This window comes from Molothrus ater, chromosome 29, assembly GCF_012460135.2.
Source record: "Molothrus ater isolate BHLD 08-10-18 breed brown headed cowbird chromosome 29, BPBGC_Mater_1.1, whole genome shotgun sequence".
NCBI lineage: Eukaryota > Metazoa > Chordata > Aves > Passeriformes > Icteridae > Molothrus > Molothrus ater.
In genome coordinates, this window is record NC_050506.2 from 2,324,567 (window position 1) to 2,385,514 (window position 60,948).

General features: G+C 53.6%; 2 protein-coding genes and 1 long non-coding RNA gene across 3 annotated transcripts; 2 read left to right on the forward strand and 1 right to left on the reverse strand.

Annotated features, from left to right (window-relative positions):
* Positions 1–36,676: 36,676 nt before the first annotated feature.
* On the forward strand, positions 36,677–43,220 carry LOC118696110 (uncharacterized). The gene is made up of 3 exons (XR_004981614.1): positions 36,677–36,760; positions 36,979–37,089; positions 43,017–43,220. It is a non-coding gene; the product is annotated as an uncharacterized LOC118696110 (long non-coding RNA).
* Positions 39,676–50,862, reverse strand: RHBG (Rh family B glycoprotein). Its single transcript, XM_036398051.2, has 10 exons — positions 50,667–50,862; positions 47,490–47,676; positions 45,478–45,628; positions 44,609–44,762; positions 44,160–44,326; positions 43,065–43,202; positions 42,807–42,940; positions 42,476–42,597; positions 41,284–41,357; positions 39,676–40,140 (listed from the first exon to the last, which is right to left on the reverse strand). The coding sequence occupies exons 1-10, from the start codon at positions 50,845–50,847 to the stop codon at positions 40,072–40,074; spliced, it is 1,377 nt and encodes a 458-aa protein (XP_036253944.1). The 5' UTR covers positions 50,848–50,862; the 3' UTR covers positions 39,676–40,071.
* A 3,375-nt stretch (positions 50,863–54,237) lies between these two features.
* HAPLN2 (hyaluronan and proteoglycan link protein 2) lies at positions 54,238–60,552 on the forward strand. The gene is made up of 6 exons (XM_036398034.2): positions 54,238–54,527; positions 54,714–54,827; positions 55,971–56,321; positions 57,585–57,701; positions 58,341–58,526; positions 59,783–60,552. The coding sequence occupies exons 2-6, from the start codon at positions 54,740–54,742 to the stop codon at positions 60,064–60,066; spliced, it is 1,026 nt and encodes a 341-aa protein (XP_036253927.1). The 5' UTR covers positions 54,238–54,527; positions 54,714–54,739; the 3' UTR covers positions 60,067–60,552.
* The last annotated feature ends 396 nt before the right edge of the window (positions 60,553–60,948 follow it).

Genomic DNA, 60,948 nt, shown 5'->3' on the forward strand with positions numbered 1-60,948 from the left:
CCAACAGCCTCAGTTTGTGCACAACTGGAGAGAGGAGCTCGTCAGGATTAAAAGATTGCTGCCATGCCTGCACCAGTCCAGAGTTGGATCTCCAAAATCCAAAATTGTAAGAGCCTAAATGAGGGATGTGGGACTCCAGGGGCTCTTCAAAATGCAGTTTATTCCATCCAAGAGTTACAGAATTCCAGGTGCTGTTGTGGGTGACAGAGCTGTGCCCACAGCTGTCAGCTCCAGCTGCAGGCAGCCCTGGAGTCCTGCATCCCTCATTCAGGCCCTTACTGATGGCGCCCCACATTGGGCGCCACTGTAAGAGCCAAAATGAGAGCTGTGGGACCCCAGGGGCTCTTCCAAATGCAGTTTATTGTATCCAAAATGTTACAGAAGTCCAGAGCTGTGCCTACAGCTGTCAGCTCCAGCTGCAGGCAGCCCTGGAGTCCTGCATCCCCCATTCAGGCTCTTATTGATGGCGCCCCACGTTGGGTGCCACTGTAAGAGCTGAAATGAGAGATGTGGGATTCCAGGGGCTCTTCCAAATGCAGTTTATTGTATCCAAAATGTTACAGAAGTCCAGAGCTGTGCCTACAGCTGTCAGCTCCAGCTGCAGGCAGCCCTGGAGTCCTGCATCTCTCATTCAGGCTCTTATTAATGGCGCCCCACGTTGGGTGCCACTGTAAGAGCTGAAATGAGAGATGTGGGATTCCAGGGGCTCTTCAAAATGCAGTTTATTGTATCCAAGGTGTTACCAGCAGTCCAGGGTCATGGGTGGCAGAGCCTGTGCCTACAGCTGTCAGCTCCAGAAGACCCATGTCCCTCATTCAGGCTCTTACTAATGGTGCTGCACGTTGGGCGCCACTGTAAGAGCCTGAATGAGGGATGTGGGACTCCAGGGGCTCTTCAAAATGCAGTTTATTGTATCCAAGGTGTTACAGAAGTCAAGAGCTGTGCCCACAGCTGTCAGCTCCAGCTGCAGGCAGGCCTGGAGACCCTTCGGTTTTGGTTACAATGCACTAAAAACTTTTCTTTTGGTTACATTGCATTATATACTTCTCTTTGTTGAGCATCTCAATACAGTAGAACCAATCTCTACCTTAACTTTTATCTCTAGCCCATCATAACTGCTATAATTACCATATTCATGTTACTGTTCTCCAATCACTACAAGTCAGTACATTACAGTTTAAGCCAGAAGTTGTTTTTCAGTTTTCTTGCAGTAGAAAATTCTGAGACTTTTTTTCTATTCGCAACTTTGCTGCCTTGTTTGCCTGTGGAATCTTTGTGCTTGGTAAAAACATCTTCTTGTCTGGGGTGGGTTTATCCTTTGCTCTAAGCCATAAAAACCCTTCTAACCAACATAAAATACCCTTGGCCTCCTTGCTTATCCAGTCAGACTGGCTCTGCAATTCTTTTCTTCTTCTTCTGTATCAAAACTTGCTTCCATCTCTATTCCTTCATCAGACTCTACATTTAAAATCTTTCTGCCAAGCACACAGATCTGTGAGACTTTCCTGTCAAACTCTCATCCTTCCCAACACAAAATAGTGCTGGGGTCATTGCTGGCTGCTGAGGCTCGGCTGGGTTTGGGGTGTTTGTGTCCAAACCCAGACATTTTCCCCTCTGAGCACTTCCCCACCCCACTGGAGCAGCCTGGAACACTCAACTCACGCCAGGGTGCAGGAGATGATGGTTCCCCCCTGTCTCTGTCAGGGTTTGGGGAGGAACTGAGCAGCTCCAGCCGTGGGGAAGGTGATTCCTGAAGGGTTTTGTGCTCATTCTCTAATGGGCAACTGAAGTTCCCCAGGTGAGCAAAGAGCCACCTCCTGTGTCCCCACTGTGACCTGAGAGCCCAGCAGTGCTCCAGGCTTTGGGCTGAAAGGGATGGGGCCATTTCCTGCCTGTCTGGGCACTTTGAGCACCTGAAGAGTGCAGAGGAGGCTCCTTTTCTGCCCCAGCAGAGGTGAGGGGTGTCCTCTGAAAGAGCCCAAACCAAAACTGGGCATGGAGAAGGTCAAAGCTGTAAAGAATTCCCCTCCAGAAAGCAAGGAGCAGCTCTCAGGAGGAAGGCCCAGTTCTTCTCGCCAAATGCTTGACTCAGTGCAGACACAGGATTATTTTTGAAAAGCATAATTTTCTGTTTTTTCCCCCAAAAAATCAGATGGGAAGCAGATGGGTCTGTGCTTTCCTATGCCCCAATATTTGAGCCCTTTGGCTGACAACAAAAGGTTTAAAACTGGGGAGCAGAGCAGCAGTGGTGCCACCAAGGAGGTGCTGGCTGTGCTGCAGAGTCCCCACCCTGCCTGGGGCTGGGGTCCCCCATGCTGGGACCCCACTTTGGGGGCTGGGAGGTGGCACAGCTGCCCAGAGCATCAGGGAGGGCAGGAGGTGGCTCTGGGAGCCTCTGCTGGCCCTGGAACTGGAACTGCAGAGCAGCCCTGCATCCTCACAGAGGGGAAAATGAGGGGAAAACCCAAATGCCAAGGGAAAATAAATCCCAAATACCAGGGGAAAGGAAACCCCAAATGGCAGGGGAAAAGAAAACCCAAATGCCAGGGGGAAAGAGATGAAATCCCAAATTCCAGGAGAAAAGAAACCCCAGATTTCAGGAGAAAAGGAACCCCAAATTCCAGAGGGAAAGAAACCCCAAATGCCTGGGGAAAAGAAACCCCAAATTCCAGGGGAAAAGAAATCTCAAATTCAGGAGAAAAGGAACCCCAAATTCCAGGAGGAAAGAAACCTCAAATGCCAGGGGAAAAGAAACTCCAAATTTCAGGGGAAAGGAAACCCCAAATGCCAGGGGAAAAGAGAAGAAGCCCCAAATTCAGCTCTGGGGCTGCAGGAGGATGCTGGGAGAGCATTTAAAGGGTTAAAAGGATCGCTGGTTTCAACAGGGGCTGCTCGAGGTGTCTGGGTGGGCAGTGGGGACAGTGGGGACAGTTTGGCTCTGGGAGAGGCACTGCTGGGGCAGGGGCTGCAGATCCTGTCCCTGTCTGTCCCTGTCTGTCCCTCTGTCCCTCCCTGTCCCTCTCTGTGCCACAGGGCTCTGCCCTGCCTGAGGGGTTGTCAGCGAGGGCTCAAACACTTCTGAATTTTTAATGCTGGATTGATTTTAAAGTTCTTTTCCAGCTTAAACTATTCAATAAAATACATTTATTTCCCTCTTTCTGGCTGTGAGGAGGGAGGGCTCTGCTGCACAGGGCAGGTTTGGCAATGTTGGTGCAATTGTTGAAAGATCTTTTTCCAGGTGAGGCAGTAAATCTCTGCCTTCAGCTGCAAAAAAAAAAAGCCAGGAAAAAAGTGGCATGGAGGAGAAAGAGGGATGTCACTTCATTTTTTTAATGGAACGCAGAAATTATGTTAAACTTTTGTCAAAAAAAAAAAATCAATAGTTTCTTGTGTTTAAACTAGGGAAAAGCTCCTTGAGTAAACCAGATTTTTTTTTTCTTTTTGTCTTGTAATATCCACATAGATAGCATTTATATAGGATTATCCTAGATAGCATTTATATAGGATTTTGATAGGATATATATAGCATTTATATAGGATATATATATATAGCATTATAGTAGGATATATAGCACTTATATAGGATATTTATAGGCACAAATATAGGAAAAACACCACCAAAAAAAGGAAAAAAAGCTGAAAATAGTTTGAATATAACCAATTTCTGTGCAATTCCCTGCGCTCCCTGGGTAGAATAATAAAAAGAAAAAAAAATAGATATGATGAAGTGTTAATAAATCTTTGAGTTAAGCATCAGAGCTGGTTTTGAGGTTTAAAATTGTGGCACAGAGCAGCGATGCTGTGGCACCACAGCCCTGCCACGTTTTTGCATCCTGTGCTGCTGCTGCCACGGCTGACCCCTCATAAATATCCTGCTCCAGAGCAAACAAGGAAAAACATTGATTAAGGCAAAAAATTCCCCATTTCCCCTAAATGAAAACAAATCCCTTCCCAGCCGTGCTGGCATTTTTAAAGGGAATATTTGTCAGCGGCTCAGCGTTGTATTAACGGGATGGGGGGTGGGATGTGGCGTTCAGCTGTGAATAAAGTGTTTATTTTCCGTTTATTTTCTGCACGTTAATGGCATTAAAACGCCAGACAAAAGGCTGGGCCAGGTGTGGCAGGTCAGGGTGGGAATGGGATCCAGGGCTGGCACCATCCCGGGCATCGCCCTGCCAAGCAAGGAGCCGGGCACCTCCCGGAGGTGAAATCGCGGAGGTGAAATCCCAAATCCCGCCCCGCAGCCTCCATGCCGGGCTCCTGGAGCAGCCCAGGCGAGAGACAGAGACATAAAAATAGATTTGGGTTCTCTTTTTTTAGGTTGTTTGTGTGTGGGGCTGGCACGTCCTGCGCCTGCTCCTCTCCTCCCAAACCTGTTCTGGCCGAGCGCTTTGTTCATCGGAACGATCTTATTTAAAGGGAGATGAATTAAGAAATAAAAAAAAAATAAAGAAAAAATCAGCAGCCAGCTGCCCCCATCGACCCCCCCCCAGTAATTGCCATGGCTTTGGCACTGCCTGGCAGCTGCTGCCCTCTTTTCCTGTGCTGTGTGCCAGGGTGTTGGCACTGGGAAATGCTGCTGGGTTCAGTGGGCACAGAAAGGATCCCCTGGGCACTCAGGGGGGTGCCTGTGTCCCTTTCAGGGTGTGCCCGTGTCCCTTTCAGGGGGATTCCTGTGTCCCTTTCAGGGTGTGCTCATGTCCCTTTCAGGGTGTGCCCGTGTCCCTTTCAGGGGGATTCCTGTGTCCCTTTCAGGGTGTCTGTGTCCCTTTCAGAGGGTGCCCGTGTCCCTTTCAGGGTGTGCTCATGTCCCTTTCAGGTTGTTCCATGTCCCTTTCAGGTTGTTCCATGTCCCTTTCAGGTTGTTCCTCTGTCCCTTTCAGAGGGTGCCCATGTCCCTTTCAGGTTGGTGCCCATGTCCCTTTCAGGGGGATTCCTGTGTCCCTTTCAGGGTGTCTGTGTCCTTTTCAGAGGGTGCCCGTGTCCCTTTCAGGGGGATTCCTGTGTCCCTTTCAGGGTGTTCCTGTGTCCCTTTCAAGGTGTGCCCGTGTCCCTTTCAGGGGAATTCCTGTGTCCCTTTCTGAGTGATGCTCATGTCCCCTTCAGGTTGTTCCTGTGTCCCTTTCAGGGTGCCCCCGTGTCCCTTTCAGGGTGATGCCCATGTTCCTTTCAGGGTGTTCCTGTGTCCCTTTCAGGGTGTCTGTGTCCTTTTCAGAGGGTGCCCATGTCCCTTTCAGGATGTTCCTGTGTCCCTTTCAGGGTGTGCCCATGTCCCTTTCAGGGTGTGCCCGTGTCCCTTTCAGGGGAATTCCTGTGTCCCTTTCTGAGTGATGCTCATGTCCCTTTCAGGTTGTTCCTGTGTCCCTTTCAGGGTGTGCCCATGTCCCTTTCAGGGTGCCCCCGTGTCCCTTTCAGGGTGATGCCCATGTTCCTTTCAGGGTGTTCCTGTGTCCCTTTCAGGGGGATTCCTGTGTCCCTTTCAGGGTGTTCCTGTGTCCCTTTCAGGGTGTTCCTGTGTCCCTTTCAGGGGGTGCCCGTGTCCCTTTCAGGGTGTGCCCGTGTCCCTTTCAGGGCACCTGTGTCCCTTTCAGGGGGATTCCTGTGTCCCTTTCAGGGTGGTGCTTTCATCCATTCCCCTCTTTTGGGGTTTCCAAGGGGGGTTGGTGAGAGCTGCCCTGTTGTCTGTAGAGGATTTAGGGATTTAGGGGTGCTCCCGTGGTGCCAGGCTGGGCTCAGGTGTATCCTCAGGGAGTGCCCCTGTCCCTGCCTGGTGGTGGCAGAGCTGTGGGAGCAGGGATGGGATGTGCCCTGGCACGTGGGGGTCACCACACAATCCCCCATCCCACTGTGACCCTACCCCTGTCCCTCCCTCAGCTGGGCACTGGCACCTTCCCAGGAGCTCCCAGCTGTGCCCAGCCCGTGGGCAGGGCCCTGAACCAGCTCTGGGCAGGTCAGTGGGGTGGGCAGGGACAGAGGGGCTCCTCCTGCCCTGCTGGCCCTGTGTGCCACCTTTCCTGGCTCTGGGGTCACCTCCTACCCGTATGTGCCACCTTTGCTGGGGTCACCTCCTACCTGTGTGTGCCACCTATGCTGGGGTCACAGGCTCTTCTGCCCTGTGTGCCAACTTTGCTGAGGCTCTGGGGCATGTGTGCCACCTTTGCTGAGTCCCTGGGGTCACCTCCTGTCCTGTGTGTGCCACCTTTCATGAGGCTCTGGGGCGTGTGTGCCACCTTTCCAGGGGCTCTGGGGTCACCTGTCCTGTGTGCCACCTTTCCTGGACTCAGAGGCTCCTCCTGCCCTGTGTCTGCCACCTTTCCTGAGGCTCTGGGGTCACCTCCTGTCCTGTGTGCCACCTTTCCTGGACTCAGAGGCTTCTCCTGCCTGTGTGTGCCACCTTTCCTGGGGCTCCTCCTGCCCTCTGTGCCACCTTTCCTGGCTCTGGGGTCACCTCCTGCCCTCTGTGCCACCTTTCATGAGGCTCTGGGGCGTGTGTGCCACCTTTCCAGGGGCTCTGGGGTCACCTCCTGTCCTGTGTGCCACCTTTCATGAGGCTCTGAGGTGTGTGTGCCACCTTTCCTGAGGCTCTGAGGTCACCTCCTGCCCTCTGTGCCACCTTTCCTGGTTCTGGGGTCACCTTCTGCCCTTTGTGCCATCTTTCCTGGGGCTCCTCCTGCCCTCTGTGCCACCTTTCCTGGCTCTGGGGTCACCTCCTGTCCTGTGTGCCACCTTTCCTGGGGCTCTGGGGTGGTGGCTGTGGCACTGTCCCCTCTCCCTGCCCATTTTGCCTGTTTCAATGGGATCAGGGATTTTCCCACCCCTTGTGTGCCCAACCCCAGAGCTGCTGCTGGAGCAGGAGCACTGCAGGGAGGGGGGAGCCTCTAGAGGATGTAAAATATGAAATATCCACTTTAGCAGCACCCTGCTCACAACTGTGCTGGGTGTAAATTATCCTTTTGGCTTTATCCATTTCCCAGAGAGGTTTTGGTGCTGCCTCCCAGCAGTCCTGCAGATAAATCAGAATTTCTCTGTTCATGGGCACCTCCCTGTGCTGCCAGAGCCAGGGCAGGCTCGTTTATCCCAAATAACCTCATTGCTTAACAACTCTGGCTCTAAAAATTGCTGCTTTTGTTGGTGTCACCTGCAAGGAGGGAAGGATCAGGCCTGGGCTGCTCCTGCAGCTGAAGGTGGTGCCAGAGGGAAAGGCTGAATCAAAGTTGTCAGGGTTCGAAAGAAATGAAAATCTCAAATTGTTTATATGTGATTAAAGGACATGGATGTGTGACTTCATCCTCTTCCAAATGAGGACAGATTTTTATTTGATTTTATTGCCTTTCTAAGGGGGAATTAGGGATAAAAAGGGGTTCAGTGCACAGAAAATGAGGAACAGTCCAAGGAGAACAAAAACATTGGAGTCAGTGTTAGTGAAGTTGATTTTATCCTGAGATTTTCCTCACTGTCCTGGGGGGCTGCAGAGAATGGTTCCAAATGGAATGGGTTTTATTTCCAAATGAGAATGGGGTTTATTTCCAAATGGGAATGGGGTTTATTTCCAAATGGGAATGGGGTTTTATTTCCAAATCAGAATGGGGTTTATTTCCAAATGGGAATGGGTTTTATTTCCAAACGGAATGGGGTTTATTTCCAAATCAGAATGGGGTTTTATTTCCAAATGGGAATGGGTTTTATTTCCAAATGGGAATGGGGTTTATTTCCAAATGGGAATGGGGTTTATTTCCAAATGAGAATGGGGTTTATTTCCAAATCGGAATGGGTTTTACTTCCAAATCAGAATGGGGTTTATTTCCAAATCAGAATGGGTTTTACTTCCTTTGAAGGGGGAATTGGGATAAAACGGGGTTCAGTGCCCAGAAAACGAGGAGCAGTCCGAGGGGAGCAATACCCTGGCAGTGAGGTTGATTTTATCCTGAGATTTTCCTCTCTGTCCTGGGGGGGCTGCAGAGCTTGGCAGCCTCCTCCCAAAGCCCTGCCTGACACAGGTGAAACATTTCCCTGGCATTTTCCAGAGAGGGAGAAGAGGGTTCAGGCTGAGGCAGGGACTATGTGAGCTTGAGTCTGGGCTTTTCTAAAAATTCATTTGAGGGGAAAATGTGGGGCTGGCTTCAGCTGAGCTCTGCTCAGAGCAATGCTTGGTTTCAAAGACACTTCTGGGGTTTTTTTTTTCAGCTTAAAAAAAAAGTTTAAACTTTCCAAAGGAAACATTAAAATTTAAATTCCTAGAAATTTTGGAGATGTTGCCTTTCCAGTGCTTCCCTAAATGCCACTTGCTGATTTTTCAGTTTTTTCTTCCTTCCAAAGCAAATATTCAGTGTCATTTATATGGGGTGGGAGATTTCTCTGTAGTAAAACAGCCCTGAGAGTGCTCTCCCTATCCCAGAGCTGGGAAACCCCTGGCATTGCAGGACCTGGAATAGTTCATTTTTTTTTTTTTTTTCCACCCCTTCTCTAAAATCTATGTATTGGTGACAGATTTTAGCAGAAAATGGGTTTGTACTGAAGAAGGGAGAGGGCAAAAAAAAAAAGGGATTGCAAGAGAACCACGGGGCTGGAAAAAGCCTCGGAGCTGGGAGGATGCAGAGGGAGCGCGGGGACTTCTCCCGTCTCTGCTGGGGGAGGGCTCTGCCACAAAACTTTTTTTATTTCTGCCGCTTGCAAGAAAAAAGTGGAAACGGGACGGTTCTGGCTCTTTCTGGAGAAGCAGCAGCAAAAAAAAAAAAAAAAAACCAGCAATTTTTACATTTAGGAAGGGATTTTCTAGCCTGGAACACGCTGGGTTTTGGTTAAATGTGCAAAATCGTTCACTCGAGGCCAGTGGAATAAATCAGGGAGAAATGTGAAATGCTGTGAGTGTGGAGAGTCCTGTACAGGAGGCACAACCTGGACTTTTTAGCAATTATTTATGTGATCTAAAACGACCAAATTAATGCCATGTTTACAGTGAGTCGAATCAAACAGGGACTGAATATACCAGCAAGCAAAATGGGCAGATTTGAAGCTTTTGGTGAAAATAAAATAAAAACAAATCTAGCTGCAGTGTTTTCTAACAGATTTGTGCTATTAAAAAAAATCAGCAGTAGTGGTAATAATAATAATAATAATAATAATAATAATAATAATAATAATAATAATAATAATAATAATAATAATAATAATAATAATAATAATAATAATATAGGTCATATTTAATCCCTATGATTTTAAATATAAGACCCGTGTTTAGGTATGTTAAAAAAATAAGACTAAAATGAAAATAAATTAAATTTATATTAGAGGATCAAATGGAAAGCTGAAACTCCCCAAATTATCTATTCTTTCTCAGGGTTTCCAGCTGTAACTTGACAAATTGGTGGCTCACGAGAGGAATGGATTTTATTTTGTTATTTTGTTATTTTGGGGTGGTTTTGGGGGGCTGCAGCTCGGACACAGCCGGGGGGTGATGGATGGAGCCGGGACAGGAAGGATCGCGCCGGCTCCGGTGGCGGCTCGGGGGGGGTTGTGGCTTTTGGGACAATTTCGGAGCTGCTGCTGCTGCTCCTGCTCTGGTTTGTTTTGTGTAATCGGCTGAAATCCCCGTGTTTGTGGGATTTATTAAAAAAAAACCCAAAAAGCCAAAAAAAAAAAAAAACCCAACAAAAAACCAACCAAACAAAAAAAAACCAAAAAAACCCCGAAAAACCAAAAAATAAAATCCCCCAAAAAACCATAAGAGAAACCCGTTTTCCATCTCCCAGCCCTTCAAACGCTGTTTTTTTTTTATTTTTCTGTTTCGTGGTGTTTTTCTTGCCGTTCCCCAGCACTGCTCTCCCCAGAAGAGATGAGGGGGAAGCCGGAGGGGGATGAGGGGCCCCGAGTGGGACTCGGCTCGCTGGGATTTCCCCAAACCAAACCCAAAACCACCCTCCATCCTCGCCGCGGATATTTGCAATTTATTTACCATTAGCCCCAAATTTACCAGAGACGACAGACTGAAAGGGGTGGCCAGGGAGGGGGGAGGAAAGCAATTCAATTAATTTGTAATCTTGCTTTTCATTAGAAAATGCAAGAATAATGATAGCGTCCAGCAGGCGGGGTGGGGGGGTGGGGGGGAATCATAAATGGAGATTTCCCCCTCCCAAATCAGATTATAAAATAAGCTTTAAAAATTAAATTAGTTGGTACGGAGTTGATCGGAGTAAGCCCAGACTATGAGCGAGGCAAAGGCGACAAATAAAAATAACAAAGGACACAAAAGTTGTCGGCTCTTCCCTCTTTCGGTGCAACCTCGGCGGCTGCCGGGGGGCCCGGAGGGGAGCAGGGCTGGGAATGGGGGGGATGAGCCGGGAATTTGGGGGATGAGCCGGGAATTGGGGGGGGGAACGAGCCTGGAATTGGGGGGGGACGTGATGGGAATGGAGGGGACGTGATGGGAATGGAGGGGACGTGATGGGAATGGGGGGCATGAGCTGGAATGGGGGAGAGGGATGAGCTGGGAATTGGGGGGACAAGATGGGAATTGGGTGAAAATGAACTGGGAATTGGGGGGGATGAGCCGGGAATTGGAGGGGATGAGCCGGGAATTGGAGGGGATGAGCCAGGAATGGGGGAGACAGCTGGGAATGGGGGGGGGGGGACGTGATGGGAATGGGGGGAATGGGGTGGGGATGAGATGGGAATGGGAGAGGTGAGCCGGGAATTGGGGGGGGTGAGCTGGGAATTGGGGGGACGAGCTGGGAATTGGAGGGGGGGATAAGCTGGGAATGGGGGGGACGTGATGGGAACGGGGGGGATGAGCCGGGAATTGGAGGGGGATGAAGTGGGAATGGGGAGGATGAGCTGGGAATGGGGGGACGTGATGGGAATGGGGGGGATGAGCTGGGAATTGGGTGGGGGGAATGAGCCGGGAATTGGAGGGGGATGAGCTGGGAATGAGGGGGATGAGCTGGGAATGGGGGGGATGAGCTGGGAATGAGGGGGGATCCCGAAGGGGAGCAGAGCCGGGAATGGGGGGGACGTGATGGGAATGGAGGGGATGAGCCCGGAATTGGGGGAGATGAGCTGAGAATGGGGGGGATGAGCTGAGAATGGGAATGAGGGGGTGCAGCCGGCTCGTAACAACTGAAAGAATTCATTTGCAAACACGGTTCTGCCGGCAGCGAAAAGATCCGCGTTGAACTCGCAGGAGCGGAGTTGTTTCATGCCGGGTTAAAGCCAAAATCTGCAAAAAAAGGGGCATTTTTTGGGAGGGTGCAGCGCTGGACCTCGGGCTCAAAGCGCGCTGTCCCTCCTTTTGAAATATTCATTGGCATTTCTCGTCTCTCTCCTTTTCTTTCTTTATTTTATTTATTTTTTTTTAATTTATTTCCCACGGAGGAGCCTCCCCGCACCGTCCCGGGTGGGATTGGCTCCCCCCAGAGCTGGGAAAGGATTGGGGAGAATTGGGGGGTTTCGAGAACTTTCCCACGCCCCCACCCTTCCCAGCCTAAACTTCAGCTTCGTTTTCTGCCTTTTCTCCTCTCAATTTTCCATCCCGTCAAATAGACCAAATAACCCTCTTTAAATTGATCCAACCCGTATTTTAATTTTTTTTTTTTTTTTTTTGCTTCTTTCCCTCTAAAAATCGTTGAAGTGGAATTATGTCCCCCTAAAAGGCAAGAGGGGAAATTTGGGGGAATTTCGGGGGGTTTTGGGTCTGCTCCCAGCTCTGTGCCGGAGGAAGTGTAAAATCTCTCCTGCCACACGCTCAGACAAAGCCGTCTTGTTACCCGGGATTTGTCGGGTCAAGCAGGATCCCGTTTTAAGCCAGTTACTAAATGTAATTCTCCCACTTTGCCTCTTAATTTAGCAAACGAAAAAAACCCCAATTTTTCGCTGGGGGCATAAATGGCAGCGATCATTTGCCCCCAGAAGTTAAAAAAAAAATAGAGATTTTAGCCACTTTATTATTCCTGCCACTCATGTTTGTTCATTTATAGAATGAACAGTATTTGAGAAATGTTTTAGTGCACTAAAATTTCGGTATTTAATTAGAAATTATTTTGATAAAATAACGTATTTGAAATTACAATTTTAAATATCCACATAAAAAAAAATAAAAGTCTTAACAAGGCTTTTACAGGGTCCTGAGCTGGTGGGAACCAATTTAGCTCCTTTGTGTAGCATCATCCCAGGGTATTTCCTATTATTCTTAGGAATTTGGATTGATTCTTTATTGTGAACTAAACATTTTCTTAGTGTTCACATTTTTTCTCTTAGAAAAAAAAAAAAAAAAGAAAAAAAAAGAAAAAGGAAAAAAAATTGACCCAAAAATTGAGTTTGTGTTTTGGAACTTATTCCATGCATCCACAGAAACAGGAGATCTCAGGTGTGTGGTTGAACAAAAGTTTTTAAATGCGTGTCAATCCTGCTCAGAACCAGTTTTAATTGTAAAACAATCCTTGAAATTCTCTGTTCAAACATTAATCTGTTGTGAAGCTGGTTGAATTTTTCATTAAAAAATTATAGCAAAATTAAAGCAAAAAGATAAAAGGTGTGGAAAGTTTTTACTTTTTAAGGATATATAGTGTCTTTCACTGTCCCTGCTCAGCAGCTCGTGCACCAAAGCCACTCCGGCAGTGGAGAGTTAAGCCTCAAATATTTTTGTCTCTCATTAAGAGAAGGGGGAAAAAAATAAAAAAAAACTTTTAAAAAGTTTGAGAAATTTTCTTAGAAAAAATCCAAATATTCCCAGGGATTCAGCTGGGTCCTTGCTCCAGGTGCAAAAGGACAAAAGAAAAAAAGAAGAAGAAGGAAAAAAAAAATCCATGTTTTTTATCATGCAGGCAGTGCACTGGAAGGGACAGATGAATTTGGAGGGGATGGGTGGCCACGGCAGGGCAGGGCACTGGGCTGGGGGCTGCAGCCCCTCTGCAGAGGAGCTTGGCTGCTTCAAATCCAGAGGCATTTTAGCCACATCCATGGAGGTTCACAGTTTGTTGGATTTCACCCTGTAGAAGAGCTGGAAAAAGGATGGCAAAGCCTGGTGCCCTGCAGCTGTCTCTGGGGGTGAGTTTCACCTGGCACAGCGAGCTCCCTCTGTCCCTGGCACCGCTTGGGGATGGTGTCACAAACCCCCCACTCTGCACTCAAAGATTCCAAATGTATTTCTTGAATTTTTGACCGCGGAAGGCGGAGGTGTCCTCAAAATCCACCCTGTGCCCACCCTTGCGCGTGGTACCGGCGCCCAGCATTGTGCAGGGCTCTGCAGCCCCGCTCGGCCTTTTGTCAGCCCCCTTTTTGTGTCAATCAGATGCCTTTTGTCAGGTCCCAGACATGTTGTGTCCACAGGCACACAAATCTCCCTGCGCAGAGCAGAGCAGAGCAGGGCAGGGCAGGGCGTGGGGAACGCGGGGCGGGCTCGGCTGCCACGCGCGGGGGGCATTGCCACCACAAACCCCCCCTCCCCGAGGGGCTGGCACGGAGCTGTGGGGTGGCAAAGGGGCAGGGGCCATTCCCCACCATGTCTGTGTGTCCTTGGGTGCTGTCTGTCCTGCAGGATGGAGCCAGGAGCTTCCCTCTGCTGTTGTTTTTGCCCGTCCTTTGAGCTGGGTTTTTTTTCCAATTTTCCACCCATGTTTCTCAGGGATGGGTGAGGTGTGATTGGCTCCTCAAGCCACCCCTGGGAAATGTTTATTTTACTGTTTGATCTGCTGGTTTTGGGAGATCTGCTCACAAACCACACAACCACAACTCAGGTTTGGGCTGGGGACACCTTGATCACCAATGTCTCTTCCTCTCTTCCCCCAGCTCCTGCCCATCCTCAGCTGAGCCCTGAGCTTGGGGGTTGTTTCCTGCAGCTCAGAGGGCAACTTTGCATGGAGCTGCAGGGTGGCTGGGCGGGCAAAGGTGCAGGGACCATTCCCCACCATGTCCGTGTGTCCTTGGGTGCTGTCTGTCCTGCAGGATGGAGCCAGGAGCTTCCCTCTGCTGTTGCTTTTGCCCGTCCTTTGAGCTGGGTTTTTTTCAGTTTTCCACCCATGTTTCTCAGGGATGGGTGAGGTTTGATTGGCTCCTCAAGCCACCCCTGGGAAATGTTTATTTTACCGCTTTATTTTAAAAAAATGTTTATTTTACTGTTTGATCTGCTGGTTTTGGGAGATCTGCTCACAAACCACACAACCACAACTCAGGTTTGGGCTGGGGACACCCTGACCACCAATGTCTCTTCCCCCCAGCTCCTGCCCATCCTCAGCTGAGCCCCGAGCCCGGGGGATGTTTGCTGCAGCTCAGAGGGCAATTTTGGCTAAACCCCCCCTGTTTTGGGCACTGGCAGCGCAGGAATGGGGTGGCTGTGCCCACTTGTCCCTGGTGACAAGAGCTCTGCCTGTCTCCACTGCGCTGCCATAACCCCAGGCCCGACCAGGCCCGGCCAGATCCCTCCATGTCTTCAACCACCATGCCCTCAATGGTGCCCACAGCTGCACGCCCTGGCAGGGGCAGAGAGGGATGGAGGGAGGCAGGAGCACCCCCAGTGAGGGATGGAGGCAGGCAGTGACCCCCAAGTGTGGAAAATCCACAGCAGCAGCCGCTCTACCCGGGCATCGACAAAATGGCGCCAGGGCACCCTCACAGAGGGGTGGCTGTGCCAGAGGGAGGCAGGAGCACCTCAATGAGGGATGGAGGGAGGCAGGAGCACCCCCAACAAGGGATGGAGGGAGGCAGGAGCACCCTCAGTGAGGGATGGAGGCAGGCAGTGACCCCCAAGTGTGGAAAATTCACAGCAGCAGCCGCTCTACCCGGGCATCGACAAAATGGCGTCAGGGCACCCTCACAGAGGGGTGGCTGTGCCAGAGAGAGGCAGGAGCACCTCAATGAGGGATGGAGGGAGGCAGGAGCACGCCCAACAAGGGATGGAGGGAGGCAGGAGCACCCCCAGTGAGGGATGGAGGGAGGCAGTGACCCCCAAGTGTGGAAAATCCACGGCAGTGGCTGCTCTCCTGCTCTCCCCGGGCATCGACAAAATGGCGTCAGGGCTCCCAAATGGCGGCCAGGGCACCCACACAGAGGGGTGGCTGTGCCAGAGGGAGGCAGGAGCACCCCCAACGAGAGATGGAGGGAGGCAGGAGCACCCCCAGTGGTGGCAGTGGCCCCCAAGTGTGGAAAATTCACAGCAGCAGCCGCTCTACCCGGGCATCGACAAAATGGCGGCCAGGGCACCCACACAGAGGGGTGGCTGTGCCAGAGAGAGGCAGGAGCACCTCAGTGAGGGATGGAGGGAGGCAGGAGCACCCCCAACAAGGGATGGAGGGAGGCAGGAGCACCCCCAGTGAAAGATGGAGGGAGGCAGTGGCCCCCAAGTGTGGACAATCCACGGCAGCGGCCGCTCTCCCCGGGCATCGACAAAATGGCGTCAGGGCTCCCAAATGGCGGCCGGGGCTGGCGGGGAAGGGCCCGGCGCGGTGCCAGGGCCGCTGCGAGGGCACAATGAGTGGCACATAACGGCCCTGGCCACGGCCGCCCCTCGCCATGGCCGTGCCAGCTGTGCCCCCCTCCCTCCGCCTTGGCACAGGCAGGCAGCCCCGCCATGGCCGCCTCTGAGGAGGATTAAGGCCGCAGTTGTGTCTCCCTCTTTCTTTCCCCCTCAGTGGCTGAGAACAGGAAACGTGAACCTATCTGAGACTAATTGACTTGCAAATTAATCGTTTGTCCCTGTGCCTGATAATTAGTGCTAACGATTTTTACACTCCCCCCCCCCACCCCTTTTGCTCTCTCCTCCTCCTCTTTATTTTAAAGGGGGCTGTTTTCCCTTTCTTTTGCTCCTCTTTTTATCCACCCTCGTTCCAGTTCTTCCCTGAGGATCCCCAGCTGCCCCTGGGGTGGGGATGGCACCGGGTTCGGGGTGCAGGGGCCTGGCAGGGCACGGAGCTGCTGCTTTGCTTCCCACGCCTCGGTGCCAACCTCCACGCCAAGGACAATGAGCGGGGCTGGGAGAAGGAGCTCAGGGTTTGGGGGGATGCAGAGGGGCTGGGAAAAGGGGGAACGGTGCTCAAGGGACGTGGCATCACTGCAGCTGAACCCACAGTTCCAACATTTCCCAAATAGCCAGGAAACGAGTGTTAAAAAAAAATTTAAAAAATTAAAAATCGCTTCAAAGAGAAGCAAATTGGATTGTTTTCTCCAGCCTTTCCTCTTCCTCTGTTTTTCTTCCGTGGATATTTCTTGTTGTCATGAGTCAAAAAAGGCATTTCTCCTGGAAAAAGAAAATATTTGAGGCTGGGGATTGGAATCAATGGTGGTGTGTCTTTGTCCAAAGTGACACCTGAAGAAAGGATGCTGCAGGGGATGGACAGAGCTGCAGCTGGAGCATGAATTTCGTGGGAGAGAAGGGGGGGAAATGGATTTGTGGTCATTTTTGGGGTTTGAGGCCTCTGGGTGCAGCCCAGTGGAGCTCATTTGTGCCTGGGAGCAGCTCAGGGCTGACAGGAGAGGATGTGTTCATATCGTTGGGGATGCATCAATAGGAAAACACAGTTTTGTTTAAACTGATGTATTTTATGAGAATATTTCCCTGTCAGCAGCAGAATAACCCCACTAATATGATATTCCAATGTGTTTATTGAGGTCTGGTAACATAACATGCCCTAAAGTACCTTAGTATTTTACTTTCAATAAACTTCTGCTGTCTATTACCTCTCCAATGACACTGCACTGCACAAATAATTGAAAATTCTGCATGTAATTGTCATGTTCCAGTGCAATTCAAACCAAACACTTTGTTGCTCCTGCATGGGAACTCTTGAGGAATTCCACTCAGCAATTTTAATTTTTTTTTTCTTCCCTGTTTGTTAGGAGGAAAAGATGCCATGTGAGGGAGATGTGCTGGGGAGGAAAGGGACTTTTTTTGATGTTGAGCTCCTCTTTTTTTCCCTGACTGGGTGGGATTTGGAGAGAGGTAAAACAGCCCCTCTGTGCCATGCTCAGGACACTGAGCAGCCCCAGATTGCGGCAGGGCCAGGGTTTTCCACCTTTCCCATTCCTGCCCCTGAGTCAGGCTGCAGGACAGACACCCATGTCCAGCTGACTTCCAGTGGCCCTCCAGCCTTCTCCAGGGTGGAGGGGAAGCTCCCACTGACCATCTCAACCCCTCCAGCCACGAGGTACTTCCTTCTCTGATGCTCAAATAATTAAAGAGATCCTTTTCTTCCAGCTCTTCCCCCCAGCTGCTCCTGGTGCCTGACACTATTTTGTCAGCCAAACCCTGCTGTAATCCTGGTTTTTTCTCCCCTTCCTACCCTGCTTTGTGTGCATCTCTGCTTGTGCAGCTCAGGGGCTGCTGATCCTCCTTCCCTTGGAGCTGGGAGTCCATAAACCCTGAGCCTCTCCCGGCCTCTGTGCTCATCAACTCGCTCTGTTTGGTTTGTCCTGAGTTAATTACACACAAACTCTGGCCTGTTGGCACACAGGGGCTCTTTGTTCCTGCAAGAATCACTTTGCCCTCCGAGGTCACTGCGGCCAGGACCCGCTGTCCCCAAGGGTCACCCTGCACTTTCAGTCAGATCCCTGGTCCTGGCCAGGCTGGGATGGGGCAGGGGGAAAGCTGGAATGTCATGGTTAGGGTGGGATAGAGCAGGTGTAAAGCTGGAATGTCGTGGTTAGGGTGGGATAGAGCAGGTGTAAAGCTGGAATGTCGTGGTCAGGCTGGGATGGGGCAGGTGTAAAGCTGGAATGTCGTGGTTAGGGTGGGATAGAGCAGGTGTAAAGCTGGAATGTCGTGGTTAGGGTGGGATAGAGCGGGTGGGAAGCTGGAATGTCGTGGTCAGGGTGGGATAGAGCAGGTGTAAAGCTGGAATGTCGTGGTTAGGGTGGGATAGAGCGGGTGTAAAGCTGGAATGTCGTGGTTAGGGTGGGATAGAGCAGGTGTAAAGCTGGAATGTCGTGGCCAAGGTGGGATAGAGCAGGTGTAAAGCTGGAATGTCGTGCTTAGGGTGGGATGGGGCAGGTGTAAAGCTGGAATGTTGTGGACAGGGTAGGATAGAGCAGGTGTAAAGCTGGAATGTCGTGGTCAGGGTGGGATAGAGCAGGTGTAAAGCTGGAATGTCGTGCTTAGGGTGGGATAGAGCAGGTGTAAAGCTGGAATGTCGTGGTCAGGCTGGGATGGGGCAGGTGTAAAGCTGGAATGTCATGGTTAGGGTGGGATAGAGCAGGTGGGAAGCTGGAATGTCGTGGTCAGGGTGGGATAGAGCAGGTGTAAAGCTGGAATGTCGTGGTCAGGCTGGGATAGGGCAGGTGTAAAGCTGGAATGTCGTGGTTAGGGTGGGATAGAGCAGGTGTAAAGCTGGAATGTCGTGGTCAGGCTGGGATAGAGCAGGTGGGAAGCTGGAATGTCGTGGTCAGGGTGGGATAGAGCAGGTGTAAAGCTGGAATGTCGTGGTTAGGGTGGGATAGAGCAGGTGTAAAGCTGGAATGTCGTGGTTAGGGTGGGATAGAGCAGGTGTAAAGCTGGAATGTCGTGGTTAGGGTGGGATAGAGCAGGTGTAAAGCTGGAATGTCGTGGTTAAGGTAGGATAGAGCAGGTGTAAAGCTGGAATGTCGTGGTTAGGGTGGGATAGAGCAGGTGTAAAGCTGGAATGTCGTGGCCAGGCTGGGATGGGGCAGGTGGGAAAGCTGGAATGTCGTGGTTAGGGTGGGATAGAGCGGGTGTAAAGCTGGAATGTCGTGGTTAGGGTGGGATAGAGCAGGTGTAAAGCTGGAATGTCGTGGCCAGGCTGGGATGGGGCAGGTGGGAAAGCTGGAATGTCGTGGTTAGGGTAGGATAGAGCAGGTGTAAAGCTGGAATGTCGTGGCGAGGCCGGGATGGGGCAGGTGGCAGCAGAGGAAAGCTGGAGCAGGGAGCTGAGGCATTGCTGGTGCCTTTTGGGTCAAGCTCATTGAGGTAATGGGATGATTAGCAAGGATTGCTGAGCTTTATGGCTGGGGAGGAGGAGAGAGGGTGAAAGAGACGTTAGGGCTGGATTAACCCCTGTCAGACCTGTACAAGAAGTTTCCCAGATTAAACACAAGCTCAGTGGGCTGTAAACGCTCCCCTTTCGCTGACTGCTTCCCCAGAGCAGCTCTGGAATGAAAGCTCTGCACTTTTGTGTTTGGGACCCAGAGCATCCCAGCTCCTGCTTGTGCTCCTGAGGCCACATCCTTTAATTCCCCTGAAAAAACACCCCTGTGTTCTAGAGACCTGAGTGCCACATTAACCTGGCTCTGATTCGCTTCCCAAAGGGCTCAGGAGCAACCAGTGAACTTTTATTGGGCTTTTTGTCCCTTCAAGAGGTTTTGGGTGCAGCACTGTGGAGGCAGACATGGCTGTGGTGGGTCTGGAATGCTTTTTGGCATTCCAGAGCAGCAGAGACCCTAAAATCCTGTGGGGGTGGGTGCTGCCAGAGCCTCTGGCCAGGGACAGGGGTTGGTTTCTTCTCCTGCTGGCTCAGCTTTGCAGGGAGACAGGAGTGGGTGCAGGCAAGAGCACCCAGGGCTGAGATGGCATGGATATTGTAAAATTGTAAAATCAGGCAAGCCCAGCTCTGGAAGTGATTGGCATCTGACTTCAAGGCTTTAGAATGCTGAACACTCACTTTATGAAAACTATATTATATTACATTATATTCTACTATAGCTATATTACATTATATTCTACTATATCTATATTACATTATAATCTATATATTACATTATATTCTATTATATCTATATTACATTATATTCTATATATTACATTATATTCTACTATAGCTATATTACATTATAATCTCTATATTACATTATATTCTACTATAGCTATATTACATTATAATCTCTATATTACATTATATTCTACTATAGCTATATTACATTATAATCTATATATTACATCATATTCTACTATCTCTATATTACATTATATTCTATATATTACATTATATTCTATTATCTCTATATTACATTATAATCTATATATTACATTATAATCTCTATATTACATTATATTCTACTATATCTATATTACATTACACTTCTAACTAACTACTCAAAGCTCGTGACTGTCTGCTTGAGAGTTTTGATTGATACACATGGATCCAATTGGTCACCTCAGGTAAACAATCTCTAGAACACATTCTACATGAGCACAAACACAGGAGTAGCAAATCAGAATTGCTTTGATCTCTGTGCTCCCTTAGGAAAAACCTGAGAGACAGAATTATGTTTCTCTGTGTTCAGAGAGTGTGAAAGGCACACGTGGAGGGCTCGGTGCCACTTGGCAGGACTGTGACCATGCTGAAAACCCTTTCTGACCTCCTCCCCAGCCCAGGCGTGACCTCTGTGCTGCTGCTGGGGAAGTCAGTGCCTCCCCTCTTCAGCATCCTTTGGGCTCCTGCTGGATGAGACCAAGGCACAGCTGGTCTGAGAGGGTGATGGGGCTGAGAACTGGCAGCAGCAGTGGGAGCCATGCCCTTCAATGCCCTCCAGAGTGGCAGAGGGCCCTGGGAGCTCACCAGTTCTGCAGGGGAGGTTCCCACTGCTCAGGTTCTCCAGCTGCTCAGAGTGACCCTGAGATGTGTTCCAAAGTCTCTTTTCCCAGCCTGGCTGTTGAAGAAGGAGTCAGGGCTCTTCAGTTCTCAATCTCAAGATTGTTTATTGTATCTTATCTATAAAATTTTTTCTCCTGTCCAGTCGAGGTACGCTCAGCAAGACAGTCCAGGCACTCTGCCTGTCCCCAGGGCAGGGTTATGTCTTTATACTAAAAACTACCTGTACAATATTTACAATTACTTCCCAATACCTATCACCTGTGTTAGACACTGAGCTTCTACTCTAAACCAATCCAAAAGTGCCACCATCACAGCAGAAGATGGAGGCCAAGAAGAAGAAGGAGAAAGGCTGGACATGCCCAGATCCCTCCATCTTGCCCCCTGAACCCCCATTCTAGAAACCCCAAAAATCCATTTTTCACCCTTGATAAATTCACTATCATTCTACCTAAACTGCCATGGCTTGCTGATCTTCATCTAAGGTTGGTAATTTTTTTCCATGGGTCATAATCAAAACCACACAGGCATTGTGGGCTGTGTGCCAGGGTCTCTGAGCCCCCTGGCAGGGGTTGGAGCCATCCAGGACAGCAAGGGGGATGTCCTGAATTCCGACACTCACTGCCCCTACCCTTGGGCAGGAGGGCACTGTCCCAGAGTGGGCACTGTCCCCAAGGTGGGCAGAGGGTGATGGGGCAGAGGTGGGCACTGTCCCAGAGTGGGCACTGTCCCAGAGTGGGCAGAGGGTGATGGGGCAGAGGTGGGCATTGTCCTGGAGGTGGGCATTGCCCCCGAGGTGGGCACTGTCCCCGAGGTGGGCACTCTCCCCAAGGTGAGCACTGTCCCCGAGGTGGGCAGAGGGTGATGGGGCAGAGGTGGGCACTGTCCCTGAGGTGGGCACTGTCCCCGAGGTGGGCACTGTCCCTGAGGTGGGCAGAAGGTGATGGGGCGGAGGTGGGCACTATCCCAGAGGTAGGCATTGTCCCAGAGGTAGGCACTGTCCCAGAATGGGCACTGCCCCAGAGGTGGGCAGAGGGTGATGGGGCAGCGGTGGGCACTGTCTCTGACGTGGGCAGAGGGTGATGGGGCAGAGGTGGGCACTGTCCCTGAGGTGGGCACTGTCCCCAAGGTGGGCAGAGGGTGATGGGGCAGCGGTGGGCACTGTCTCCGACGTGGGCAGAGGGTGATGGGGCAGAGGTGGGCACCGTCCCCGAGGTGGGCACTGCCCCAGAGGTGGACAGACAGTGATGTGGCAGAGGTGGGCACTGTCCCCGAGGCGGGCAGAGGGTGATGGGGCAGCGGTGGGCACCATCCCCGAGGTGGGCACTGCCCAGAGGTGGCAGCCCCGTGCAGACCCTCGGGGCTGGGCTGCCCAGACGCTGCCTCGAGGCGCTTTCCCAATGCTGCGCACCTGGTACTCTGTCAATGCAGCCACTTGGCTAAATGTGGGTCATTGTAGGAGGATGCAGCCACTCGAGCAAACAAGCCTCAATTGCCCACTGATTGGGGTGGCTGAGAGCACCATCACTGAAATTTCTGAGGGGGGAGGCATTAATAATCCCCATTCTGTCTCTGCAGCCCTTGCCCCCTTGTTATTTCCCTCTTTGTGTCTTAATTTGGCCCATTATTATTATTTTATAAAAGGGCCTTTTCTCCACCCCCTCCCTCTTGAAGACACTCCTTAGACCGATGGGAAAATGGCAAGGAATAATTATGAAAAACATCAGTGAAGAGAGGGCCATCTGAGAGGGATTAAAGGATTACAATTAAAACTCATTTTAGGGAGGTGATGTGACATTAGCGTTTTCATTCTTCCCCCCCCCCCCCCCCCTTCCCCAAACACCCTCCAGGATATCTGGGTCTAAGTTGATTAAATGACAAACTCCAGCTCAGAGGGAAACAACAACAAATTAAAAACTGAGTAAAATGAAAAACAACAACCCAAAAATGATTTACAAAATGAAGTGAAAACGAGGTCACTGAGAATTACTGGAAGTCTGGCAGCAGCTGAAATGGGGTGGACAGAGCACCTGCCGCTAATAGCAGGTTTCTGGTGGTGGGAGCATCTCCCTGCTCCTGCTCCAGCAGCAGGTGAAGTTGTCTGAGGAGGATACAGCAGGAGGGTTGGGCTGTGGCAGGGGTTGTTTTGGCAGGGCTGGTGCTGTGCTCTGCTTTTGGCAGCTCTGTGTCCCACTGGGGCCGTGCTGGGCTTTGCTTTGGGAGCTGGCCTTGCTCTCCCTCCAGCAGCGAGCCTGGGAGGTGCCCCAGTGCCAGGGCAGTGCCAGGGCAGTGCCAGGGGCTCTCAGTGTGTCCCTTCCTGGCCCATTTTCTCACCTCTTTGCAGCTCTTGCTGGTGGCTGGAGCCAAGCAGCCCCTGCCCCACGCAGCTTTGAGCACCCCAGCTCTGTTCCAAGTGCAGGGACACACCCTGACCCTCTCTGCAGAGCCGAGCAGAGCCCGTGCTGCAAACACCTTCCCTCTCCTCCATGGGGATGCACAAAGGGTCCTGCCCATGCTGCCTCCCTCGTGGAGAATCCTGAGGGTGGGTGTCCGGTCCGGCTGTCTGTCTCTGCCCCCACACGGGTAGGGCGGTCCTTGGGTCGCACGCGTTTCAAAGGACGAGTCTGGACTCTTCAGCTTTTCCATCTTCAGATTGTTTATTGTTTCTTATCTACAAAATTTTCTGTCTGCCCAACAGAGGTCTGACCTGCAAGGCAGCCACAGGCACTCTGACTCTCAGGGGGCGGTCATGTCTTTTTATACTAAAATCTACGTACATGATATTTACCTTTATTTTCCAATACTTTTCACCCATGTTGGCAAGTGCACCTTCACCATAAACCAATCCCCAAGTGCCAACATCACCACAGGAGATGGAAGACAAGAAGAAGAAAGAAGAAGGACGAGACACGCCCTGATCCCTCTATCTTGTCTCCATAACCCCCCTGTACCAAAAACCTTAAAGTTTATATTTCACCCTCTAAATGTGTCCCTTTTACACCCTTCACTCTAAAGTGATTCTCATGTCCTCAAACTGCTATCACTTCTGTGGATGGATCAAAATCATGCCACCAAACACTCCTGGCAACATTCCAGGGTTTCCGAGACACCCAAGGGTTCTCCTGGCATCTCTGGACATCGGGAGCGATGTGCTGAGTTCCCACAGGTGGGAGCTGCTCCCAGTGGCTCTGAAATTCGGTGCTGTCAGAAATGAGGGGAGTTGGGAAAGGGCAGCGTGCTCAGAGTGGGAGCTGGCACTGCCAAATGGGAGCACACACACTGAGCTGGGGTTTTATTCGTTGTGGAAAGCAAATTCTGGGATGATTGCTGGCCATTTCAGTGAGTGAATATGAAGCCTGGGATGGGGAATTTCCCTTTATAAACCAAAAACATTTGTGAATCAAACTGTTCAGATGATGTGGACACCCAAACCCAGGCTGCCAGCCCTGTTGGAAGGGGGTTACATGAAGATGCGGGGGCAGATGAGTGACTCAGGCTCGGCAGTTCACAGTGCTTGGGAAGTTTTGGCTGCCAGAATCTGAGCTGGAGGGCCCCAGTAACCACAGTGGGAGCCAACATCCTGCCCTGAAAGCCCAGCTCTTACTGCTTCAGCTCAGGACTTCTGCTGCTCACAGTGACCCTGAGATACGTTAGAAAGTCTCTTTTCCCAGCCTGGCTGTCGAAGAAGGAGTCAGAACTCTTCAGTTCTTGATCTCAAGGTTGTTAATTGTTTCTTATCTATAAAATTCTTTCTCCTGTCCAGCCGAGGTCCATTCAGCAGGTCAGACAGAGGCACACTGGTGTTCTCTTTTTATACTAAAAACTATGTGTACAATATTTACAATTACTTTCCAATACCTATCACCTGTGTTAGACACTGAGCTTCTACCTTAAACCAATCCAAAAGTGCCACCATCACAGCAGAAGATGGAGACCAAGAAGAAGAAGAAGGAGAAAGGCTGGACACGCCCAGATTCCTCCATCTTGCCCCCTGAACCCCCATTCTAAAAACCCCAAAAAATCTATTTTTCACCCCGTGGCAAACTAACCATTATTCTACTTAGACTTTTGTGGCTTGCAGATCCTCATATAAGGTTGGTCATTTTTTCCATGGGTCATACTCAAAATCACAGGTGTCTTGGGCTCTGTGCCAAGGTCTCTGAGTCTCCTGGCTCCCCTTGGAGCCATCCAGGGCAGCCAGAGGGATGTCCTGAATTCTGCCACAAAGCCTGGAACCGTGTGGCCTGGGGACGCCCTTGGGGTGGTGTTCTCTTTTTATACTAAAAACTACCTGTACAATATTTACAATTACTTTCCAATACCTATCACCTGTGTTAGACACTGAGCTTCTACCTTAAACCAATCCAAAAGTGCCACCATCACAGCAGAAGATGGAGACCAAGAAGAAGAAGAAGGAGAAAGGCTGGACACGCCCAGATTCCTCCATCTTGCCTCCTGAACCCCCATTCTAAAATCCACAAAAAATCTATTTTTCACCCCATGGCAAACTAACCATTATTCTGCTTAGACTTTTGTGGTTTGCAGATCCTCATATAAGGTTGGTCATTTTTCCCATGGGTCATACTCAAAATCACAGGTGTCTTGGGCTCTGTGCCAAGGTCTCTGAGTCTCCTGGCTCCCCTTGGAGCCATCCAGGGCAGCCAGAGGGATGTCCTGAATTCTGCCACAAAGCCTGGAACTGTGTGGCCTGGGCACGCTTTCCCTCCAGCCCGTGTGTTTCGGCCATGCAGCTTCAGGGTGCAGAGTGAGAGCAGAGAGGAGCTTCTCCTCCATCCTCCTGCTTCTCCTGCCAATGAAGCTGGGCTCAAACCCAGCCTCTTTGCTTTTCTCCTTCATTCAGCAGCCTGGCACAAGCGGGCATCTCATCACGTGGGCACGCACGTGGGCGCGAGCTCTCGTCATGTGAGGTGCCACAGAGTGCCTGATATTGGGAGGCAGGGAGAGCTGGAAAAGCTGAACGGAAGGGAAACTCCCCCTCCTCCCCCCCCCCCCAGATCCAGCCTATTTTCTTTCCTCTCCTTTTGTTTCTGATTTCCGGAACTATGCGGCAAAAGCAAAGCGTGGGGAGAAGAAAGAGGCTGAAGAGAGCTGGCATCTGGCAGGGAAAAGAACAAAATAGCAGAGCAGGGTTTTCCTAGGCAGGAGCAGTGGGAGATGGGCAAGCCCTGGGAAAATTCAGGGTCTAAGCACGGCCCAGAGCTTCTGGTGAAGGCAGCAGAGGGGTGAGCCCAGCAGCCTGAATGGTGCCCTGCTCATGGGCATCCTCCCTGCTCCCCTCCTTCACAGAATCTGTTCCTTGACTCCCTCCTGCTCCATCCCCCTGAGCAGTGAATTCCCTCTGCACCTCCTGCCCAGTGTCAGGATTCTGCTGTGGTTTGGCCCCAAACAGAGGGGAGGTGGAGGTGGAGGCCGTTCTCCTGCAGAGGTTTTCCCTGAGCCTTGAATGATCACTGTGGCACAGTTCATCCTGCGATGCCCCTTTTACAGTCAGGGCTGAGAGTTGCCTGAATTTTTTTTTTTTTTTTAATTCCTGTTATTTCCTCTGTCCCGACCAGTACAGAAAGAGGTCTTTGCATACAGACCCAATGTTAATGAGGTAAATTAATTAGTACCAAGATGCAGTGTTTTCCCCCTAAGGAGGAAATACAGTAAACTTCATTTTTGTGAGTTTTTTATTCAGCCAGGGGGGTCGAAGGAGAATAGCCGTGTCAAAGAAGCTGCCATTTTCAAGGTCCTTGTGTCCCTTCTGCGCCGCCCTAGAAAGGGAACAAAACTCTGTTGACAGCAAAATCTCAGCAGGAGCCCCTGGGCTGAGGGGCACAGGGAAGCAAAGTGGAAAGGGTGCCAGGTTTCCGAGCGCCTGGAGGGAACAGCCTTTGGTCTCAGACTTTCAATGGACCGGGGAAAGCAAATCAGCCCTTTCAAGGCCAATCATGCTGCTCTGGAAGGCACACACTGCACACAATGCCCTGCTGGCAGCAGGAAAGGGACTGGGTGGCCATGGCAAGGCCCAGGGCAGGAGAGCCACCGAGGGCCAAGAGCTCCTGCTCCATCCAGCTCAGAGCCCTGGGAAAGCTGCTGGGATGTGCAGGAGCATCAGGAACAGCCCAAGGAGGCTCCTGCTCCATCCAGCTCAGAGCCCTGGGAAGGTACTGGGATGTGCTGGATCATCAGGAACAGCCCAAGGAGGCTCCTGCTCCATCCAGATCACTCCTCAGAGCCCTGGGAAAGGTGCTGGGATGTGCAGGAGCATCAGGAACAGCCCAAGGAGGCTCCTGCTCCATCCAGCTCACTCCTCAGAGCCTTGGGAAAGGTGCTGGGATGTGCTGGAGCACCAGGAGCAGCCCAAGGAGGCTCTTAGGATGGGGCACCCATGTGTGTTGCTATTCTGTGCTGTCTCTTCCCTCTCCTCCAGCAGAGCGATGGTTTGTGTGGTGAAGGAGCAGGGAAGCACTGTGCAGCTCCCTGACCTTCTCCCCATCCCAAGCTTTTATTCACAGTTTTTAATTCAAGGAGGCTGTTAGGATGGGGCTCCTGCTCCATCCAGCTCACTCCTCAGAGCCCTGGGAAAGGTGCTGGGATGTGCTGGATCATCAGGAATAGCCCAAGGAGGCTCCTGCTCCATCCAGCTCAGAGCCCTGGGGAAGGTGCTGGGATGTGCTGGAGCATCAGGAAGAGCCCAAGGAGGCTCCTGCTCCATCCAGATCACTGCTCAGAGCCCTGGGAAAGCTGCTGGGATGTGCAGGAGCATCAGGAGCAGCCCAAGGAGGCTCTTAGGATGGGGCACCCATGTGTGTTGCTATTCTGTGCTGTCTCTTCCCTCTCCTCCAGCAGAGCGATGGTTTGTGTGGTGAAGGAGCAGGGAAGCACTGTGCAGCTCCCTGACCTTCTCCCCACCCCAAGCTTTTATTCACAGTTTTTAATTCAAGGAGGCTGTTAGGATGGGGCTCCTGCTCCATCCAGCTCACTGCTCAGAGCCCTGGGAAAGGTGCTGGGATGTGCAGGAGCATCAGGAATAGCCCAAGGAGGCTCCTGCTCCATCCAGCTCACTGCTCAGAGCCCTGGGAAAGTGCTGGGATGTGCTGGAGCACCAGGAGCAGCCCAAGGAGGCTCCTGCTCCATCCAGCTCACTCCTCAGAGCCATGGGAAAGCTGCTGGGATGTGCTGGATCGTCAGGAATAGCCCAAGGAGGCTCCTGCTCCATCCAGCTCAGAGCCCTGGGAAGGTGCTGGGATATGCAGAAGCATCAGGAAGAGCCCAAGGAGGCTCCTGCTCCATCCAGATCACTCCTCAGAGCCCTGGGAAAGCTGCTGGGATGTGCTGGAGCACCAGGAGCAGCCCAAGGAGGCTCTTGGGATGGGGCACCCATGTGTGTTGCTATTCTGTGCTGTCTCTTCCCTCTCCTCCAGCAGAGCGATGGTTTGTGTGGTGAAGGAGCAGGGAAGCACTGTGCAGCTCCCTGACCTTCTCCCCACCCCAAGCTTTTATTCACAGTTTTTAATTCATTCCAGCCTGAAAGGAGAGCCCGATCCCAGCCCATGAGCCTGCTCCAGTGTCTCCCCTGGACATGGCACACATGGATGGACAGACTCCCCGAGATGTGCCATGACATGGACAGGTTTGTGGCTGAATCTGGGGCGTTTTAACGCTCCTGTGTCAGAGGAGCAAGGCTGGCTCTGCCTCGGCAGCCTCTCCCAGCGCAGCGCTCTGCCCACAGCACCATCTCCTGTCGGCATCGCTCTGCCTTGCAGGGCAGTGCATCCTGGGAATTTCCTTCGCCCCAAGTCCGACAGCGCAGCTGATCTTCCGTCATCATCACATTTACCGCCCCCTCCCCGTCCCTGTGCAAAGGCAGGATGAAAGCGGCGGGGTTTTTTTTTGTTGGTTTTTTTTTTTTTTTTTTCCTCTTTCTTTCTTTCTTTTTTTTTTTTTTTTTTAATGGCGTTTTATTAGCCTCCAAATCAGACAGGCGAAACAATGGAGTTCTGTCAGCGATGGGCTTTCGTGCTGATTTCATCTCCTCTCTCATCCGTATGCAAACCAGCTTCCAGCAGGCTTTGGCCATGCCATGGAAACCGAGGTGCAAGCCCGGAATTCTGGGGGTTCTCGGAGTGAGAAATCTCCCGGTCGCTTTTTCCCATTTGCATAATGCAACTTTTCTTCCCCCGCAGACACTGAGGCGCTTTGTTTATAGAGAGCCGAGAGAAAAGGGGGATGCTGGGGACAGAGGAGGGACCGCGGGGAGGAGGGAAGCGCCCGGTGGGAGTGGGGAAGAGGAGGGCAGCGCTCGCAGAAAAAAAGAAGAACGCGCAGAGAACAGTGCGGGGCGACTGGAAGGGAATTTATATGAGGATGGGGACTGGGAAATGGGGATGGGCCGGTTCCCCGTGATCCTGGGACCCGAGCGCTCCTTTGGCCTCTCTGAGGCAGCCGAAGGGTGTCGGGGGGACTTGGCGTGGCTGAGGATCCAGCTGGGAGCCGGCATCGGCGCTGAATTAAAGGCGGTTGTCATGATAATGCCCCCCAGAGGAAGCAGGAGCCTTTTCAAGCCTCGCATGAAATACCTCAAAGGGTTTTGTGCGAGAAGCCTCTAAGATCTTCAACTGGTGGAAAGCGAAGTTTGTGTGGGGGAATGGTGACCCACGGGGCACGGGGGAAGGTGGCTCAGTGACAGCCAGCAGAGCGTGAGGGGGGATAAAATCATCCGGGATTTATTCCCAGTGGTGTGGGAGAGAAGGAGGTTAACAAAACAAAATTACAACTGATTTGTGTCCCTTGAAACGTGGCAAACTGCAAGGTGGCACTGGGAGGAGGGAGGGTGAAGGGATGGAATAGTCCAGTCCCCACCAGTACCCCCAGTCTGTTGGAGGCACTGGGGCTGATTTAGACCCCATCTTCTGCAAAGTGCTGATCTCCTGCTCTTTGCAAAGCAGAGATCCAAGGGACTGCTCTTCTGGGTCTCATCACAGGGCTGGGTGGCTCAGTGACAGCCAGCAGAGCGTGAGGCTGTCCTGGGAGCAAAAAAAGAGGGGGATAAAATCATCCTGGATTTATTCCCAGTGGTGTGGGAGAGAAGGAGGTTAACAGAACAAAATTACAACTGATTTGTGTCCCTTGAAACGTGGCAACTGGCATGGGGAAGGTGGGAGAGTGAATTGGCCAGTCCCCACCAGTACCCCCAGTTTGCTGGAGGCACTGGGGCTGATTTACCCCCCATTTTGTACATCTGCAAAGTGCTGATCTCCTGCTCTTTGCAAAGCAATTTGAGATCCACAGGGCAAGGGGCTGCTCTTCTGGGTCTCATCCCCTCTGATGGCTGCACCTCCTAGAAACAAACCTGATCCTCGTGGCTCCATCCTGGGCAACAGACTTTGATTTGTGAATTGGATGGATGCACGGTTAATAGTAATAATAACAATAATAGCAACGAAATGTATTAATCAGTGACGGATGACAGACACCAAACCTGCAATTAGAAGTATTTTAGGATATGTAAAAATCCCTGTAAATGATTTGCAAATGAGGTGCAGACAGTAAAGCAGGCGGCAATGGAGATATTTTTGGGTTTTGCCTCAATGTGGGACTGCTCTGTTTTTAAGGTGCTTCAATGTGAGTTGGATGCACAGACACACTCCTGAGGGAAAGTCTTGTGCTGCTCCTGCAAAATGTGTGACTGCTGCTCCAAGATGTGGGATATAAAATCCAGGATCAGTGAAATCCTGCAGGGCAGGGCCAGCAGAACCACAGGCAGGAGCCTCAGCGATTCACAGGCCCCTGGCTGCACGTGGAAATTTGGAAATTGCAGGGATTTAGTGGGAATTGTTCCAACCTCACTTGTGCCATTTGCACTTCAGGGGTGTGGTTGCACATGATACCAGACATTATTGTTAAAAGGCAGCTGGGATTCACACTGCATGCTCTACACAGTGTGAAATATTAAATCTTTACCTGTGGGCAGGGAAAATTCTGCAGTCTAATCCCAGAATCCGGTGTTCTGGGACGGGAAGAAAAGTGGAGGGGAAATATTTGTGCTCTGGAGGGTTCTGTGCAGTCCCTTTAGCCAGCAGGGAAACCCACCTGGAAACGCCTCTCAGGTGCACTGGGACCTCCCTGTAGCACAGCTCTGCATCACCCATGTGCTGCAAGGAGCAGCTGGGATGCTGCAAATGCTCTGCAAAGGGGATGGGGATTGAGAGGAGTCTGGTTTGGGGCTCATTCTCTTTGTTTTTAGTCTGGTTTCTGCAGAAAATGAGATTTCTGCCATCACAGGGGATTCTGTCATTTCTCACCTCTCTCCCAGGAACTTCTGAGACAGGATGGCTTCAGCTCCATTTGGCTCCATGTCAGGTTTTGATGCCCAAAACTGCTTTGGGACTTCAGTTACAGTTGTTTTTCTAGGAAATCATTTCTCCTTTTGGCTCTAAAAAGCAGTTTTTACTTCAGGACCGGGCTGGAGAAGGGCTGTGACCTTTCCCTTTGGGCAGGGAGGGAGAGGAGTCTCTGGTGGGGCTTTGCCAGGGTGCAAACTGCAAACGCCTCAGCCCAAGGAGCTCTGTGATTAACAAAGCAGCAGAGCATTCCAGCCCGAGGAGATTTCAGTTTCTGAAGTTTCTGAGGGAGGCTCACAAGCCTCAGACAGTGCCTGTGTGCTCCTGCCTGTATTGAGACAGAGCTGCTGCTAGATTCCTGTCCCAAGCCCGCTGTGGTGGCCTTTGGGCAGGGACATGGGGCCAGAGGAAGGAGCAGGGTGTGATTAAAACCCCCCTTGGGCTTTGCAGGTGTGCCACGGCAGGACAGGAAGGGGCAGCAGGTCGGGCAGTGCCAGAGCAGCCAGGGGAATTCCCAGCATCATTCCACGCTCACCCTCTCAGCCTCCAGCCTGCTGGTCATGCCAATTTGTCACCGAGCTGGGATTTCAATTAAACCCCAAAAGAAGGGGTCAGAGGTTATGCAAACACGTTGGGAAAGGCCACTTTGCCTGGAGGGCTCTCCTGGGGCCACTGGAGCCGGCCCCTTGCTTTACACGGCCCCAGTGACCCGGGCTGAGGCCAGCATTGTTCCCCCTGCTCCATTCAAGAGGCAGTTTGTCAATAAAATTGACCTCTTGGCTCCTGGGGGTGCTGCCACCTCATCTTCCCCTTTTCCTGGGTCTGGCTGGAGCAGAGCTGAGGGTCCCTGTGCCATGCCAGGGGTGAGGGCAGGGCTGGAGCAGGAAGGGCACACACACTGCAGGAGCTCAAAGCACCTTCTCCTCCCCAATGGTTTTTATTCTGTTTTTATTCTGCTTTCTGCCTTTGGGGCTTTTGCACCTGAGGGCAATTTCCAGTTGGGCCCCTGGGAAACACCATCACAAACATCAGGTGTCACAGGCATCTTTTATGGGAAATCCTTTCCTTAGGATTGTTCCTCCTGAGAAGCTGAGAGGCCTCAGGAACAAAATGGAAACAATGGTTATCTGCTGCTGTGGAATGGAACAGGTAGATCTTTGATTAGTCCATGTTAGTTGTTTCTAATTAATGGCCAATCACAGCCCAGCTGGCTCAGACAGAGACCCGAGCCACAAACCTTTGTTATTCATTCCTTCTTTTTCTATTCTTAGCCAGCCTTCTGATGAAATCTTTTCTTCTATTCTTTTAGTATAGTTTTAATATACTATACATCATAAAATAATAAATCAAGCCTTCTGAAAGATGGAGTCAGATCTTTGTCTCTTCTCTCATCTTTAGACCCCTGTGAACAGGGTCACAATCAGGTTCTGTTCATCCTCTCCAGACCTCGTTCTCCTTTCAGGGCCATCATTCTCCACAAGAATCCCACATTGATTTTCTGCCCCTCACCACCCAGGCTGGGTTGGGATGACCTCAAGGTCCCTCCCTGTTACACAACAGACACCAAAATCCCCCACAAGGCAGCAGCTCTCCCTGCCAAGCCCCGTGCCCACCAGCACACCCACCCACCCACCCTCTGTGGGCACTGTGATCCCGTTTCTGGGGAGGTGTGAGGCTTCCCGCTGGGTTTGGGTGGTGGGACAGTGTTGGGGTCTCTGCTGCTCAGAGTGACCCCAATAAAAGTTCCAAAGTCTCTTTTCCCAGCCCGGCACTTGAAGAAGCAGTCAGGGCTCTTCATTTCTCAGTCTCAAGATTGTTTATTGTGTCTTATCTATAAAAAATTCTCTCCTGCCCTGCCGAGGTCCATCCAGCAGGGCAGTTCCAGGCACTCTGCCTGCCCCAGGGCAGGGTTATGTCTTTATACTAAAAACTACCTGTACAATGTTTACAATTACTTCCCAATACCCATCACCTGTGTTAGACACTGAGCTTCTACTCTAAACCAATCCAAAAGTGCCACCATCACAGCAGAAGATGGAGGCCAAGAAGAAGAAGGAGAAAGGCTGGACATGCCCAGATCCCTCCATCTTGCCCCCTGAACCCCCATACCAAAAACCCCAAAATCTATTTTTTCACCCCGTGATAACTTCACTATTATTCTACTTAAACTCTTGTGGCTTACTGATCTTCATCTAAGGTTGGTGGCTTGCTCCAGGGGTCATAATCAAACCCACACAGGCATTGTGGGCTCTGTGCCAGGCTCCCTGAGCCCCCTGGCCGGGGTCTGGGCTGCTCAGGACAGCCAGAGGGGTGTCCTGGCTGCTGACAGGACTGCAGCAGCCCTTGTGCTGCTGCACTAATTGCACTGGGCAGTGCTGCAAACAAGCACTGCTTGAACCCACAGGGCTGAGGAGGCCATTTCAGCTGCCAGCTAAATGGATATCATGGAGCAAGTGGCAATTAGCGTGGGTAAAGAGCCCCTTAGTGACTGTCCCTTACATAACACCTTTGTTCCAGGCCCTTCACTTCATACTCGGTTTGTAAATAAACTTGACTCCCAGCTTTACTGGGGCCTTTATTCCCTCTTTATTTTTTATTTTATTATTCTTTGAAGCCAGGGAAGAACGAGTCGATTGTTCACCCCCAGGGACACGCAGCAATCTGAGCCCTGCCCAGCCTGGCAGTGCCCACTCACCCCAAAAGGGGCACTGGCATCAACCCACACCAGAGCCACCCACGCAGCCACCAGGGCAGCAATTTTAATTGCTTTGCCCCCCCTGATGAGGCCTGGGGGCTCATTATGCCTGTGGCAATGAATGGGGGCCTGAGAAGGTGGCTCTGTAATTGCAGTGGCACTGGGCACTGGGCTCTGCCCCCAGAGTTTGGGGTCAGGGAGGAACTGGGGGGCTCTGGGTCACTCCAAGCACAGGGACCTGGCTCTAATTCCCATCGTGTCCCCCCTGTCACCATCCAAACTGTGGCAGGGTTTCCTGCAGCCACGGTGCCACTGTGAGACTGGCACTGAGCAGAGGCTCTGATGTCCTTTGGAGGGTTTGGGGTGCCAGGGCTCCCTGCACCCATGGTGCCACTGTGAGACTGGCACTGAGCAGAGGCTCTGAGGTGCTTTGGAGGGTTTGAGGTGCCAGGGCTCCCTACACTGCCAGTCTGGCACTGAGCAGAGGCTCTGAGGTGCTTTGGAGGGTTTGGGGTGCCAGAGCTCCCTACACCCATGGTGCCTTTGCAAGGCTGGCATGAGCAGAGGTCCCAAGGCAAGGTGGGATGTGCTCTGGAGGGTTTGGGGTGCCAGGGCTCCCTACACTGCCAGGCTGGCACTGAGCAGAGGCTCTGAGGTGTGCTGGGATGTGCTCTGGAGGGTTTGAGGTGCCAGGGCTCCCTACACTGCCAGGCTGGCACTGAGCAGAGGCTCTGAGGTGCTCTGGAGGGTTTGAGGTGCCAGGGCTCCCTACACTGCCAGGCTGGCACTGAGCAGAGGCTCTGAGGTGCTCTGGAGGGTTTGAGGTGCCAGGGCTCCCTACACCCACTGTGCCCCTGCCAGGCTGGCACCGAGCAGAAGCTCCCAGGCATGGTGGGATGTGCTTTGGAGGGTTTGGGGTGCCAGGGCTCCACGGCTCTGCTGCCTTTAACCTTCATTTGTCACTTTTTCACGTCCTTTCCCAACGGGCAGGGCTGCCTGGGCGGTTATTGAGGCGTTCAGTGCCACCCGTGGTGCCTCTTCCTCCACTGCCACCTCTGCCTGGGCCCTCTCCTGGCTGCTGACCCTTCAACCCAGTACTGGCCATACTGGTCCGTACTGGGGAGCTCCTGGGCGCTGCTCTTTGTTCAGCGTGGGGGTGGCCAGGCCCCTGCCCCTCTCCCCAGCCCTGCCTCTCCCATCTGGTGCCCATTATGGGATGTGTGTGACAAGGAGCTTTCCAGGTGTCGCTGGGATAACGATTCACACTCCGAGGAAGGTGGGAAAGATGATTAGCTGCCTTTCCATCAACAGCACACGGCATCAGCTGCTCCGGGGGTGGGGGCTGTGGATGTGTAAGGACATGTACACCACGAGCTCGGGCTTTCTCCTGCTCCTAATTCCACCGGACTGCCGGGCACCTCTTTGTGTGCCTTAGTTTCCCCAGCTGTAGCAGAGGGATGCTGTTATTGCTTTGACTTGTAAAACACCCTCCGAGCAGCTGATTGAGCTGCTGCATTAGCAAGAGGTGAATTAGGCAGGTCTCCCGGCAGCTGGGCTGCCACGGAGAGGGCAGGGGAGCTGTCAGAGCCGGGGCTCTCAGGGGACGTGAATGAAACAAACCCTGCAGACACAGGCACGCGGTGCAGTGTGCCTGGAGCGTGTCCGGGAGGCTGGGAGAGCCCCGGGGCGTGGGCAAGGGTCTGTGGTGCCAGCCTGGAGTGGGGAGGGTCTCTGGTGCCAACCTGGCATGGGCAGGGCTTGCTCCATGCATGTGTCCCTGCCCCATGGTGTGGAGAAGGGTCTGTGGTGCCAGCCTGGCTTGAGGAAGGGTCTCTGGTGCCAGCCTGGTGTGGGGAAGGGTCTGTGTTGCCAGTTTGGAGTGGGGAAGGGTCTCTGGTGCCAACCTGGCATGGGCAGGGCTTGCTCCACACTGATGTGTCCATGCCCCATGGTGTGGGGAAGGGTCTGCGGTGCCAGTCTGGAGTGGGGAAGGGTCTGTGGTCCCAACCTGGTGTGGGGAAGGGTCTGTGTTGCCAGTCTGGAGTGGGGAAGGGTCTCTGGTGCCAGCCTGGCATGGGCTCCATGCAGATGTGCCCGTGCCCCGTGGCGTGGGGAAGGGTCTGTGGTGCCAACCTGGCATGGACAGGGCTTGCTCCATGCATGTGTCCCTGCCCCATGGCGTGGGGAGGGTCTGTGGTGCCAGCCTGGAGTGGGGAAGGGTCTCTGGTGCCAGCTTGGCATGGGGAGGGTCTGTGGTCCCAGCCTGGCATGGGCAGGGCTTGCTCCACACAGATGTGTCCGTGACCCATGATGTGGGGAAGGGTCTCTGGTGCCAGCCTGGCATGGGCTCCATGCATGTGTCTGTGCCCCATGGTGTGGGGAAGGGTCTGTGGTGCCAGCCTGGAGTAGGGAAGGGTCTGTGGTGCCAACCTGGCATGGACAGGGCTTGCTCCATGCATGTGTCCATGCCTCGTGGCATGGGGAGGGTCTGTGGTGCCAGCCTGGCTTGGAGAAGGGTCTGTGGTGCCAGCCTGGCACGGGCAGGGCTCCATGCAGATGTGCCCGTGCCCTGCGGTGTGGGGAAGGGTCTCTGGTGCCAGCCTGGCATGGGCAGGGCTTGCTCCACACTGATGTGTCCCTGCCCCATGGTGTGGGGAAGGGTCTGTGGTGCCAGTCTGGAGTGGGGAAGGTCTCTGGTGCCAGCCTGGCATGGGCTCCATGCAGATGTGCCCGTGCCCCATGGGGTGGGGAAGGGTCTCTGGTGCCAGCCTGGCGTGTGCTCCATGCAGATGTGCCCGTGCCCTGTGGCATGGGGAGGGTCTCTGGTGCCAGCCTGGAGTAGGGAAGGTCTCTGGTGCCAGCCTGGCGTGTGCCCCATGCAGATGTGCCCGTGCCCCATGGGGTGGGGAAGGGTCTCTGGTGCCAGCCTGGAGTGGGGAAGGGTCTCTGGTGCCAGCCTGGCGTGTGCCCCATGCAGATGTGTCCCTGCCTTGCCCTGCCTGCACCGTGTCCGTGGGGCTCTTCCCGCTGCTGGGTTTTAAATAAAGACTCATTCAGCGGGCAGATCCCGGCATCCCTGAGCTGGGCACACTGCACACCCAACCCCGGAATTTCTTCAGCTCTGTCCACATCTCCAATGCTGTTGGAGAGATGAGGGTTTGAATCCTTTCTTCTTGAGGCAAGGTTGTAAGGTAACTAAAAAGGGGTTCAGTCTTCAATCTTTGCCTTACAAGACCAAATGAGAGGGGCAAAAATAGGAAAATGAGAGGGAAACGAGCTGCTGGAATTTCTTCAGCTCTTTCCACATCTCCAATGCTGTTGGAGAGAGGGGCAAATAGGAAAATAAGAGGGAAATGAGCTGTTCTCAGCCGTGGGAAGGCTGTTTCTGTCTCACATTTCATCTCCCCAGGTCCCTGCGATCCGGAGGCGAGCCCTGCCTCGCAAAGTGACGGAGCTGAGGTTCCCCTCGGGGGAAACTGAGGCACGAGCGGAGTCTGGCACCCAAACGGGGGCAGCAGAGGTGCGAGGGCGGGGTGAGCTCCTTGTGCTCGGTCGGGGTGCGACCACCGGGTCCCCCCCGGTCCCGGGCCGGCCGCGGGCGGTGCGGGCAGAGCCGGCGCTGCTCTCCCCGAGCCCGGCGGGATTATCTGTGCTCAGCTGCACCATCTGTTCCTCAAACTGCCATCATTATGTTCAACTTGGGGAAGAAAACGGCCCCTACAGAGAAGCAATTTGTTCGCTGACTAAACCTTTCAGGCTCCCTGCGCACGGAGAGCTCCGCGCTCGCTTAAACAAGCGCGGGGAGAGCGGCGGCCGCGGGCCGGGAGCGGCGTGGGGAGGGCGCAGGGCTGCCCTTAATCCGATTACAAAACATAACAGCCTTTGAGAAGGGCCGGGGGAGGAGGAGGAGGAGGAGGAGGAGGAGGAGGAGGAGGAGGAGGAGGAGGAGGGAGGTTCATTTCACACCCGACCCCGACGTCTGAGGGTCTCGCAATGATCTCACTGCAGCGGATTTTCTCCCCGGCGCAGTTGGGTTGCTTTTAAGATGCGCTGCGAGGAGATAAAAAAAAAAACAAAAAACAGAAGGGGGATGGCTGGGAAAGGGGGGGAGAGGGCTGGGAATGGGGTGAGGTGGGTCTGGGGTCTGCAGGGGGATGTGGGGTCAGGGGTCTGTAGAGGGATGTGGGGTCTGGAGGGGGATTTGGGGTCAGGGTTCTGCAGGGTCAGGGTTCTGCAGGGGGATTTGGGGTCTGGAGGGGGATTTGGGGTCAGGGTTATGCAGGGGGATTTGGGGTCGGCCGGGGGATTTGGGGTCAGGGCTCTGCAGGGGGATTTGGGCTCTGTAGGGGGATTTTGGGTCAGGGTTCTGCAGGGGGATGTGGGGTCTGTAGGGGGATGTGGGTTCAGGGCTCTGCAGGGGGATGTGGGCTCTGCAGGGGATTTGGGTTCAGGGCTCTGCAGGGTCAGGGCTCTGCAGGGGGATTTGGGTTCTGCAGGGGGATTTGGGTTCAGGGCTCTGCAGGGGGATTTGGGTTCTGCAGGGGGATGTGGGTTCTGCAGGGGGATGTGGGCTCTGCAGGGGGATTTGGGGCCATGGTTCTCCAGCTCAGGCCAGGGGTGATGAGCACCAGCCCTGCTGCACCCGCGTCTCCCTCCTCGTGTCACACGGATGTGGGGACAGGGACGTGTCCTCCCCTGCCCCCTGAGGCAGGAGTGGGGCTGCAGTCCCTGCAGGGCCCTTCCTCAGGGCCTGCAGCAGCAGCAGGAACGCGTGACCCAATTCCCTGCCTTTTGTCATGGAATTTCAGTGACACCAAGGCCTTTAATGTGCTGATTTCACCATTTTCTGTGCGGGACAACGAAAGTGGGGAAAGTTTAAAGTGATAGTTTGATTTATATCAAAGCAAGATGTTTTGACTTCCTGCTGTGTTTTAAAGTGACGTTTTAGGACCACCTTAATAATTTCATTAATGCATTGAATTCATGAAATTTTGTCCTTTTGAAATTTTGTCCTCCTTTTGTCCAGTCAGTTAAAGGAAACCCATGTACTTCAACAGCAGCAGATAACAGAACAAGAGGGTCCCACCTGTGGCTACCAAGCATTTCCCCCAAACTTTTCTGTGCTGGCCCTGCACCCCCTGTCCCCTTTGGGGCTGTGTCCCCTCCTCAGGGATGGTGGCACTGGCAGCTGGGCACACCTGTGCCCGCAGGAATCCCACATGGTGGGTGCCAGTCTGGCACAGGAGGTGTGAAAGCGTCTGAAAGCAGCCACTCCAGGCTCGTGGGAGATGGGACCCCAAGGTGTCCCCCCCATCGGGGACCCCCAGCATGGCCCCTCTAGGAGTCCTCTGGGGCTGTGGCCCTGCTCCAGTCACTGCAGGGCTCTCTGTGGGTTCCAGAGTGTTCCAGAGTGTTCCAATCTGCTCCCAGGGGGGTGGGAGCCCCTTTGTGGGGGATTTGGGGCTGGGGTCCTGCAGGGGGATGTGGGGTTGGGGTTCTGCAGGGGGATTTGGGGCTGGGGTTCTGCAGGGGGATTTGGGGTTGGGGTTCTGCAGGGGGATTTGGGGTTGGGGTCTGCAGGGCAGGGTCTGCATGGGGATGTGGGATTGGGGTCCTGCAGGGTCAGGGTCTGCAGGGGGATGTGGGGTTGGGGTTCTGCAGGGTCAGGGTCTGCATGGGGATGTGGGGTCAGGGTCTGTAGAGGAGATGTGGGATTTGGGTTCTGCAGGGGGATGTGGGATTGGGGTTCTGGGTGTCCTGGGGCTGCAGTGGCCACAGGAGCATCTCTGTCACAGCAGGGCTGAGTGCTGGGGGTGTTTCTGTGTTGAGAGGAGTCCCTGGTGCAAGGTGAGGAGTGCTCAGGGGGACACAGGGTCACCCCCGTGCTGGTGTCACTCTGCTCCTGCCCCTGGGTGCTGTCCCACCCTCCAGAGACTGCACCATCCTCAGATGGGTGGCAAAATCCAAAAAACCAAATGGGCATCAGTGTTTGGGGTGCAGGGCAAACTGGGGGGCTTTGCCTTCCCCCCTGGATGACACCTGAAGGAAACAGCCAGCAGAGCTGGGCAGGTGCTGTGAGAATTCAGGGGCAAATCCTGAAGTTACAAAAAAAATTCCATATATTTTAATTGCTATGTGCACAAATATCTCTACAAAGTCTTTGCTGCTTTCTGTTCAGCCTCCTGGGCCCGTTCCCCAGCACAGTCATCCCTCCTCTCCCCATTGCCTTCCTCCAGAGAGCAGCTGATGGGGAAACTGAGGCAAGGAGCAGCGAGGGGGAGTGGCTGAGCCAAGCCTGGACACCCTGAGGTGACCCTGGCAGCTCCCACAGCAAGCACAGGGATCCTGCAGCTCCTCTTCACCCTGCAGAGGCCTGTGGACACCCAGCTGCTCCCAAAACGTTTGGCTGGCTCCTGATGGAAGGTTCAGGCTGCCAGAACCAACGGGCACTGGCCATGGCACACCCCTGGTGGTGCAGGACCTCAGAGGGGCTTTGGGGTCATCACACCAAGGTGCTGCTGCCCAGCTCCTCCTTTCCACTTGCACTGGGGTCAGATCCTTCCTCAGGCACCTGCACAGAGACAAGAGAGGGGCAGAAATGGGCCCTGCACAGAGGGGCAGAAATGGGCCCTGCACCAGGGACAAGAGAGGGGCAGAAATGGGCCCTGCACAGAGGGGCAGAAATGGGCCCTGCTCCAGAGACAAGAGAGGGGCAGAAATGGGCCCTGCACAGAGACGAGAGAGGGGCAGAAATGGGCCCTGCACAGAGGGGCAGAAATGGGCCCTGCACAGAGGGGCAGAAATGGGCCCTGCTCCAGAGACAAGAGAGGGGCAGAAATGGGCCCTGCACAGAGACAAGAGAGGGGCAGAAATGGGCCCTGCACAGAGGGGCAGAAATGGGCCCTGCATAGAGACAAGAGAGGGGCAGAAATGGGCCCTGCACAGAGGGGCAGAAATGGGCCCTGCATAGAGACAAGAGAGGGGCAGAAATGGGCCCTGCACAGAGACGAGAGAGGGGCAGAAATGGGCCCTGCACAGAGGGGCAGAAATGGGCCCTGCATAGAGACAAGAGAGGGGCAGAAATGGGCCCTGCACAGAGACGAGAGAGGGGCAGAAATGGGCCCTGCTCAGAGACAAAAGAGGGGCAGAAATGGGCCCTGCACAGAGACAAGAGAGGGGCAGAAATGGGCCCTGCACCAGAGACGAGAGAGGGGCAGAAATGGGCCCTGCTCAGAGACAAGAGAGGGGCAGAAATGGGCCCTGCACAGAGACAAGAGAGGGACAGAAATGCGCCCTGAAGAAGAGACAAAAGAGGGGCAGAAATGGGCCCTGCTCAGGGCAGATTTGGGCTGCATGGGGGCTCAGCTTCCACCAGGAAGGTTTAGATGGAATATGGGGGAAATTCTTTCACTGGAATTGTCCAGCGCTGGCACAGGCTGCCCAGGGGAGTGGTAAAGTCTCCATCCCTGGAAGGGTTTAACAGATTTTTGGGGACATGGTTTAGTGGTGGCCTCGGCAGCAGTGGAACGGTTGGAGCTGGTGCTTTTAGAGGGCACCTAAAACGAGTCAGGGATTCTCTGAGTCCATGGCCAGGGGCATTTACTGCAGCTCTCCTAAATGCTGCTGCAAGAGGAGGGAGCTTGGGGGAAATATCCAACCCCTGCCACTGCTTGAGACCCAAAACCCCTTTTTACCAACAATTCCGCAGCTTTACCTCCCGCAAGCCGGGGTTCTCCTTGTACTGCGCGGCCGGGCAGCACCTCAGCACGTTGATTTTCAGGAGGGCTCCTGAGGACACCCAAAGCCGGGCGAGGGCGTCTGAGAGCGGGGCGGCCGCTGCCCGGGCTTCCCCTGACATCTAGCGGCGGCAGCGGCGGCACCGGGGCAGCGGGGGAACCGGGAACCAGAACCGGGGGGAACGGGACTGGGGGGAACCGGGAACCATCACCGGGGGGAGACGGGACTGGGGGGAACCAGGAACCAGTACCGGGGGGAGACGGGAGCGGGGGGAACCAGGAACCAGTACCGGGGGGAGACGGGAGCGGGGGGAACCGGGAAGCAGCACCTCGGGGCACCGGGACTGGGGGGAACCGGGAACCAGCACCGGGGGGAGACGGGAGCGGGAGGAACCGGGGGGAACCGGGACAGGGGGCGGGGGGAGTCGGGGGGAACCGGGACTGGAGGGAGTCAGGAGAGGGGGGAGCCGGGATCGGGGGGTGCCGGGGGGAACCGGGAGCCGGGACTGGGGGAAACCAGGACCAGGGAAAGCCGGGACTGGGGGGAACCGGGACCGGGGGGAGCGGGAGGGAGCCAGGACTAGGGGGAACCGGGAGCCTGGACTAGGGGGAACCGGGGGGAAACGGGATCAGGAGGAGCCGGGGGGAGCCGGGATCGGGGGGAGCCGGGACCAGAGGGGAGCCGGAGGGAACCGGGAGCGGGGGGGAGCCGGGATCGGGAGCAACCGGGATCGGGAGGAACCGGGGGCAGCCGGGACCGCGGGGTGCCGGGGGGAAGCGGGAGCCGGGACCGGGGGGCGCACGGATCTGGGGAAAGCCTCAAGCCCGAGGGGAGCCCCGGACACAGAGAGGAGCACAGAACAGGGGGGCATGGCATGGGGAGGAACACAGAGCAGAGGGAGCACAGACCCGGGGGAGCACGGACTCGGGGGGACCCCCGGCCAGAGGGGAGTAAAGCCCCATGGATGGGCCCGGCCCCACAAGGGAACCCCAGCCCCAAGGGGAGCCCCGATCTCCGCTGGGTTTGCCCAGTGCTGAGCACCCCTGGGCTCTGCCCGGCCTGCCTGATGGGGATGCTTTGCTTTGGGGCTGCTCCTGCCCTTTTCCCCAAACCCATCCATTCCCTGCCCCTCACGCCCTCCATCCCTCTGTGCTGGAGGCAAAACTCACCCGTGATGCAGCCCCCGAGCGTTGCAAGCAGCAGGGTGAGGGGCAGGGCACCGAGCTGCATGAGTGCTTGGTCAGTGACTGTCCGGCTGCCCTGGGCCACCAGTGGGAATACCAGCTCCAGCCTGCATGCCAGAGAGGAGACGGGCTTTGGGGAGCTGGTTTGTTTGGGGAGTTTGCTGGTTTGGGGAGCTTTGTTTGGCTCACAGCTCTGGGTAATGGCTCCTAAAGCGCTGCTGTAACAGGGGAGTGGAGCAGCCCTGATCTCAGGGGTTCTGGTGGCCCCAGCTTGGTGCATCAAGGCACTGGCATCCCCAGTTCTGGCTCCTCTCACCTGTAACCAAAAGTGTCTGCGGTGGCCAGCAGCGTCAGCAGCGTCCCCAGCAGGGCCCCCAGCACCCCGGGCAGCCCGTGGGTGTTGTGAACCCCACAGGTGTCCTGGATTTTCAGCTTGGAGTGTAGAACGGGCTGGGGAGAGCACAGGGGAGAGCTGGTGGTGGGCTGGAGCCTCCGGGGGGGCCGTGCTTCAGCCCTGTGTTTGCAGGTTTGGGAGCAGATCCCCGCGCTGGGATCAGCATCCTTGGGGACTCACCGTGAAGAATCTGAAGCCAAGGGAGGAGATGAGGCCAACCAGAAACCCTGCGATGAGGGCACCAAAGGGGGTGAGCAGCATCTCCCCAGCCATGCCCATCACGGCCATGGCAGCCAGGGTGGCATCCTGGATCTGAACCTGATGGAGCAGGACATGGTCAGGGGAAGTGGCTCCATGGAGAGCGCCAGCAGGGGACTGGGAGGGGGGGGTTGTCTTCCTCAAATTGGTGTAGCCAGGATATTTTCTGAAAAACCCTTTCCTTAGGATTTTTCTTTCTGAGAAACTGAGAGGCCTCAGGAGCAAAATGCAAACAATGGTTATCTGCTGCTGTGGGATGCCACAGGTGCATCTGGGATTGGGCTCATGTGGTTGTTTCTAATTAATGGCCAATCACAGCTCAGCTGGCTCAGACTCTCTGTCCAAGCCACAAACCTTTGTTATTCATTCCTTCCTTTTCTATTCTTAGCCAGCCTTCTGGTGAAATCCTTTCTTCTATTCTTTTGGTATAGTTTTATTATAATATGTGACAGTGTTCACAGGGGTCTCAGGCTGAGGGAAGAGATGAGGATCTGACTCCATGTTTCAGAAGGCTTGATTTATTATTTTATGATATATATTACATTAAAACTATACTAAAAGAAGAGAAGAAAGGATTTCATCAGAAGGCTGGCTAAGAATAGAAGAAGAAAGAATGATAACAAAGGCTTGTGGCTCGGCTCTCTGAGCCAGCTGGGCTGTGATTGGCCATTAATTAGAAACAATCACATGAGACCAATCCCAGATGCACCTGTTGCATTCCACAGCAGCAGATAACCATTGTTTGCATTTTGTTCCTGAGGCCTCTCAGTTTCTCAGAAAGAAAAATCCTAAGGAAAGAATTTTCCATAAAAGATGTCTGCGACAATAATAAAAGCCTTCATCAAGCCTTCTGAAACATGGAGTCAGATCCTCATCTCTTCCCTCATCCTCAGACCCCTGTGAACACCATCACAAATTGGTCCTTAATGAGCCTAACAGGCCTCCCCTTTTGCCTTGGGTGTGTTCAGGCCTATTCCTACAGGGCAGGATGTGGGTTTGTCCCAGGAGAGGACCTACCAGCCTTGGGGTGCTCTCCTCGTAGAGGAGAGGAGAGAGGATGAAGGTGGACACGGTGCTTGCCACCAGTGAAAAGTAGGAGTTGAGCACTGCCCAGTTCTCTGCGTTGTGGTGGACAGTGGTGGTGGAGATGGAGCTGGGCCAGAAGATCCACAGGTAGATGGTTCCTGCAGGGAATAGAACAGGTCTTGGTGCTGGAGCTGATCCCTCGTGGGACAGAAAGTTCCTGTGAGGGCCAAGAGACGCACGTGGCCACAAGGGAGGTGCAGGCAGAACACAAGGAAAAGGTTTTTCTAGAAGAGGGTGGTGCAGGCCCAGACAGGTCCCTGGGGAGGTGCAGGACATCTGGCCTTGATGTTTGCAGCAATTTCCTGGTCAAAGCCACACCCTCAGATTGGTGACAACCCTTCCACCAGCAGCTGTAGGGGCTGTAGATTCGAGCTCCATACCAACCACAGCAAAGGCACCCGTCTGGTGCCCCTTATCCTGCTGCTCTTCCCTCTTCCTCTTGTCCTTGTGGGGCTGGTACAGGAGCCGTGAAACCATCAGGCCAAAGTAAGCACCAAAGGTGTGCACGGTCAAGGAGCCTCCTGTGTCGCTCACCTGGGGAGTGCAGAAAATGGGGAAAGTGTGTGCAGGAACTGAGGTGATGTGGAAAGCCAGGGGCAGCACTGGGAATGTTCCTCTGTCTGCTCTGGGGTGCCCTGACCCCCAGGGCAGCACTGACTCTGACCCTCATCCATGGAGAAAGTTTCCTGGACTTCAAAATAGACTGGAATCCACAAAAGTGTGAAATAGATTATAGAGAGCAGTGTAGGTGGATCACTGGGTGAGAAACTGAGGGTTTGGGGTTTTTAGTGTGCAAGATGGAGGGCACAGGGTGTCATCCTGGGTTTCTTCTTCCTTCTTCTTCATGGGTTGGGGTGGCATTTTGTAATTGGGCAGAAAAGTCCTCATTGTGGGGTCTTTGGGATCAGTTAGTGGGTTAAAAGGGAAAATAATTATAAACCGGATAGTTTATTCTTAAAAGACCTTGTGACAAGAGATTGTTGGCCATTTTGTGCTTTCTAATGAAAAGCTGCCCAACTCACAGTTTTTTACTGTGACAAATAATAAACTGATAACAAATAATAAACACCTAAATCCAAATATGAATTACTGTCTCAAGTGCCTTCAACCCAGATCCAGGAAACAACTGAGACCCCCAAACCAGTGCAAATACTGCAGCAGGGTGAGGGATTTGCCTCTCCAGATGAGGCAGAACGTGCCATGAGGAGCCCAAACCCAGGGCCGCTCCCTCTCGCAGTGGGTGACTCACCCCCATGAGACTGAGCAGGATGAATTCATTGAGGGTGCACAGGGTGACTTCCAGCAGGGCCAGCAGCAGCATCTGCACAGGGTTCACCCTGCCCAGAAGAGCTCCAGTGGAGATCAGAACAGCTGCGGTGCAGAAATCAGCTCTGACCAGGCTGGGAAGGAGAGGAAGAGTGTGGGATGAGCACAGGGATGAGCACAGGGGCTGGGGAGAGCTGGGAGGGATCAGGAGCTGAGCAGGCAGAGCCCTGTGGTGCTGGTGACACAGGGATGGCTGGGCTTGAGGCAGGCGAGGGCCAGAGCGCGCCCCTAAATCCCTTGGCAGTGCTCACACAGCCCTTGCCAGGGTGGGATGTTGGGAAGGATGAAAGTTTGACAAGAAAGTCTCAAGAATTTGGCAAGAAGAGCTGAAGGAGTGCTGGGCCTTCCTCCTGAGAGCTGCTCCTTGCTTTCTGGAGGGGAATTCTTTACAGCTTTGACCTTCTCCATGCCCAGTTTTGGTTTGGGCTCTTTCAGAGGACACCCCTCACCTCTGCTGGGGCAGAAAAGGAGCCTCCTCTGCACTCTTCAGGTGCTCAAAGTGCCCAGACAGGCAGGAAATGGCCCCATCCCTTTCAGCCCAAAGCCTGGAGCACTGCTGGGCTCTCAGGTCACAGTGGGGACACAGGAGGTGGCTCTTTGCTCACCTGGGGAACTTCAGTTGCCCATTAGAGAATGAGCACAAAACCCTTCAGGAATCACCTTCCCCAAGGCTGGAGCTGCTCAGTTCTTCCCCAAACCCTGACAGAGACAGGGGGGAACCATCATCTCCTGCACCCTGGCGTGAGTTGAGTGTTCCAGGCTGCTCCAGTGGGGTGGGGAAGTGCTCAGAGGGGAAAATGTCTGGGTTTGGACACAAACACCCCAAACCCAGCCGAGCCTCAGCAGCCAGCAATGACCCCAGCACTATTTTGTGTTGGGAAGGATGAGAGTTTGACAGGAAAGTCTCACAGATCTGTGTGCTTGGCAGAAAGATTTTAAATGTAGAGTCTGATGAAGGAATAGAGATGGAAGCAAGTTTTGATACAGAAGAAAAGAATTGCAGAGCCAGTCTGACTGGATAAGCAAGGAGGCCAAGGGTATTTTATGTTAGTTAGAAGGGTTTTTATGGCTTAGAGCAAAGGATAAACCCACCCCAGACAAGAAGATGTTTTTACCAAGCACAAAGATTCCACAGGCAAACAAGGCAGCAAAGTTGCGAATAGAAAAAAAGTCTCAGAATTTTCCACTGCAAGAAAACTGAAAAACAACTTCTGGCTTAAACTGTAATGTACTGACTGTTAGTGATTGGAGAACAGTGACATGAATATGGTAATTATAGCAGTTATGATAGGATAGAGATAAAAGGTAAGGTAGAGATTGGTTCTACTGTGTGAAGATGCTCAGCAAGGAAAAGTTTATAACGCATTGTGAGCAAAAGAAAAGTTTATAATGCCATGTAACCAAAAGAAAAGTTTATAATGCATTGTAACCAAAAGAAAAGTTTATAATGCATTGTAACCAAAAGAAAAGTTTATAATGCATTGCAACAAAAAGGAAAGTTTATAATGCATTGTAACCAAAAGGAAAGTTTATAATGCATTGTAACCAAAACCGAAGGGTCTCCAGGCCTGCCTGCAGCTGGAGCTGACAGCTGTGGGCACAGCTCTGCCACCCACGACCCTGGACTGCTGTAACACCTTGGATGGAATAAACTGCATTTTGGATACAATAAACTGCATTTTGGATACAATAAACTGCATTTTGTATACAATAAACTGGATTTTGGATAGAATAAACTGCATTTTGGATACAATAAACTGCATTTTGGAGAGCCACCTGGAGTCCCACATGCCTCATTTAGGCTCTTACAGTGGTATTCAAACCCCGTCCCACTTGTCTGCAAAATCCTCCTCCACAGCAGAGCCCCGAGTTTTACAGAGGAGGGAGCCAGTGTGCCAGGGCTGGGCTGGGCTCAGCAGCTCCCTCCTGCCTTACCTCTGAGCTCCCACGGAAATTTTGCCGTCGAGGGAGAAGTAAAGCATGCCCTGGATGAGAATCGCCCACTGGATGGAGAAGGCTGTGATGAGGATGATGATGGCAGCGCTGCCCAGCCCACAGCGGCTGAGGAAGGCCACGAGCAGCCCAAAGCTGAGGAGCACCTGGACGTGGACATCCCGAAACCCTGCCGGGGGAGAGGCACAGGGATGGGTCTGGGGGTGCTGAGGGAGGGCAAACACCCTCGGGATGGTCCCTGAGGGGACCCAGCCAGGGCTGAGACACCCCCGGGCCTGGGGAGCTGAAGCCTCTCTGCACTTGATGTGAGGCTGGAGCCAGGGTAGAGGATTGTGGGGATCTCTGCTGCTCACAGTGACCCCAAGAAAAGTTCCAAAGTCTCTTTTCCCAGCCCGGCGCTTGAAGAAGGAGTCAGGGCTCTTCATTTCTCGCTCTCAAGGTTGTTTATTGTTTCTTATCTATAAAAAATTTTCTCCTGCCCTGCTGAGGCCCAGTTCCAGGCACTCTGCCTGCCCCCAGGGCAGTGTTGTTATCTTTTTATCCTAAAAACTACCTGTACAATGTTTACAATTACTTCCCAATACCCATCACCCGTGTTAGACACTGAGCTTCTACTCTAAACCAATCCAAAAGTGCCACCATCACAGCAGAAGATGGAGGCCAGGAAGAAGAAGGAGAAAGGCTGGACATGCCCAGATCCCTCCATCTTGCCCCCTGAACCCCCATTCTAAAAACCCCAAAAATCCATTTTCCACCCCGTGATAACTTCACTATTATTCTACTTAAACTGTCGTGGCTTGCTGATCTTCATCTAAGGTTAGTAACTTGCTCCAGGGGTCATAATCAAACCCACACAGGCACTGTGGGCTCTGTGCCAGGGTCCCTGAGCCCCCTGGCCGGGGTCTGGGCTGCTCAGGACAGCCAGAGGGGTGTCCTGGGTTCCCACAGATCTTCCTTGGAGATCTGCAGTGGGAGTGCCAGGGACAGCCACAGCCACCCCTGCCCACTGTGACCTGCACAGGGACAGCCACCCCTGCCTGCTGTGACCTGCACAGGGACAGCCACAGCCACCCCTGCCTGCTGTGACCCTGTACAGCCACAACCACCCCTGCCCACTGTGACCTGTACAGGGACAGCCACAGCCACCCCTGCCTGCTGTGACCTACACAGGGACAGCCACCCCTGCCCGCTGTGACCTGCACAGGGACAGCCACCCCTGCCTGCTGTGACCTGCACAGGGACAGCCACAGCCACCCCTGCCTGCTGTGACCTGTACAGGGACAGCCACCCCTGCCTGCTGTGACCCTGTACAGCCACAGCCACCCCTGCCTGCTGTCACCCTCTGCAGCCTCTCCAAGCCACCCCCTCTGCAGCTGCCCTGTGCAGAAACCTCAGCACATTCACCCCACAGCACAGAAACCTCCTGGGGTGGCCAAGAGATGTCTGCACCCACCAGAGCAGCACCAAAGTGGCTCTGAGATGTCAGCACCCCTGAAGGCATCATGTCCCAGTTCAGGGCATGAGCAGAGAGGAAGGATGAGCAGAGAACTGGTGTCATTCTGGCACCATTTGGTGGCAAAGCAGGGGATGGGGGCCCGGATTCTTGCTCGGGCTGGGCGCCCTTTGCACCTCTCCAGCTGACAGCTGTGGGGCGGGCTGCTCCGTGAGTCACTGCAGGGTGGGGCTCCGTGGGCAGCAGGAACCGGGAGAACCTGCTGCAGCTCCCACCCAGCGGCTCTGCTCCTTCCTCTCTCTCTGCCGGGGCGCTCTGCAGCTCCTGTGCCCCTGCCAACCCTGCCTGTGGCTCAGAAAACCCAGGGGCAGCCCCTGAGCCCCGGCAGGAGCTCTGCAGTGATGCCCAGCATGCAGCAGCATGATGCAGACCCTGTTGGTATCACCCAGCGAGCCAAATCCTCCTTGGAAGGGGCTCGGTGTGAATCTCCTGGCACTGCAAACCTGGCTGGGGAGCTCTGCACACCCTGAAGTGCCAGGAGCAGCTCCCCACCAGGCACAGAATGATGATCCCCAGTTTTTCACTGTGCTCAGTGATCCCTTCTGAGCTCCAGTCCTCCTTGGAAGGGGCTCAGTGTGAATCGCCTGGCACTGCAAACCTGGCTGGGGAGCTCTGAAGTGCCAGGAGCAGCTGCTGTGCTCCCTATCAGGCTTGGAATGATGATCCCTTGATTTTCACTGCACTCACGCACACCCCAGCCTCAAATTCCCCTGTTTTGCTGCAATTATTTCAGAAATCCCTGCAGCGTATCTGCTGTACCCCTCTGGGAAGCTCCAGCACCCCAAGCCTGCAGTGCTCTGTGGAAGGGGCTCAGTGAGAACCCAGCAAACCTGGCTGGTCAGTGGGAAGCTCTGAATTGCCAGGAGCAGCTGCTGTGCTCCCTGCCAGGCTTGGGATGATGATCCCATTTTTTCACAGAATGAAGAAATGCAGTTTTTCACTGCACTCAGAGATCCCTTCTGAGCTCCAATCCTCCATGGAAGGAGCTCAGTGTGAACCCCCTGGCTCTACAAACCCCAACTGAGAAGCTCTGCAGCTCCTGAATTGCCAGAAGCAGCTGCTGTGCTCCCTACCAGGCATGGGATGATGATCCCATTTTTTTACAGAATGAAGAAATGCGGTTTTTCACTGCACTCAGTGATCCCTTCTGAGCTCCACTGCTCTAACACACACCCCAGCCCCAAATTCCCCTCTTTTGCTGCAATTATTTCAGAAATCCCTGCAGCGTGTCTGGGAAGCCCCAGCACCCCAAGCCTGCAGTCCTCTGTGGAAGGGGCTCAGTGAGAACCCAGCAAACCTGGCTGGTCAGTGGGAAGCTCTGAATTGCCAGGAGCAGCTGCTGTGCTCCCTACCAGGCATGGGATGATGATCCCAATTTTTCACAGAATGAAGAAATGCAGTTTTTCACTGCACTCAGTGATCCCTTCTGTGCTCTTACACACCCCCCCAGCCCCAAATTCCCCTCTTTTGCTGCAATTGTTTCAGAAATCCCTGCAGCGTGTCTGCTCGACCCCTCTGGGAAGCTCCAGCACCCCAACCTGCAGCTCGACGGTGCCTCTCTGGTATCTCCGGAGTCAGTGCCAGGTCTGCAGGTGACACCCAGCGCCATCCCCTCATCAGAAGGGCTCTGCCATGGGGGTACTCACGGGGCTGCAGCACATTCGGGTCCTGGCTCCTGCGGCTGCAGTTCAGCGTCGGGGGGCACGGCCCGGGGCTGCCCTCGGGGCTGTACCGCACCCACACCGCGAACAGGAGGATGAGGAGGACCTGCAGGAGGAAGCACAGCCCCGAGAACCACAGCCTGGAGGCGGCTGCGTGCTCAGACATGTCGGGGGGCAGGGGAAGCCCTGCCAAGGGGGTGCATGGGGAGGGAGAGCCACGCCGGGGCTGCAAACTCCTCCTGTCGCGGCGGCTGCCAGGTTCTGCTCACCTCCAAGGGACTGCTGGGAGCGGGGCAGCGCTGCCAACACGGAAATTGGGGACTGGATGCCCCGGCACACCTGCACAGGTGGTGATGCCACAGCAGGTGGCTCCAGGCACTGCGCTGGGAACCGTGTGGGCTGTGGGGTGGGGTCGGTGTCGCTCTCTCTGGGCAGTCTCGGGGTCTCTAGCTGGTCACAGTGACCCTGATATTCATTTGAAAGTCTCTTTTCCCAGCCCAGCGATCGAAGAAGGAGTCAGGGCTCTTCATTTCTCGCTCTCAAGGTTGTTTATTGTTTCTTATCTATAAAATTCTTTCTCCTGCCCTGCCGAGGTCCACTCAGCAGGACAGTCCAGGCACTCTGCCTGCCCCAGGGCAGTGTTGTTATCTTTTTATCCTAAAAACTACCTGTACAATGTTTACAATAACTTCCCAATACCTATCACCTGTGTTAGACACTGAGCTTCTACTCTAAACCAATCCAAAAGTGCCACCATCACAGCAGAAGATGGAGGCCAAGAAGAAGAAGAAGAAGAAGAAGAAGAAGAAGAAGAAGAAGGAGAAAGGCTGGGCTTGCCCAGATTCCTCCATCTTGCCCCCTGAAGCCCCATTCTAAAAACCCCAAAAAAATCAATTTTTCCACTCTGTGATAAATTCACTATCATTCTACTCAAACTCTTGTGGCTTGTAGCTCCTCACACAAAGCTGGTAATAGTTTCCAGCCCTTGGGGTGGTGTTAGTTTTTTATATTAAAAACTATGCGTACTTTTTTACAATAATTTCCCAATACCTATCACCTGTGTTAGACACTGAGCTTCTACTCTAAACCAATCCAAAAGTGCCACCATCACAGCAGAAGATGGAGGCCAGGAAGAAGAAGGAGAAAGGCTGGACATGCCCAGATCCCTCCATCTTGCCCCCTGAACCCCCATTCTAAAAACCCCAAAAAAATCAAATTTTCCACCCTGTGATAAATTCACTAACATTCTACTTAAACTTTCATGGCTTGTAATCCTTCATGCAAGGTTGGTAGCTGTTTTTTCCAAGGGCTAAATCAAAGGCACAGGGGTCTTGGGCTCTGTGCCAGGGTCTCTGAGCCCCATGGCAGGGTCTCCAGTCCTCCAGGGCAGCCAGAGGAATTTCCTGGGCTCCCACAGGCAGGAGATGTGGGGGGGATCCATGAGGTTTCTGCCTCTGCATTGCAGAAACACGGTGGGTTTGGGGACTGGGTCAGGCAGAGGAGGTGGAAGGTGATGCCCAAGGGTGGAGGTGCTGGCTCAGCAAAGCTTGGCTCAAATTCCCTGATCAGAAGGAAAAATGAGTGTTCAGGGAGCTTTGGGGCTGAGGTTTCCTGTGGGGACCAGAGGAGAGAAGGAAAATCTGGGTTTTTAAGAACAGGACCAAGGAGCAGAGCCAGAGGCTCCTGCTGGAGCCCAGCCAGGAGCTGGGGGAGCTGAGCCCCAGGGGCTCCTTGGCTTTTCTGTGGCTGCCTCTGCTTCTGCAGAGCTGTTGGCAGAGTGGGTGCAGATCCCAAAAGGGGAGAAAAGGAGACAAGGAGCAGAGAGGTTACACAGTGTGTGTTTGGGAAGTGACTTGGGTGACTCCTTCCCGCAGCGCTGGGCCAAACCCTGAGCTCAGATAAGCAGTGGTGGGCTGGGGTCCTGCCCTGATGCTAACGGGGTGGGGAAGGGGGATGAGTCACTCATGGCAGCCTCTGCAAGTGTTCTGCCTCGGGCTGTGGTTTTCTGAGGGCTGGGGACTGTAACTGGTGCCTTCACTTGGGAAAAAATGTGAGAAACAGCTCGTCTGTGATAGCACAGAGCTGGGAATCAGCATCCTGCAGCCAAGAGCTGCTGCTGGGGGAGAACAGGATGTGCTTCTGCAGCCGTGGGCACAGGAAGTGTGAGGGAGGGAGATGACAGACTCCCCGAAGAGCCCCGGACCCAGCCCCTAACCGTGGGCAGCTGCAGGGAGGCGTTTGCAGCGCTGCTGCTCCAGTTTAGCCGGGAGAGCAAAGCCACAGGCGCCTTCTGCTCATCACAGCGATGATCACAAAGCTCGGACCATTCTGAGCTGGAAGAAGCTTCCAGCTCAACCTGCTGCCACCAAAATTGATGTCCCTCCTTGACAAGAGGCTGGGAGCAGTGGGGAGCAGGTGGGGGACGAGGGCACCTTTCACTCAACACAAAGCTCTGACCATTGTGAGCTGGAAGAAGTGTTGGGAAACAGGAAAGCCTTATAAATATGATTGTCTGGCAAAAGATTTTGAAAATATGGAAACTATAAGTGAGGTTGAAATGAAAGCAAGCTTTGAGATCCCTCAGTTACTGAACAACTGGAAAACAATGGAAACAAACTGGAAACCACTTGAGTGGTGGGGCAGCCCCCTTGCACAACTCTCCAGAGCCTCAAGGGGTGGGAACACCATCCCTCCATCAGGGAGAGGGGAAATGAAATTAAATTAATTAAATTAACCATTGCCCTGCTGCCTGTGGGCAGCTTAGAGAGCCCCGGCCCAGCACAGGGGGGGCTTTGCCAGGCCAAGAGGCTCCTGGAGCTCGATGCAGACCTGAATTCCCAAAGGGAACCTCATCCCTCCATCAGGGACAGGGAGAGGGGAATAAAATTAACCATTTCCCTGCTGTCTGTGGGCTCAGAGAGCTCCTTCCCAGCACTGGGAGGGCTTTGCCAGCCCAAGAGAATTTTCCTGAATTCCCAAAGGGAACCTCATCCCTCCATCAGCGACAGGGAGAGGGGAATTAAATTAACCCTTGCCCTGCTGTCTGTGGGCTCAGAGAGCCCTGTCCCAGCACAGGGGGGGCTTTGCCAGCCCAAGAGGCTGCTGGAGGCCAATGCAGAACTGTCATTTTCCCTGAATTCCCAAAGGGAACATCATCCCTACATCAGAGAGGAGGAAGATCCCAAGGGAACATCATCCCTCCATTAGGGACAGGGAGAGGGGAATAAAATTGACCATTTCCCTGCTGTCTGTGGGCTCAGAGAGCTCCTTCCCAGCACAAGGGGGGGCTTTGCCAGCCCAAGAGGCTCCTGGAGCTCGATGCAGAACTGAAGTCGTTCTCCCTGAATTCTGAGTCGTTTTCCCTGAATTCCCAAAGCTGTGCCCTGCAGATAAAGGGATGTTTGTTACCCGGGCACACTGTGTTTTGCCGAGCAGAACAATAAAGAGAAAGACACTCACAATGGGAAATTGTGCTTCCTCCTCCCCGTTCGCTCCTCGGGGAGGTGTTGGAGAGGGGACAAAATAAAAGAGAAGAAAGCAGGAAGAGACGGTGACAGGGCAGGGAGAGAGGGCACCATGGGAGCGGGCATCAAGGGCCAGGGGGGTGCCAGGGCACTGCCCGCCCCAGCACGGTGACAGGGGAGGGCTGGCTGGGAGCACCTGCTCGCCACCTCCCGCGCTGTCCCCGTGCTGTCCCCGTGCTGTCCCCGTGTCACCTCTACCTCCGTGGGACCCCCAGCCCCACCATGGGGTGTTTGTGACAGAGGAGGGAAGCAGCAGGAGCTGCTCATGGGCACGGGGCGTTGGATGGGCACGGCAGCTCCCCCAAGGACCTGGCTGGGCACGGTAAGAGAGCGGGGCAGCGCCAGCAAGGAGGGTTGGCACGGGCAGTGGGGTCGGGGTCCTGCAAGCCATGTCCTCCCTGCACAGTAAATGTCACAGAGCCCCCCCAGAGCAGGGTGACACCCTCCAGGCCCCCCCAAAACCGGGGGGTGTCCCCCTGCATGTCCCTGAGCCCTGCTCTCCCCCCAGGCTCCGTCCTGCCCCCGGCTCTGAGGATGCACAGGCTGCTCCTGCTCGGCTGCCTCTGGCTCCTGGCAGCACCCCCAGGGTCCAGCATCTTCCAGAGGCCAACAGGGACCCCAGGTAGGGAGCAGGGCCTGGGGGGAAGGATGTGGAGCCCTTGTAGGGAGCAGGGTTGGGGGGAAGGATGTGGAGCCCTATATGTATAAATATATATACATATGTATATATAAATATATATATATATCTGGATGTGGGGCCCCTATAGGGAGTAGGGTTGGGGGGAAGGATGTGGAACCCCATATGTATAAATATATATACATATGTATATGGATGTGGAGCCCTGTAGGGTGCAGGGAGTGGGGGGCAGGATGTGGGGCCCTATATATATTTATATATATGGATGTGGAGCCCTAGATATGTGTATATATATGAATATGGAGCTCTGTATGGAGCAGGGCCTGGGGGGAGGACTGGGCACTGCTGTTTGGACTCAGTGCTGGAGAGGGGAGGTGATTTTGGGCGGGTTCAGACCGGGCAGGAGCTGAGCTGTGCGTCCTGAAGGTGCAGGAGAGAAGAGGAGGGGCCAGGATGGATGATAGAAACCATGACGCTGGTGAGAGGTGAGGGTGGATGGAGAGGGGCCAGGATGGATGACAGAAACCATCAGACAGTGGTGAGGGTGGATGCAGAGGGGCCAGGATGGATGATAGAAACCATCAGACGCTGGTGAGGGTTGAGGGTTGATGCAGAGGGGCCAGGATGGATGATAGAAACCATCAGACACTGGTGAGGGTGGATGGAGAGGAGCCAGGATGGATGATAGAAACCATCAGACACTGGTGAGAGGTGAGGGTGGATGCAGAGGGGCCAGGATGGATGACAGAAACCATCAGACCCTGGTGAGGGTTGAGGGTGGATGCAGAGGGGCCAGGATGGATGACAGAAACCATCAGACACTGGTGAGAGGTGAGGGTGGATGGAGAGGGGCCAGGATGGATGACAGAAACCATCAGACCCTGGTGAGGGTTGAGGGTGGATGCAGAGGGGCCAGGATGGATGACAGAAACCATCAGACACTGGTGAGAGGTGAGGGTGGATGGAGAGGGGCCAGGATGGATGACAGAAACCATCAGACCCTGGTGAGGGTTGAGGGTTGATGCAGAGGGGCCAGGATGGATGATAGAAACCATCAGACCCTGGTGAGGGTTGAGGCTGCTCAGGGGGTGTCAGAGGGGTGGTGCTGAGGCTGCCTGGGGGCTGCAGCCCCCCTGCACCTGCAGTACCTGCTGGAGCCCCTGCACCCCACGGTGCACACGCAGCGCGGTGCCACGGCCACCCTGCCCTGCGTGCTGCGCGCCCTGCCCCGCAACTACCGCGTCAAGTGGAGCAAGGTGGAGCCGGCCAACTACGGCGAGAGCATCATCATCATCACCAACGGGCTGTTCCACAAGAACTACGGGCCCCTGAGCCCGCGGGTGCGCCTGCGGCACAGCCACCGCTACGACGCCTCGCTCACCATCAGCAACGTGGCGCTGGAGGACGAGGGGCGCTACCGCTGCCAGCTGGTCAACGGGCTGGAGGATGAGAGCATCTCCCTCACACTGCACCTCGAGGGTGAGCTTGGGGTACAGCCCTGGGGGATGAGGGCATCTCACTCATGCTGCATCTGGAGGGTGAGATTGGAATCACCCCTGGGGGATGAGGGCATCTCGCTCACACTGCACCTCGAGGGTGAGATTGGGGTACAGCCCTGGGGGATGAGGGCATCTCACTCACACTGCACCTCGAGGGTGAGTTTGGAATGATCCCTGAGGGATGAGGGCATCTCACTCACACTGCACCTTGAGGGTGAGTTTGGAATGATCCCTGAGGGATGAGGGCATCTCACTCACACTGCACCTCGAGGGTGAGTTTGGAATGATCCCTGGGAGATGAGGGCATCTTGCTCACACTGCACCTTGAGAGTGAGCTTGGAGTCATCCTTGGAGGATGAGAGTATCTCACTCACACTGCACCTAGAAGGTGAGATTGGAATCATCCCTGGGAGATGAAGGCTGCTAATGCTGCCAGCTGGTCAATGGGCTGGAGGATGAGAGCATCTCACTCACACTGCACCTTGAGGGTGAGCTTGGAATCACCCCTGGAGGATGAGAGCATCTCGCTCACACTGCACCTGGAGGGTGAGCTTGGGGTGCATTATAAAGGTTTGGGGTTTCGAGGTCTGTCCATAGGTGTCTGGATAGTGAAGTCCAGCCAAGCACAACCTGTCCAGGTGCCCCAGGCAGGCTCCCAGCTGCAGGCAATCTTAGCAAGCAGCTCAGCTCTTAAGTGAGATCAGCTCTTGGGTGAATTCAGCTCTTTGGTGATTTCAGCTCTTTGCTTGCTAATTGCCTCAACACATGCAGGAGAGAGAGGAGGAGAGCTGTGTGAGGTTCCACAGATGTGTCTCTACTGGCAGCCTCTGTGAAGGGTCACAGTGACAGCTCTTCTGGGCAGAGGCAGGTGTTTATAGAGGGTATGTGGGTTTTGGGAAACAATAGTCCAATGGTAAGGGTCAAGGTGAAAATGACCTATGGTCTTACAGAGAGATAACGAGGGTCCGAGGTGGAAGAGGGGTCTCTTGGTCCAGTTATCATGACTAGGCATTTCTTATCTTCTTATCAACTGACAGCCAGGGAGGCCTTGCAGGCCCTGTGGCTACTACAGTACATTCCTGGGGGACGTGGCAGGAGGGGGACACTCAGCTGGAATGGAGCCTGTGGCTCTGTGCCTCCACCGCCATTCCCCAGCCTTAAATTCAGCACTGAGTCCCCCTGGGTGTTGAGTCAAAGCCTCCTTGGGCACAGCAATGCCCTCACCCCGTCTCTGTCCCTCCAGGTGTTGTCTTCCCTTACCAGCCCAGCAACGGGCGCTACAAATTCAACTACCACGAAGCCAAGCGAGCCTGCGAGCAGCAGGACTCCCGACTCGCCACCTACCAGCAGCTCTACAAAGGTGAAGCATTAAAAAATCAACCTCCTTTTCAGCCCAAACCCATGCCTGTCTGGGGATGGGGAGGGGGGGAAACACCAGTGTTATGAATATGAACGAGGCCAAACTTTCTCTGGAGAAAGAGGTTCTTGTTTATTAAAATAGCTGCAAGGCATGGAGTACCTAAGATAAGCCCAAGCAGCCACACAGTGAGCCAAAAACAGAACAGTGCGCTAACCCCAAGTGCACCGGATTCTCCCCAGAAAACGAGTTTCCAAAAAGAAGAACCTCGACCTAACTGAATTCCCCCCCATTTATAGCCCCCTTTGAGTCCAGGTTGGTCCATTTTGGATCCACATGGTGATTGGTCCATTTCCAGGCTTCTCATTGGTCCTTAATGCTGTTCATTCTGGACCATTCGTTTCTGCAGGGCTTCGAATGATTGGTCAGATCTTCCATCCAATCCCTCTTCAACCTCACCTTGCCCCGCCAGACCGCCCTTCCACCAAACCCTGGACCCTTCTCCTAGAACATCTAATAACCACTCCCACTCTTAACATAATACAATTAATATAACATAATTAATACAATATAATTCAACTGTACCCTAATTTAACATAATTTACCTATAACACCAAGACTGAGCTGCCTCTCTCCCCACAGCCTGGACAGAGGGACTGGACTGGTGCAACGCTGGCTGGATCCTGGATGGGACCGTGCACTACCCCATCATCAACTCACGGGAGCCGTGCGGCGGCCGCCTCCTCCTGCCCGGGGTGCGCACCTACGGCGCCAGGGACAAGCAGAAGGACAGATTCGATGCCTTCTGCTTCACCTCTGCCCTCCAAGGTAGTGCTGCATTCCCCTGTGATTCTCACAGCGCCCCCGAGCCCTGCTGCCCACCCGGGTCTGCAGCAGGTTGTTTCTTGTATTTGTGGGGTTCCCAGACGAGTGAAGGAGTGATGAATCTGGCTCCGTGTTCTCAGGAGGCTAATTTATTATTTTATGATCTATATTATATCAAAGAATGCTGTACTAAACTATACTAAAATATACAGAAAGGATACAGACAGAAAGATAAAAGATTCTAACAAAAAACTTGTGACTCTTTCCAGAGCCTTGACACAGCTTGGTTATTGAGTAAAAAACAATTCACATGAAACCAATGAAACAATCACCTGTTGGTAAACAATGTCCAAACCGCATTCCAAAGCAGCAAAACACAGGAGAAGCAAATGAGATTATATTGTTTTCATTTTTCCCTGAGGCTTCTCAGCTTCCCAGGAGAAAAATCCTGGGCAAGGGGATTTTTCAGAAAATATGACGGTGACAGCTGTTTGCAGGAAGGGTGCTCACCTGCTGTGTCCTCTCTTATATTGGAATATTCCCAATCTAGCCAGACAGGACATGCCTGAGCTTGTCTGGCCCTTGCTGCTGAACCAAATAGTGGCAACTGCAGTGTTTCACCCCAGAGACACTTTTGGCTGGCTGGGTGTGTGGTGTTTCACCCCAGAGACACTTTTGGCTGGCTGGGTGTGTGGTGTTTCACCCCACAGACACTTTTGGCTGGCTGGATGTTGCAGCTGGGTGCTTGGAGGCAAGTCCAGGCCTGCAGGAGCTCTGGTGGTGCTGGGATGGAGCTTCCCCCCATAACAGGGGCTGCTCCTCAGGTTTCCCTCTGCCAGAGAAGCTTTGAGGCGATGGTGAAGGAAAGGAGTCGGTTCTGATGGAGGGTTTGGATCCAGAGCTTTATTCTGGCCCTCAGGCCTCTGAATGCAGCACCAGCTCCAACAGAACTCCCTGAGCCCGTGGCTGCTGCTCCTTTGAACCGTGGGGAGAGGGGCAGGGAAGGGGCAGGGAGGCACCAACCAGGTACAGGAGGGGAGGGACAAGGGACAAAAGACACCTGGATGGCCCAATGCCCCCCAGGGGTAGAGGGCATCCTTTGAATCTGCCAATCACTCGGTGCCTTCTGGAATGCCAGGATTGACAGACAGTGCTGGGAGGGGACAGAGAGGTGACTGACACACCTGGGAGGGAATTATCAGGGGAGGGACCTGAGGTAAACCCTGAAATCACACCGCAACACCATCTCCATCCACCAGGCCAAGTCTACTTCATCCGGGGCCACCTGAACTTCAAGGAGGCGGCGCAGGCGTGTCGCAACCAGGGGGCTGCCCTGGCCAAAGTGGGCCAGCTCTACTCAGCCTGGAAGTTCTCGCAGCTGGATCGCTGTGACGGGGGCTGGCTGGCGGACGGCAGCGTGCGCTACCCCATCACCACGCCCCGGCAGCGCTGCGGAGGGCTGCCCGAGCCCGGCGTGCGCAGCTTCGGCTTCCCCAGCAAGGAGATGAGGACCTACGGCTCCTACTGCTTCGTGGGCAAGTGAGGACGTGAGGCTGAGCAGCTGGGACACCGCTGGTGTGGTGCGGTTTGAGGACAAAGAGAACAGCGGTGGCGTGGTGGTGTTTGAGGACACGCGGGACAGCCCTGGTGTGGTGGTGTTTGAGGGTCCCCAGGATGAGGGAAGACATGAGAACACCTCGACCCCATGTTTCAGAAGGCTGATTTGTTATTTTATGATATGTATTATATTAAAGGAAAATTAAATACTAAACGAAGCTAAAGAAAGAAAGGAGGACTTATGGCTCCAACTGCTTTGTGGGCAGGTGAAGACATGGGGCCGACCAACTGGGTGTGGTGGGGTTTGAGGACACACAGGACAGCGCTGGTGTGGTGGTGTTTGAGGGTCCCCAGGATGAGGGAAGACATGAGAACACCTCGACTCCATGTTTCAGAAGGCTGATTTGATATTCTATTATGTATATTATATTAAAATTATATACTAAAACTATGCTAAAGAAAGAGAAAGGAGAACTTACGGCTCCAACTGCTTCGTGGGCAAGTGAGGACACGGGGCTGAGCACAGGAACAACGCTGGTGTGGTGGGGTTTGGGGACACAGGGGACAGCACTGCTGTGGTGGTGTTTGAGGGTCCCCAGGATGAGGGAAGACATGAGAACACCATGTTTCAGAAGGCTGATTTATTATTTTATATGTATTATATTAAAGGAAAATTAAATACTAAAATGAAACTAAAGAAAGAAAGGAGGACCTATGGCTCCAACTGCTTCGTGGGCAAGTGAGGACACGGGGCTGAGCACAGGGGACAGTGCTGGTGTGGTGGGGTTTGGGGACACAGGATGAAGGAAGAGATGAGAACACCATGGTCAATCCTGGTGAATCCTTGGTGAATCCTTGGTGAATCCTT

Coding starts and splice junctions, on each gene's coding strand:
- HAPLN2 (XM_036398034.2), top strand. CDS start 54,740: ATGCACAGGCTGCTCCTGCTCGGCTGCCTCTGGCTCCTGGCAGCACCC. Junction 56,322..57,584: donor CCTCACACTGCACCTCGAGG/GTGAGCTTGGGG, acceptor CTGTCCCTCCAG/GTGTTGTCTTCCCTTACCAG. Junction 58,527..59,782: donor CTTCACCTCTGCCCTCCAAG/GTAGTGCTGCAT, acceptor TCCATCCACCAG/GCCAAGTCTACTTCATCCGG.
- RHBG (XM_036398051.2), bottom strand. CDS start 50,847: ATGTCTGAGCACGCAGCCGCCTCCAGGCTGTGGTTCTCGGGGCTGTGC. Junction 42,941..43,064: donor TTGGCTTCAGATTCTTCACG/GTGAGTCCCCAA, acceptor TGCTCTCCCCAG/CCCGTTCTACACTCCAAGCT. Junction 41,358..42,475: donor GCTCGGGGGCTGCATCACGG/GTGAGTTTTGCC, acceptor GGGTGTCCTCAG/GAGCCCTCCTGAAAATCAAC.